Genomic DNA, 66,742 nt, shown 5'->3' on the forward strand with positions numbered 1-66,742 from the left:
CAAATTATCAAGGAAGACTGAGGCTATGGCGGGATGTAAAAGACATCAACTACCACAATACACTTCCATGTGTATGCATAGGTGATTTCAATAATATATTATACTATTGGGAGAAGGTAGGGTGTAGGCGAACTGCTATAGAATGGCAGCCTTCTGAGAGTTTATTGATGATTGTTTTTTGATGGATATCAAAAGCAAAGGCTGTGCTTACACCTGGTCAAACAACAAAGAGGGCAACACATTCGTTAAAAAGAGGTTAGATAGGGCACTTTGCAACATGGAATGAAGAGTACTATACCCAAATGCGATGGCCTTTGCCTTACCAGCGATTGTTTTGGATCATAGCCCTATTATTTTGTCCCTACACCAAAGGGATAAGAAAAGTAAGAACATTTTTAGATTTGAACCTATTTGGTTAGAAGATCCAGAGTGTGGAGAGGCGATTTAGCGAGTTTGGAGAGCAAATAGAACAACAAAAAGCAGCCTTACAATCAAATTAAGGCTGGTTGTCACGAGTTACTCAAGTGGATCAGAAAGAGGTTTCAAAACGCCAAAAATAGATCAACCCCCTCAAATTCCGGCTGGTGGAGTTAACAAATATGACGAATGAGGGGTAAAATAGAGAGGACCAGCTGAAAGCTACTTGGCCAAATGTCAGCATCCCTAATGCTGAAAGCCTAATGCTAGGGAGGACCAGCTTTGAGCATTTGGCATTTCAGAAATACCTGTTCACTGTTCATCTTTTTCTCCTCTCCGTTCGTCTTCTTCGTCTTCTCCGTTCGTCTTCCTCGTCTTCTCCCATCTTCTTCGTTCGTCTTCTTCATCTTCTTCTCTGGCAACTGCCATCGCCGCATGGGGGTCCCGCGTCCCCGGTGACCACTTTGCTGAGGTGGCGGGACTCGCGACCTAGGTGGTGTCGCCGGCGGGCGCAAGCCGTGCAATGCCGCCTCGGTCCGTGCAACCTCAAGCGCGGTTGCCCGGCGCGCGTGAGCCAGCGACGCCACCCGAGGTCGAGACCTGAGGCCGCTAGATTTGGCCGTCCAGCGGCTAGATTTGGCGGTCTTGAGGCCAGATTTGGCCACCGGCCGTTGGCTGGCTCGCGGTTCGGCGGTTGGCCGACCGTCGAAATTTGATTTTCTGACTTAAATAAAATATAAAAAATAGCAAAAGTCAATTACAAAGTGAATTTTACCAAACGGTATTTATGCTAAGTTGCCTTTCAATGTTATAATTTACCAAACGGTGTAACATTTCTGCAAATCCCTTTACCTCAAAGGTATTTGCATTCTCCTAATGGCATTTCCCCAAAGTCGAACCAAACAGGCCCTCAATCGGGCCGATGATACATGTCTTGCAGTGTTACATTCGTGTCATTACGTATGGTACAAAAACTATGTGTTTACAAAGTAGTTTTCACTGAAAATGGACTGAAAAGGTATTGATATCGAGTTGAATTTAGATTTCTTTCATCAAATTCATGTTGTTTTAGGAAGCTTCACCCCTAGCCCAAATAACAACGAGAGTAGGCGTGCTCAAGTCGTAATCTTTTTGGCTTGGGTGATTAGACGTGTGTGTGAATAAATATATATGGAGACTGGGGAACCTAAAAGTGTCGGATGTGCGCTCGGGACTTTGAGTCCAATGCAAAGTCAACTCTGACATACTTGAAGTTGATTCTCTGATCAACAACAATTGCTTCCTCCTGAGAAGTAAGGAATTTGCACAAACTTAATTTTGCTTCACTTAACCAAAAGCATTGCCATCGTGGTTTATGAATAGTGGGCATAGCTACTGCTCCTCTCGTGTGATGGGAAATCTACTTTCAACATGATTATTATATTGTGTAGATCCAAAAAAAAAAAAAAAAAAACATTGGGGTCACTAGTTAGCAAAAGTCAGATTTCGTGCATAAGTTCTTGGTTGAGAGCTAGCAGACGCAAACGCGTAAACATGTACTCTTTTAAAGTAATTTTTCCTAATTCGAGTAAGTTCATTAATTATTCTCTCCTCAAAATCTCCTCAATTTGATCTGCTTTATGAATCATAAATACAGTGCCATCAAAGGTTTGCTTGACCGTCGGTCAAATCCTTCTTTTCTTTTCCTTGTAATGCGGTGACAGTGTTTCTCGGCGGTCACATAATTATCAAGCATTTTCTCTTTCAGTAGATGATTGTGTAGAAATTGATGGAAAGAGTTGGTCAGATCATAGAGCATAATCATAATCACTATTTTAAACAGTAGTGCAATAAAACGGAATCATCAGAGAAACTGAAGCTATACAGACTGAAACACTACACTCATATCAGCAGCTGACATAAGAGAATGTATACAGACTGAAACGATATGGAATGCAAAAGTAGTCTAAAATATATTCCCTCATGCGTTGCTGCCTTGACTCTCGACTGCCTCCATTCCCTGTATTTGCTCATCCGCTGCCGGATCGCCGGCTTGTGGGAATGGCAGGTTCTGTGGGTCCTCCTGAGGGAATGGATCCTGTTGCATGAGGAATGCTAGAAGTTGCTCGTCCACGGGCGGGTCAGCCGCATGTGGGAATGGGTTCTCTGCCGGTTGCACAGGCTGCTGTTGAGGGAATGGCCCCGGTTGTGCGCCCTCGTGAGGGAACGGCTGTGCCTGGTTAGGGAATGGCTGTAGGAATCCCATTGGCAATGGGTATACTGGGGCGTTTGGGTATAATTGGGCCAGCTCTTGCACTGGTGGCAGTGGCATCGGATATGGTAACGGCTCTTGCCGCGGGATTGAACGGAAGTTGCTGTAGATAATCCGTCCATTTCGAGGAGGGATTAGCAGCCCTTCCACAATAAACATCTAAAAGGGAAGAATTAGTATCAAATTAACCCAACAAAGAAAGAAAAAGAAGAGAGAAACCGATGAACCTCCTCAAAGTCTCTGAACTCAAGGCCGATGCGGATGACACCGGCGAAGGTGAAACAACGTCGACCTGTAATTGAATCGACCGACGATGACATACGAGTGATGAGATGACAGACGTCGGCAAGATATTCCGAAGTGAAAAGAACATGTATTTGTACAGGGCCAGAGGCAATGTGATGATCGTAAACAGCGGTTGATGCAGGCCCATAATAGAGCGGCACATACTGGCGACTTGAGTCAAACGAAAAATAAAATTGACCGCCGAAGAAGGCGGCCAGGTTAGCAGATTCCATGGCGGCGAGAGTGACGAGAGAGCGACGGGAAAGTGAGAGCGAGATCAATCCAGAGAACGATAACACCTCTCCTTGATAAAATAGGGTGACCTCTAAGAGCAAACTAAACAACACCTCTCTCTCTTGGTAATTTCCCTTTTTGCAGGGACATAAACTCGAAACAACTTCAAAATCTCCTCAATTTGATCTACTTTGGAATCCGCATAGCCGCCAGTAAAAGAACATTGGAATCGCTTGTCACGCCCCGAACCCCAAGCGCGCACACATCCCACAGTGGTCGATCAAATATGCGACATCCCAGGACACGTCACCGACCCATTCATTTATTTACGCATGCGGAAGCGAAACAAATCCCCTGACAAAAGAATACGGGATAGAAAAGCAGGAAGCAAAACCACAACATAACACTTTCATAATTCAACAGAATTACAAACAGCGGTCTACGGCCAAAAGTCTACAAAAGACCGGCTCTTAAAAAGGAATTGTCCTACGACCTACAAGTCGGACACGATCTCCAACCCTTATGACTTCACTTCTCCAACTCTTCAAGGCCAACCAAAGCTATCTCATTGTCGCTCCGACCATCGGGGACCTGAAATGGTTATTCAATAACCACCGAGACAACGTCTCAAAGAAGTTCAACCCCTAAACCCCTATTAGAAAGAAAATACGCCCAAGGGTGGCCTAGCCACATCACACGTAAGACTTACCTCGCCTCGGCCTTCATCTCGCAAGTTAGCACAATTTATATAATTCAACCACGTACAATTATGATAAACAAACAACCATGGCTCAATCACATTATCAAAACAATTCAACCACTTGGATCGTCTCAGCGATCAATCGACTCGGCCGATTACATGTCATTCTAGCAAATCAATCATTGCTCTCAATCACGGCCCACTAGGCCAACATTAGAATCAGTGGTATCACGGCCCCACTCGGCGCGACCTTTAACAGGTGGCATATCACGGCCCCATCGGGCGCGACCTCTAATATGTGGCATATCACGGCCCCGTCGGGCGCGACCTCAGTAGGTGGCATATCACGCCCCGTCGGGCGCGACCTCTAATAGGTGGCATATAACGGCCCCACTGGGCGCGACCTTTATCAGGTGGCATATCACGGCCCCGTCGGGCGCGACCTCTAATAGGTGGCATATAACGGCTAATCTCCCATCAATTTCTACACTTAGGATTTCATAAAGAATCCCTATAAATCACAATCACACTCAATTCATCACAACCAATCATCAATTTCAAATTCTAAATGCACAAAGAACGATCAAAGACGAAATTCCGAGCAAATAAGGTCCCAATGAAAATTTTCGGAATTTAATAAATAATTAAATTTATTCCGAAAATAATTAAATAATAATATCCATAGTTTTCGAAATCCTCACCAATTTATAATATCCAATCGTCAATTTCAAAATCCGAATGTATCTTAAATGACCGGCACGAAATTCTGAGAATTTAGGTCCCGACTAAAATTTTCAATTTAATAAATAATTAAATTTATTCCGAAAATAATTAAATAATAATATTTTAATAATTTCGAATAATAATATATTATTAAATTATTTAATGATTTCGGGATATTTAAATAAATCAAAAGTAAATCCCTTTATGTCACATCAATGTTTATATTAATATAAACACCCACTTAACTTTAAATTAAACACAATTTAAGTTAATCAAGCACATTAATATAATCTACACTTAAATAAATTAAACTAACCACCTAATAACACTTAACATAAACTAAACACACCTAAAGTATCATTAACCCTCTAAGCGAGGTTTAGTGAGCTAAACTCACCGGATTAACGAACCGAGCGGACCAAAACGACGGGGACGCCGAGGAGAACAACTTTCCTCAAAGCGGGCCGAGCATCCGGGCTCGGGAAGGCGGCCAAAACGGCCCACGAAGGGGCTGCCATACCCATTTTCTGGGTTGCTGTTCGGGGCCGAGAGGGAGCAAATCCGGCGCCGGTTCGGGCGGCCAAGGGCGGCGGAGGCAAGGCGAAGCTCCGGCGGGCTAAGGCGGAGGTCGACGGCGGCGGAGGGAGCTCCGGCGAAGGCCCGAGCTGCTGGAATGCGGGCTGGTGCGGGCGAGGGCGACGGCGAACGAGGGAAGAGCAGCGGCGCGCGCGGGCGGCGCGGGACGGACGCACGGCGGCGGCGGCGACGACGGCGTGCGAGCGGGTGGCCGGCCATGGCTGCTCCTTCTTCTCTGCAAATTTTTCTGGTTCTTCGCACAAAGAGAAATGGGGGAGAAAGGCAACGGGAGAGAGGAAGAAGAGAGGGAGGAGAGAGAAGGAGTGGGGGCTCTTTTCTTTTCTTTCTCATTTTCTTTAATCCACAAAAAGGCCCACCATGACCTCATGCATGATGTCATACTCCACTCACTCCCACAACCTCTTCCAACTGATGGGTTCACTTCCATTTTCCGCCGGCCAAAAACTTTGTCATGCAACAATTTCTTCAATTCCACTTTTCTCTTCCACCAATCAAATCAAGTTCATAAAATTAATCCAATCTATCACACTTTAATTCACATCTTCACTGAGTCCATGTAACAAACTTAAATCCCAAAACGCGACCAAATGCGGGCCTACTAATTTCTCGAGTCAAATTAACCATTCTCCATTTAATTTCTCTCGGATTGCATGAAAAATCTTCCAAAGACAAGCCAATGATCCTAAAATGATTTGTGACACACCCAGCACTTCCAATTTCTAAATTCGATATCAATTCCATGGTTAATTTCACTTTGGACGATACTAGCGCGTTCACCAACCTACCTGGGTAGCCTTTAGAAATTTTCATGCATTTGACCTGTGGTTGATCATCTCAAGCCACAATGTACATCTTTGAAACATTGGCGACTTACGGTTGTCGGGGTAATCTCAAGGTTTCAAATACGGACACAGGGTACCCAATCGATAGAAAAGTCGGTCTAGTGTCGATCGACAAGGATTATGCGATCTGATGGAATCACCCACGCTCGATCACATGCCTCTGTCGAGTCGACCTATCTCCGATCTCTAATCGATTTTTATTTGTGTCGTAATGACCCTTGCAGATTAGCTCGGTCGAAAGGTCGTTTCGGCCAAATTCTCGAGTCTGATGCATTAAAACTCTTAACAAACCTTCACCCGATGACTAGTTTCCACACGAGTGGCCAACTCAAGGAAAAGAACTATATGCGTGCCAACGAAATGCCCGTCTCAATTTATTGAAAATAGAATCGGAAAATCGGGATGTCACATCGCTAGCTAGTGAAAGTCAGCTTTCGTGCGTAAGTTCTTGATTGAGAGCCGGCAGACGCAAATGCGTAAGAAACGCCTACTAATTTTTCCTAATTCGATTATGTCCATTAATTATTCTGTCTTCAAAATCTCCTAATTCAAGTAAGTTCATTAATTACTCTCTCTTCAAAATCTCCTCAATTTGATCTTACTTCCTTTTTGGGATTTCGCGTGCCATCAAAATTGGAATCACTAGCTAGTGAAAGTTGGCTTTTGTGCATAAATTCTTGGTTGAGAGCTGGTAGACACAAACGCGTGCTCTTTTTAAGTAGTTTTTCCTAAGTCGATTATGTCCATTAATTATTTTGTCTTCAAAATCTCCTAATTCGAATAAGTACATTAATTAATCCCCCTTCAAAATCTCCTCAATTTGATCTTACTCCCTTTTTCGGATTTCACGTGCCATCAAAGTACCGGACGTGAAAAACCCGACCGACCCGACAAGAAACCGGGTCGGTGTATTCCAAAATAAAAAAGGGGAAGGGAACTCTTGAAAAAGAAACGGCGCTAGGGATTTCTCTCTGAATCGCGCACAGAAGGAGGAGGAAAGAGATGTGGAGGATCAAGCCAGAAGACATGGGTCGGGCAGAAGAAGCGAAGCGGTTCATGGTGAACTACTACAGGACGTTCGACACGAATCGGGCGGGCTTGGTGAACCTGTACCGGGAAGAGTCGGTGCTGCACTTCGACGGCCGGGAGATCAAGGGCAAGGAGGCCATCCTCGCCAAACTCACCTCCCTTCCGCAGTGCCACCACGAAATCGCCGAGTTCAAGTGCATGCCCTACCGGACCGGCAGCGTGCTCATCTCCGTCTACGGCGAGACGTGGGTAGGGGGCCAGAATGTCATGGCGGACGCCCTTATTTCAGATCAGGCCTCTCTCTCTCTCTCTGATGAAGGATCCATTTATATTTTTATAATTTTAAATTCCTTTTTTGGAGTGTCGAAGAACAAGGATGGTGGTTTTGATGAGATGTTGGGCATATTTGATGTTGATTTAACATCTTGGGTGATCCCTTCGTCCATCCATCCCATCCATTGTTAGCAGAGAGTATCTGTCTCTCCGTAGCTAGCGTAACGGAACCGAAGAATTTTCTTGGTGGGGTGGGGTGGGTGATGCTTGGTCAACTCTCTGCAATTTCTCTATCGATCAATCGATCAATCGATTGATCAATCCTCCTTCCCATATATATTGAGTTTTTGCACCCTTACCCTTGTAGTAGTCCATCTCGTGCTTTTGTCTGACGCTTTTGCTCTGATTCTTTGCCTTCAGACGTTCCTTCTGATGCCAGCACCAGAAGGAAGCTTTTGCGTAGGAACACAAATTTGGAGCCCCTTTGATCTCAGCAAGAATCGGACACCACCACCGGAATCGAAACCGACACCGGCCTTTGCTTTTCTAATGTCCACGCTGACTTCCCCACCGCCAACGCCAATGTCCGCCTTTGCTCTTCAAACCGCCGTGCGGATGTCCGGCACGACATCGCCAGCTTACGTCTCGGCACCCGCACCGCCCATGGCGGCCTCGACATCAAGTGAGTCCACGTCGTCCACCTCATCCGCCTCGGCATCGAGTGTGCCGAGTGGGTCCGCCTTGGCACTGCCCATGTCCAGGATGAAAATTTCTACCTCGGCACCGCCAATGTCCCTGATAAAACATCCTTAGGTTCATATATATATATCAGTAGTTTCAATGTTCTTGGCGATCTTTTATTTTCAATGTTTTATTGCAGTATTGGTTATTTTATATATATATGTGTGTGTGTGTGTAATGGTAGCTCAATTCAGCTTTCGAGTAGTCTGTCGCGCGTGACAACATTGCAAAATGAATTCAACAGCCCTATAATATAAATACCCTATAATAAAAATTATGCAAGAGGGCTAGAACAACCGCGATTTTGAACAAAGAACACACCAAACACCTGCCCTATCAGATGGCGGCAACATCCCTACTCGTAAATTTTATTCAATTGGAGGATTGATCATGATGAGAATCCATTAAATGAAATCTCCTATCCAACGACAGCAAGAAAAGAGAGAAAACCGTAAACTCGATTACCCAAACAATTAGCCACACTGAAACAGGAGGTACTCCTCATCAGATTCTGATCTTGGATGCCGGGCAGAGTATTTGACGTAATCTCCATGAGGTCAACCAGAAAACAAGTACGTCTATGTCTTATATCGGCAAGTAGAAAAGAGTGACAATTTAATGGATTCTACAATGTACTATTAGCCGGCATTGAAGATTATATCCCATGTATCCAGAACATTAGTATGTGACTGATATAACACGGAGAATAGCAAGCCTGGCCTAATGATGCTTATACAGATAGATGCGATACTTACAAATTGCTTCCGGCATTCTGACCACAAATACTTACAGAAGAGACACGAGTTGAAACCACCTATCAAATTGTCCCCTCACAATGGCATTGGCAAGAATATCCACAATAAGAGAATGGCTAATACCTTCCTCATCAACTTAGTTGATATATGAAAAGATTTGAATACAATGGTTCAGCAGACCTACCGCTGGATCCTTCAACTGGAAAACGTACTGCTAAGGTACTCAAATGTCTCAAATGTAAAAAGCAATAGCACTAAACTAATCACAGAAATGTGATAAAAGTCATCAACAATCAAGTTAAATAAACAATTTTGAATTCAATGTAAAAGGTAAAAATCACACTCCCCAAGAGCTAAGCTTCTGTCCAAGGATATTACATCAAATAGCAATTACGGTCATGCGTCCTAACTTTCAGTGCTCAAGTTGTTTTGGACTTTTAAGCAGTAAGGTACCAAAGTAAAATAGAGATCTACCATTGTTATGGCCCAACCCAAAAGCAAAAGGAGTAAATGATTGGTGGTGAATTGATACGAATCAAGCCCCGCATTGACTGGTTAAAAAATCCGAGGTGATATGTAATTTGGAACCCTTCGTCGGTGGTTAACATTTGGTACTACTTCGAGACTTTCACTTGCATAGTTTCAGCCAGGTTATTATACATCACTGTTAAACTATCAAGAGGTAAAGGTCAAGAATATCACACTTGGTGGCCACACCATCTCTCCCTCCCTGTTCATTCTCAGTGTAACATCAGCACCTCTTAAATTGACTACTTTGTAACTTAATGCCCTCTCTCATTGCATTTTCTTTAAAGCTGAAAGCATATATGAAATGACACATACTTTGCTGGTGCTTTTTCTTCCGTTACCAATCTTGGAAGTTTATAATCAAAGTGGAACAGTAGAAGGGAAGAGGTAGGAGAACAGGGCAACGTCTGCTTCAAGATGCAATAAATCAAATCAGCTTCCCCAATTATGGGGCAACAAGGATCATGCCAAAAAGCATTCTTCATGCCCAAAAAGTTAATGTACATAATGATATATTCTATCAGTACGTGTCCATAACCCATGGATTCATACCGACGATAGTAATACATTTTCAGTCATGTTCAGCTCTTCCTCAAGTCAATGGTCATCTACAAGCAAAACGTGGACAAAACTAGGACAACGTCACTTGTTCTCAGATTTAAGCTGTCTTGCAAGCATAAGAACGCCAAAGGATGCGATTGTGGACAAGATAGCTGATGAATAGCCCGTCGCAAGTAGAGCACCCCTTAGAGACTGCATTCAAAGGATTCCATGTATCAGCATTCAGTAAATGTAGTACAAAAGGACATCCACACAAGGTTGAAGATGGCGTTCTCAGAAACCTTGGCCAGCAGCAAAGCATTATCATTTGCATACTGCAAAGAGCTCTCGGGGATGCTTTGAACACCTTGAGCTAGTTGCCATGAAAGAATTCTGCATTTTAAACGGTAGCTTTCAATTTAATACTCTTCAATCTAATATAACTAGGCAAAAAAATCAATCGTGACAAAAAGCATCAGTTACTTAATTGAAAAACCGATAGCAGCCCCAATGTTGGCTTTATCTGATGTAACTTCTACTTAAAGTTCTCCAAACTGCACTTTCAAAAGCGTGAAGAACCAGTGACAGATCACATTATGTTAATAAGCTTGTCCTTGAGACCTCAACCAGGAGAGAGCTAGAACCAACCTTAAAAGTTCGGGCTTCCTTCTTAGGTTCTTCAACCATTGCGGCAGATACTTGGGTTGCAGCCAAACGCTTTCCCGTTGCAATCATTATCTTTGCAATCTAACAACAATTTGAAACAGTTTACACACCTCATATAAATCCAGTAGTTATGCCACATTCAAAGTGGAAAAGATGTCTCCAAACATCGAGGCTCACATCACTAGGGGTCCTTATGCATGATCAGTCAAGGTTTTTTCTTGAGTGCTTCCAGTTCTTTCATAAGAAGTCAATGATAAAAAAGAAAAAAAATGTAGTTTGAGAAAACAAGGAAAAAGGAGTTCATGCAATGACTGGGTTCAAATACTCATTCAGAAGTATAGGAAATTCTCGTTCCTAACTAATTTAGTTTTATATGTGTTTAACACCGACACGCAACAAATTTACAGATTAAAATAGGGTAGGGCAGTCTGAATTTCAAGTGTGCGTTTTCTGCTTCTTTGGCAGAGTAAAATTGCTCTTTTTAACCCACCATTCCTGTTGTTTACATTTAAGCTCACATAGCAATAGTATACCAACTTTTACTATGCTGAGAGTTCACCAGTTCTGCAAGATACCTTAGCAAGTTTGCCTTGACCATATGGTCCCATGGACTGGAACCTCCTTCCAGCAGATGATAAGCGCCTCCCCAATGCTAAATCACCAAATGCATGATCATGAGGCTCATGACAGACCCTCAAGCATGTATTAAGCATGAAGAAGCCAGTGTTTTCTTCATGCCTGATTTAGCATTATCAGCCAAAGAGCTCTCTCTAGCAGAAGCAGTTTGCTCGCCAAAGTCCTAGATGTCAATGTATCTGCTTGTTCCCACGATTTCAACCAATTTAACAGTATATCTCCAAGTTCTTCGCCACACTGGCCATTGGGAAAAGGGAAATAAAAAACATAAAACTTGTTAACTTTTGTATTAAAGCAATCGGCATACAGATGTCAGATATAATCCATCTCCCTTCGAGCTTCTTCAAGTTCCCAAGGACAATTGAGAAAATCTGAACTCCACTCAATAAGTGAAACCGTACAACTGAAACAAATGAATCACAAAAGGTAGGAATTGGAGCTTAACAACAAACCTCATCAGCAACCGGCCCATTTGAAAGGTCAAAAGCCGCATCATTCAGCTTCAACATGTACCAAAAAAAGAAAAAGAAAAAATCCATCATGAAAAACTCAAACCGATCCAGATATTAAAACAAGGGCATATAATCTCCCCACAATAATGATCAACAAGCATGGGCATCTCCTTTAGTTTTACAAAAAGGTGTAAACTTTGGGGGTTTGAAACGGTATCGTTGCACAGCTTTGATAAAGCTGGCTGTGACGTGCAATTTCAACTAAGCCTACGGCCGCGGATCAACGTCATGGTATCGGAATCAATGCTCAAGCTAGCATATTTCCATAGCCACATATCGATGAACAAGAAGGAAGCAGAGAGGAGGATAAAGAGCGTACCTGGTTAAGCAGCAGCAAGAACTGGAATTCTGGAGAAGGAAGACTAAGAAGACTCTGAACTGGAAGAGTTCGTATGAAGATGGTGATGCAGTGGAAATGGCGATCAAGCGGTGCCGACGGGCCTGGCCAGGTCGGCCCGAGACTGCTGCATAAAAGCCTCAATCGGGCCGATGATACATGTCTTGCAGTGTTACATTCGTGTCATTAAGTATGGTACCAAAAATACGTGTTTACAAAGTAGTTTTCACTGAAAATGGACTGAGAAGGTATTGATATCGAGTTGAGTCGTGTTGAAATTAGATTTCTTTCATCAAATTCATGTTGTTTTAGGAAGCTTCGCCCCTAGCCCAAATAACAACGAGAGTAGGCTTGTCGAAGTCGTAATCTTTTTGGCTTGGGTGATTAGACGTGTGTGTGAATATATATATATATATATGGAGTCTGGGGCACCTAAAAGTGTCGGATGTGCACTCGGGACTTTGAGTCCAATGCAAAGTCAACTCTAACATACTTAAATTTGATTATCTGATCAACAACTATTGCTTCCTCATAAGAGGTAAGGAATTTACACAAACTTAATTTTGTTTTAGTTAGCCACAAGCATCGCCCTTGTATGCATGGTGGGCATAGCTACTAGTCCTCTCGTGTGATGGGAAATCTACTTTCAACATGATCATTATATCATGTGGATAAAAATAAAATCATTAGAGTCACTAGTTAGCAAAAGCCAGCTGTCGTGCATAAGTTCTTAGTTGACAGCTGGCAGACGCAGTCGTGTAAAAAATCCATTAATTATTCTCTCTTCAAAATCTCCTCAATTTGATCTACCTCCTTTTTAGATTTCGAGTGACAATATGAATTATAAATGCAATGCCATCAAAGGTTTGCTTGATGGTCGGTCAAATCCTTCTTTTCTCTCCTTTGTAATGCGGTATTGTGTTTTTCCGCGGTCACGTAATTATCAAGCATTTTCACTTTCAGTAGGTGATTGTGTAGAAATTGATGGAAAGAGTTGGTCAGATCATAGAGCATAATCATAATCCACTATTTTTAACGTGTTGAACAACAAAAAAGAGCAGTACTACAATAAAATGGAATCATTAGAGAGACTGAAACTCTACACTCTTATCAGTAGTTAAGTGTCACGGCCAATAGGTTTCTGTAGCTAAAGGGCCGTGCCGAGAAGGACCTCTTGCGATCGTTGGGATTCCCAATAGGGGTAATCGGTTCCCAGTTCGGTCCTGTTCCAAGGTGGAACCGAGAACCGGACCGGGAGAATCGGTTCCCAATTTTGGGAACTGTGGATCGGACTGTTTGGTCCTAGGACCAGGAACCGTACCGGACCATTGGTTCTGGTCTGATCTGGTCTGGTCCAATAGAATCGGCACTTTCTTTTTTCACTAAAGAACGACCATTCACTAAAGAACGATCATGCTCCGGACTGATCAATCCAATTCGGTTCTCGGGCAATCTAGTAAAATTATTCACACATGTTTTCACGTGCAAAATATTCAAACTTCACTTACGTGAATATCAATCACAGTTTATGTGTTTCATACTTAATTTTAAGCATAAAAGCCATGAACAATGTGATTAAAGGTTGTGCTTGGCTTAGGTTTTATAGACAATTTCTCTTCTATGCTTTGAATGTTTAGTCGATATGAGACTCTTTGAGGCTTGAAGTGCCTTGTTGTTTGCAAGTGAGGGGAGCAAGAGAGAGAGTGTGAGCATGAGGAACTCCTAGAGCCTTGACCCACATTGAGTAGAAGATGAAACTAACAAGTAAATTTTCTCTATAAATAAAGAGTAACAACAAGTGCTTTGGTGGTCTCTTGGCCACATAAGAGGTTGTTACCTCAATTACAATTCCAATTGCAATAAATTTCATATATAATATTCAATATTATATGTGTTTATATATTATATGTATATAAATTATATATAAAAAAATTTGGTCTGGTTCAATTGGTCCGTCGATCTGTTCCTACCTTGGAACCGGGAACCGGACCAACCGGCCGCCGATTCCAAGATTAGGAACTGAAACCGAATCGCCGACCGTGGAATCGCACAAAACCGGCTGGTCCAGTCCGGTTCGGGTTCGGGCGGTTTCCGTTACACACCCCTAATTCCCAACGAGAAGACTTTCGGAACGTTCCAAGGGCGGGCAATACGGTAATTGAACCAAAGTCTAGAATTCTCCTACCGAACGGGCAATACGGTAATTGAACCAAAGTCTAGAATTCTTCTACCAAAGTCTAGAATTCTTCTACCATTTGTCGATAGTTGGTAGGTTTGGCAAGTACGATCTCATCCATCGGATGAAAACTCGATCAATGGATGTAATCTGAGGGCCTCAAGTATAAGAAGGTGTCATCTCCCTCATCTGTATCCATCCAACTCAGTAATACAAAACTCCAGAGCTTCCTTTCTTTCCAGAACTTCTCTCTAGGAACACTTTTCACGGTTTTGATCCCAATTGATCGGCTCGTGACATAAGGATATGGACATGGGAGAATGTATACAAACTAAAATAATATGGATTGAAACAATATGGACATGTGAGAATGCAAACGTAGTCTAAAATAAAATATGTTCCGTCTCTTGCACTGGCAGCAGCGGCATCGGATATGGTAACGGCTCTTCTCGCGGGGCTGAACGCAAGTTGCTGTAGATAATCTGTCCATTCTGAGGAGGGATTACCGGCCCCTCCACAATAAACCTCTCAACAAAGAAAGATGAGAAGAGAGAAACCAATGAACCTCTTCAAAGTCTCTGAACTCGAGGCCGATGCGGATGACACTAGCGAAGGTCTGACCACAGAATCTGATGCGGCGAAGGCCACAGAACCCGATGCCATTCCCAGAAAGCAGCGAACGAGCAAATGTAGGGAATGGAGGCGAGTCAAGGTAGCAACGAACCAGTGGACCCATACGGATGAGGAATGCCACGAACCAATAGACCCATATGGATGAGGAATGCCAGAAGTTGCTTGTCTATCGCCGGGTCAGCGGCTTGTGGGAATGGGTTCGCACGCCTCATGAGGGGATGGCTGTGGGAATGGGTTTGGGAATAATTTGGCCGGCTCTTGCACTGGCGGCAGCGGCATCGGATACAGTAACGGCTCCAGCATTGGATACGGTAACGGCTCTTGCCGCGGGGCTGAACGGAAAATGCTGTAGATAATCCGTCCATTCCGAGGAGGGATTAGCAGCTCCTCCACGATAAACATCTAAAATGGAAGAATTAGTATCAAATTAACCCAACAAGAAGAAAGAAAAAGAATAGAGAAACCAACGAACCTCCTCAAGTCTGAACTCAGAGGCCAATGTGGATGACACCGGCAAAGGTGAAACAATGTCGACCTATAATTGAATCAACAGACCATAACATATGAGTGATGAGATGACAAACGTCAGCAAGACATTCCGAAAAGATAAAAACTTGTATATTTGGGAGGCCAGAGGCAATGTGATCATCGTAAACAGCTGTTGACGCAGGCCCACATATAGGCGACTTGAGTCAAATGAAAAATAAAATTGACCACCGAAGAAGGCAGCCAGGTTAGCAAATTCCATGGCGACGAGAGCGACGAGAAAGCGAGAGTGACAACAAGAAGGAGAAGAAAGAAGATCATGCCAGAAGACAGCGACGAGAAAGAGAGAGCAACGGGAGAGTGACAAACAAGAAGGAGAAAGAAGGAGGATTAAGCCACATCACCTCTTTAAGTAGTTTTTCCTAATTCGACTTAGTCTATTAATTATTCTTTCTTCAAAATCTCTTCGATCTACTTCCTTTCTGGATGCTGAGTATGCGTGAAAAAAGCTTTAATAGTTTTTCTTAATTCGAGTAAATCCATTAATTATTCTCTCTTCAAAATCTCTTAATTTAAGTAAGTTTATTTATTATTCTCTCTTCAAAATCTCTTCAATTTGATCTACTTCCTTTTTGGATTTCGCGTGCCATCAAAGGTTTGCTTGACCCTCGGACAAATGGGCTTTTGGGATTAGGTTTTCTTCGTTTACGGGGAATCGTCGGGTCGGGTCTACGCGAAAAACCCAATCGACCCGATAAGAAATCGGGTCAATAGGTGGATCCGACCGATTCCAAAATAAATAAAGGGAAGGAAACTCTCAAAGAAGAAGCAGCGCTAGGATTTCTGTCTGAATCGCGCACAGAGTGAGAAGGAGGAGGAGGGAGAGATGTGGAGGATCAAGCAAGAAGACATGGGTCGGGCAGAGGAGGCGAAGCGGTTCATGGTGAACTACTACAGGACGTTCGACACGAATCGGACGGGCTTGGTGAACCTGTACCAGGAAGAGTCGGTGCTGAACTTCGACGGCTGGGAGATCAAGGGCAAGGAGACCATCCTCGCCAAACTCACCTCCCTTCCGCAATGCCACCACGAAATCGCCGAGTTCAAGTGCAATAAATAAAAGTTCCTTTTTTTTCCCTTGTATTCTCTTTAAACACCACCTTGCACACACATCAAACACATGCTTTCGCACAAACACCAACAGTGGTATCATAGCCACGTTTTTTGGTTGGTATTGGGCGTTTGTCCTACCTACCCATTCCTAAAACTACCGTTTCCAAATACCCACTAACTAAACCATGGCCAACTCTACCTCATCCTCATTTCCCATTCCCATTTTTGATGGGAACAACTATGACTTTTGGAGCATAAAAATGATTACATTCTTGATCGCCCAAGACTTATGGGACATTGTGGAAAAAGGTTGCGAGGCTCCACCAGAAGGTGCAAGTGTTTCAAAGGATCAACTACAAAAGGATGCAAGGGCACTATACTTTATCCAGCAAGCACTCTCGGAAATGGTATTTCCGAGAATAATTGGAGCGAGGACTGCAAAAGAGGCTTGGGATATACTATGAGAAGAATTTCAAGGATCGGAAAAGGTACGCACTATTTGCCTTCAAACTCTGAGAAGAGATTTTGAGAATTCTAAAATGAAAAATTATGAGACCGTACAAGAATATTGTGGAAAATTAAAGGAACTCGTTAATCGAATGAGAGCCTATGGAGATGAAATAATTGATCAAAGGGTTGTTGAGAAAATATTGGTGTCACTTACCAAAAAATACAACTCCATAGTTACAACTATAGAAGGAACTAAAGACTTGACGACCCTATCAATAAGTGAATTAATTGGCTCTCTAGAAGTATATGAGAAAAGACTAATGGCACAAGATGAAGATTCAGTTGAAAGTGCCTTTCAGTCTAAAGTAAATATACGGTCTCATCAAACTAAAAATAGTGAAAGGAGCTCATGGAAAAACAAAAAGGAGGAGAAATTATAAAAAAAGGAAAATTATCCACCTTGTGGTATTTGCAAGAAAACAAATCATTTGGAGAAGGATTGTTGGTTTAAAAATAAAAAACAATGCCGCTTTTGTAAAAGATATGGCCACGTAGAAAAAGATTGTCGCTCGAAAACAAATAATTGAGCAAACTATGTAGAAAAAAAGAAAGTGAAGAGAATAAATTCTACGCAAGACAAGCGGCAAATGACAATAAAAGTGAAACGTGATACATCGATAGTGGGTGTAGCAATCACATGACAGGAGACGAATCTATATTCACTGATATTGATAAGTCGGTGAAATCCCAAGTAAAGTTGGGCAAAATGCATTAGTAGATGTCAAAGGAAAAGGCACCATCGCCGTGGAAACAAATAAAGGCCCAAAATATATACATAATGTATTTCAAGTCCCTCGTCTTGCACAAAATCTCTTAAGTGTGGGCCAAATGATACAAAGTGGGTATTCTCTATATTTTAATGGAGATACCTGCATTATCTATGATAAATATAAAAATATCATTGCCTCTCTTAAAATGAAAAATAACAATTTTCCTATTCAATGGAAATATGTCAAAGATATAGCCATGAAAGCTCAACTTGATGATTCATAGCTATGGCATCGAAGATTTGGCCACTTCAATTTTGCTGGGCTAAAAATTCTCCATCAGAAAAATATGATGAGAGATTTTCCAGCCATCACAAAAATTTTAGATGTTTGTGAAGGCTGTCTTCTTGGAAAACAACAGAGACAGTCCTTCCCATCTGGAGTTGCATGGAAAGCTAAGGAGCCATTAGAACTTGTCCACATGGACGTGTGCGGTCCGATGAGGACACCAACACCCAATCAAAATAAATATTTCATCCTATTCATTGACGATTACACAAGAATGACGAGGGTATACTTTTTCGAGAAAGATCTGAGGTTTTCTTTATCTTTAGAAAATTCAAGAACCATGTCAAGAATCAAAGTGGCCAAAGAATCAAAGTCCTAAGGAGTGACAAAGGCACAAAATACAATTCAAAGGAGTTTAATAAATTTTGTGAAGATGAAGGAGTCCATCACGCCCCAGAACAAAATAGAGTAGCTGAAAGAAGAAATAGAACCGTCATGGAGATGGCAAGGTCTATACTAAAGGAGAAAGACCTTCCCAACACTTTTTGGGCAAAAGTAGTTTATATTGCAGTATACCTGTTAAATAGGTGTCCAACTAAAGCTGTTCAAAATAAAACACCAGTTGAAGCATGGAGTGGACGGAAGCCTTCAGCAAAGCATCTCAAAGTGTTTGGATGCATTTGCTACGTCCACATCCCTGCTCAAAAAAGGAGTAAGCTAGATGAAAAGACAGAAAAGGGAATATTCCTTGGCTACAGTAACCAATCAAAAGGCTATCGGGTTTACAACCTAAGAACCAAGAAGCTTATGATTAGTCGAGACGTCGAGTTTGACGAGAATGCTGCCTGGAATTGGGAGGATGAGAAGATTGAGAAGAAGTACATCACCTTGCTAGACATACCACTTGCTCAAGAGGAGTCAATGTCACAAGAAGAAGGAGAAGTACTGGATTCCACCACTCACGACATAACTCCACCAAAGAGTCTCCAATACTAAGGGTAAAAGCCCTTAGAAGAATTTACGACACATGCAACTTTGCTATTTTGGAACCAGAAAACTACAAACAAGCATCCAAAGATGAAGTCTGGATAAAAGCCATGGAGGAAGAGATTAAGATGATCGAGAAAAATGAAACTTGGGAGCTTGTCGATCGACCCAAAGACAAAGAGATCATTGGTGTCAAGTGGGTCTACAAGACGAAGCTCAATGCGGATGGATCAATCCAGAAGCATAAAGCAAGGCTTGTGGCGAAAGGATACTTGCAACAACTAGGTATTGACTACACTGAAACTTTTGCTCCGTCGCTTGCCTTGATACTATTCGAGCACTCATAGCTCTAGCAGTACAAAAAGAATGGAAGATCCATCAACTAGATGTGAAGTCGGCATTTTTAAATGGATATCTTCAAGAAGAAATATATGTGGAACAACCACAAGGCTTTACTGTAATAGGCCAAGAAGAAAAGTTCTCAAACTCAAGAAAGCCCTATATGGGTTAAAACAAGCACCACGTGCATGGTATAGTAGAATCAATGAATACTTCATCAAGCAAGGATTCAGGAGGAGTATGAGTGAGCCGACACTCTACATCAAGACCCAAGTAATCCGACACTCTCATTGTCTCTCTATATGTAGATGATCTCATATATACAGGAAACAATGAGACAATGATCCGAGAATTTAAAGAAGAAATGATGAAGACATTTGAAATGATGGACTTGGGCTTGATGAACTATTTCCTCGATATTGAAGTCAATCAAGATGAAGGAATTTTCATCTCGCAAAAGAAATATGCAGAAAAGCTCATTGAAAAATTCAAGATGAGTAATTGCAAAACAGTGGGAACACCACTTGTGATGAATGAGAAATTATTGAAAGAAGATGGAGCTGAAAAAGCAGACGCTTCACTCTACAGAAGCCTAATTGGGAGTCTACTATATCTTATTGTTACACGGCCAGATATTATGTACGCGACAAGTTTACTATCACGGTTTATGCAGAGTCCAAGCCAAATTCATTTTGGATCAGCCAAGAGAATTCTAAGATACTTACGAGGAACCACTGATTATGGTATTTGGTATCGACCTATTGCAACAACTAAGTTGATCGGTTATACTGATAGCGATTGGGCAGGATCATCTGATGACAGAAGGAGCACCACTGGTTATGCATTCACATTAGGTTCTGGAATATTTTCATGGATATCTAAAAAACAAGACTCAGTGGCACAATCCATTGCAGAAGCAGAATATGTTGCGGCTGCTACAATTACTAGTCATGCAATATGGCTTCGAAGAATTCTAGAAGACATTGGAGAACCATAAATGGAATCAACGCCAATATTTTGTGACAACAAGTCTACAATTGCAATATCAAAAAATCTAGTCTTTCATGGAAGAACGAAATATATTGATATAAAATATTACTTCATTCGTGAAGTGCAAAACAAAGGAGATATCGAGCTAAAGTATTGTAAGACCGAGTAGCAAATAGCGGACATCTTCACTAAAGCACTACCGCTAGCCAAGTTCAAGACATTGCGGGAAATGCTTGGAGTAACACAAAATTGGATCAAGGAGGAGTGATGAATTATTGATCCAATTTCTAGAAACTTCATGAAAGATTTAAGCTAGAATAGTCAAGAAAAATCCTTAAGAAAATCTAGCTTAGGCGGCAAAGAAAAATGTAGAAGCATATGCATGGAACTCTTTAGAAGAAGAGAGGATAAATTACAATCTAGAATTTTTTAGATTAAGCCTAAGTAGACAACATTCTACATAAATCTAGAATGTTGGTAGAGCACCCTATAAATAGGAAAGAGGGGAGAGCATAGTAGAACAAGAAATGTAAACAAGCTCCTCCCCTTCCCTTTGTACTACAATAAACAATAAATAAAAGTTCCTTTTTTGTTCCCTTGTATTCTCTTCTAACACCACCTTGCACACACATCAAACACACGCTTCCGCACAAACACCATCAAGAAACAACAGTCATTGGATCACCACTTTAAAGAAACAACTGTTCAACCAGATCTTAAAGCGGATTGCATCACAACAATCAAACTATATAGTGTATACATCTAACAGTTTTCCAGTTATTCAGTTTCCAGTGAACATTTGAAAACTATGCTTAGCATCAAACAACCCTTCTATGGGCCAGAGAGAGAAATTGACGTAAATGAATTTCCCGAGCCACTAATAAGCAATGGTGCAACAGGATGCTTTGCGGCAAGTTTGGTCTTAGTTCAAGTCTCTCATTCCAACTTCAGAGGTTGAGAATTAGCAACTATTCACATGCATGCCCCTTTTTATCCTTCAGTCCTCGAAACTCACATCCCCAATTGACAGAAAATTAAAGCAAATGGTGCATGCACCAGTTAAACATGCTTGCTTACTCAAGGAATATGGAAACGTCATTATACGTGTGCCAAATTTAAGACAGAAGTTCGAATAGGAGAATGCCTCAGACGACCTCTAATCACCTCTTAAACTCAGCTTTCTCATGACTAATTTACTGACAGTAACCAAAATTGTTAATTGTCAAGGCCCGTTTATTTCGTGGAAAATGAATGATTTGTAAAGCATTTTTCTAAGAAGGATCACTTGTGTTGCTTACAAAAATAAACGAACGAGAATTATTATCATCATTATCCACCAAAATATTTGGACATAATTTGTTGTTGACAATAAAAAAAAATTTCATTAACTAAATTTTCAAATTATATAAGTGATTTTTGTAAGAAAATATTTTTCCAAAATAATCATTTTTTGCGATACAAATAGAGCATAAATGTATTCTTTTTTCCCAACAAGAGGTCCATCAATTCACATAAAAATGCATCTGTGTGAGTTCCACAAAATATCTACACTTCTGTCACTTAATCGTGTTGACTAGTACACTTCTTATGATTTTACTGAAGATGAAGTGTCTTCTCAGACACTATAGTCCAAAATCTACTAGTAAAAATCATTTTAGCCGAGTGATATAAGAAATCCTTGAACATAGACAATTTTTGAAGACTTACGAAGATTCTATATCTAATGGAATCCTATGAAAGCATGCACTTTAGCAGTTTTACAAGTTAAAAGAGCACGAGAAACAAAATAAATGTGCATACTTTCCCGTTGCTTGCAGCATCTTCAGCTTGTCCAAGCAAAGATGTACCTCAGCAGTAACATGCTGCGCAAATGAGACCAAAATAAGATTGAGAATACATAGAAAAACCTAATTCCCTAGAGAAAGAATAATGCTACTGTTGTTTACCTGCTTAAAAATATTTGCAGCAGGATCCAAGCCCCCAGTTACTTTAGAAAACAGCCTCATCTTTTTTCTAAATACTCCGCCTAAAACATTCGAGTCAGTAATAAAGCATCCTCCTTCACAAAAATTAGAAGTAACAAATTGAAAAATATTAAATAAAGCAACAGGAAGCACCTTATCATCTCTAAGCAATGCATGACACCCTCTATACTCTTTTTCAAGTAGTTGGTATGCATAGGCAGAGAGTAATTCATGTCGAACTATCTGCAGAAATCAGGCAGTAAAACTTGCAAATCAGAGTTGATAGACTAGATAAACATGATAAACCACAACTCCATGCAGAATCGTCATTGCGAAGGTAACTCCAATTACCAACCTCAAGTATCTCCTTCTCATTACTTGAATGCAGGCAATGAAAAAACCTGTCTCTCTCACGTTTCTTCAGCCTGTGACCGCCAATAACATGGATTAATAAATTCAAAAACAATTCACCACAACATTTCAGGCTAATGATATAAAATTGGCATTGCCTTCAGCATGTAATCTGGACAAGAGTCTTTCAGCATCCACTTTGGAGCCTTCCTAGAATACTTAAGCAGCAGTATCTTCGAGCAGTGATGCTTTAAATCACTTTCATAAAAATCCATTTGCCCCGTTCCAGTTCCAACAAATATATCCAAAACATTCTTCACTAAAGCTCAGTCAATTTGCTCTCCCTCACATTCCTGATCAATCTAATCAAAATTCAAGCCAGTAAAAGAATTAACAAGATTCTAAGAATTAAAAAACCTGTCAAGAATCAGAGGCGATGGATAAAATCATACCAGGGAGATGATAGCATCCCTCACTTCTGCATATAACTCCCTATATACCTGAAAACATCATCAATCAAGTGCATTGACATAATTGTCAACAACATATGGAAAAAGTCAACATCATTAAACTGCAGTCAGCATTATTCAGCCATATTTGAACCATAAACTTTACTGCAAATGATCAGTACAGCTGACATCACACATGGAAGGTCACTGGTGATGTACCAGATCACGAAAGCAAGTCAGGCCAACCTCATTAAGGGGCAGCAATGAACTTCGAGCAACGAAGTACTGATCCACATAATAGAAGAAACAAGGTAGCCAATTGACCATCACATTATGGTTTGCCCACCTGAACACAAATTCTCTCAGCAGAAACTCATCATGCTTATCCCTTAATGAAGACAACTCCTGAATCAGAGAGAGGCCTTGAAATTAATGGGAATAGAATACTCAAGAACCCAAAGGACATGTTGTCCACGGTGAAAAGTATGTATTACAAAAAGGAAAGGGTTAATAATGGAATTTCTAAGCCTTATATCATTGGAGAAGGAGGTCCATGTCATGAATACTACAATCCCACTTTCAAGCATCAATGTGATTAAGTACTGAAAAATACTTGCTATGCAATGATTAAAAGAAAGCTTTCATATAGCATTTCAGAGGTCAATACGGGCTTCATAAGTACACTCATACATTTCTTTTTTTCCATAAAAAAAAAAAATTGAATCAATGAATCAATCGCACTAATTATGTCAAATTCACAGCAAGGAACTATTTGGCGCATTACCAAACACTTGTTCGCAGATGTCCTATATACCAACAAGTCTTGGTTATTTCTCATGTCCCACAAGGAGGCAGCATTCAAATTTGATCACTTCACTATGTAAGGTGTCGCAGTTTCCTCAGATCACGTCCAATTGATGATCTCATCTTGGCATATTTCCCACTTCAACTACAAGAACGAGTTCCAGTTTTTTCACTCAAAAGATGAATTGCCATCATTAACTGATGCCCTATAAAAAAAAAAAAAAAAAAAAAAAAAAAAAACCATAATCAATCGTTTAATGCCCACTGGCACCCTAATACTAGCATTAATATCGAGGAACATCAGCCGGGAATTCTGACACTCATTAATGGCAGGTCTTCGTGCCCGCAGGCTATACAATAAACAGATAGAACTTCAATTCCCATAGGAATTTTAAACTGTCGCCATATTTCTGGAAAAATTATCAAAAAAATGGCGAGCCCTTGCTAGATTTGGTGAGGCGAGCCCCCGTCAAACCCAGCAATGACAAGGCCCCCTCTCGGATTTGGCAAGGCAAGCCCTCGCCAGATCCAATAAAGGCTAGCCCTATTAGTAGCCTAACAAGCTTGCCTCGCCAAGGAGTGGCGAGGCGAGCTTGCCCAATCACCTCAGTTCAGTGATTGACCAGCCCTTTGGCTGGCTGCCGGAGCCAAAGGAAGAATGAGGGAGGAGGAAAAAAAAAGATACAAAAATCAAAAAATAAAATATTATAAAATATTATCACCAGCGTCGGCCACATGCCACATTAGTGCTGGCCAGCTAATTTTGGCCAAAAGAACTAAATTGGCACTATTGTAAGAGATTTATCACTTAATTGGCCATAAAAATAAATTTATGACTGAATTGACACAATTGTAATGGGTTTAGGATTTATTTGATATTATCTCCTTTCAAATATTCATATGCCCATCATATAACTAAACAAAAAGAGCACAAACAATGCAATTACTAATTTCTTACCACTGAATTGATGTACTCTTCAAAGGTTTCTCTATACTTGTCATACAGTTGCTGGGACTAGTCATGAGGTGGCTTCTGAGTACATATAGTGTAAACCGTCCTGCAAAATAGCATCAAAGAAGTCGACGATAGTTGACAAAAGATATGATCATGCAGCTCAGCCACCAGGCATACACTGAAAATGAGCAAAGCAAAGAGGCTAAATACGTATGGAATAGATTCTCTTTTTAATTGTATATATGTATCAGCCCCCTTTTTTATTTTATATATGTAACCAGGCAAAGTATGAACTTCTGAGTTGAGGCTACCCCGCCTATCAAGTCTCCTAGTAGGATGACATGACTGTGTTCTTTATTTTAACGTACCGATACCCACGTGTCCAACCCCAAGCTCTCCTTTGTATATTTATCTTTCTCAAGAGGAGGGAATCCCCTCTAGTTGCTTAATGTCTAGGAAGCCTCGAGGTCTAAGTTGAAGACTTAGCAATTTAAGAACTTACTAAGATCCAACTCTCTTTTCTTTTTTACTTTTTTGGTATATATGTATCTGGTTAAGTAAATATTTTCTACAATAGTATATACTTGTTGAATTTCTGAGCAACTCTTTAGATTTAAAATGACAGGTGTCCTCAGGTCCTGTTTGTTTGCAAAAATTAATGATTTGAAAAATATTTTCCTAAAAATATTTGTTTGTATAATTTGAAATAATTAACAATTAAAAAATATTTATTTTTGTTGGAAACAATTGAAGTCTGAGAATTTGTGTAAACTATGAAAACAAATTTTGCTCATATATTTTTATAAGTAAAATATTTTTGAAATCATGCATTTTCCGCGAAACAAATGGACAAACAATTACTTTTTCCTAAATGTAAACCCCCAATGCTTATGAATTTGCGAACGGTGGCAAGAAAAATACTTCTACTTCAACAAAAAAAAAAAAAAAAAAGGCTACCGGGACATGTTTGTTAAAAAATTTGGACCACAAAAACGTTAATCAACCCTGGTGCGGAAAGTAATTAATGTAATAAGACTTTTAAGTTTAATTTAATAAAACAGTAAGCTCAACAAAATTAAATTATTGTTCCATTTCCCAAAAATCTAAAGGTTCCAAATTCAAATTCTCCAAAATCAAGGTTTAAAATTTAGTTTCATGTTTAATCAATGGAACACGTGACCAGAAAAGGAAAAATTGCCTACAAAATCCTAAACTTATTATATGGTTGTCAATTTAATTCTAAACTTTCTAATTTAATCAATATGTCTTAAATCTTTTAACAATTTTCCAATGTAGTCAACCTGATCAATTTTGGCCTGAAATTACTAACGTGATAATATGATCAAGTGCCAGCCATTTTACGTGATATGGCCAGCACTAACGTATATGATATTTTTCAATTTATTTTAGATTTTCTAAATTTTTCTTTTTTTCTTTTTCCTTTCTTGACATAGGCTAATGGATCTACCTCGTTAGTATTACCAATGCTCATTCACATTTCTTATCATAGTCGCATAGTGGCTCTAGAATGTTACAATGAGCTTATTTGTTATATAATATTATGATAATCCTTGATTGATTGATTGATTAATGGAGGTTATCTCTGTTTTTTTATTTGAGAGAGTCTTACCCATTTTATTTGTGTATTTTCAAGTTCATTTACACTAATTTGTAATTCATATCAAATAGTGGACGTGATAGAATATGAAAGTATATGGCTTTATTGGCTACATTAAATGGTAAATATAATATAGTAAAATTCTCAGATTTCTTATCCTATTTATCCAATCCTATCTTAACCTAAAATCCAAACGACCAAATATGACCTTAGGACTTCACTTGTCTAGCGGTCTGCCCAACCATGTTTAAAGTCTACTCTCTGTTAATAACAACTATGCTAATCAAATTAAAAACTAAAAGATAGGGATAGATGATTGATTCGCGAAATTGATCCGTACAATGATGCAACAGCAGTATTTCGTTTGAATATATCCCATGCTTTTTATACCCTCACCGACGAACTTTCTCCATAATCTTTTCAGTGAATTACTAAAAATATAATCTTCCAAAAGAGGGTTCTTAATTTAGTAATGAAGTCATCGCCTTGCTCGAAATTGGAGTTAGGTGATTGATCTAGGTGATACCCCGGCTAATTAATGACCAACGCATACGGTATCTTTTACTTCTAGAGACAGAAATCGAGTCTTGTTTTTTGGCCATAAAATAGGAGTATTGTTAACATCTGGAAATTTGTACGTCCAAACGTAAAAAATCGAAAACTGCACTTTTCAAAAAAATCACGTGGTAGGCCGGCACCGCTATTTTCAACTTTCAGACTTAATTCCGCAAGTAATGACAACAAGATAATAGCACGATTAGCCACGAAAAAGATATCATATGACTAAATAGGTAGTTTCGACGGCAAATGACTAGAAAAATAAAATGTTATAATGGCTATATGGAGGAGTTCGGAGAAAGTTTTTTAATTAATGCGTTACCGATATTTACCAACATCAACCACGTTCAGATTAACACAGATTAAAAGCGGATGAATGCCCTAATTTATAACCTACAGATCAGAAGGACGGTTTGAAGACGGCTCTCTCTCTCTCTTAAAGTATCTCATGTGCTAATAATGCCCTTTTCGAGAGACCCCATTACCCAAAAAAAAAAAAAAAGATTCACGCGCCTTCACGATCGATGGTATTAAGTCAAACCTTTTTTTTTTTTTTCCAAAACTGGAAAGCAGATTGTAAAGAGATGGAAAAATAGGGTGGTCCCTTCTTGGTCAATTTCCCTTTTGCAGCAGACGTAAACGCGTAAGAACGAATCCTTCTTTTCCTTCCCTTGTGATGCGTCGACTGTGTTTCTCCTATGAAGCAGGTGGTCGCGTAATTATCCCACCCACTCTCGTCTCTCTCTCTCCCCCTCTCTCTCTCTCTCTCTCTCTCGCTGTGATTCTTCAATGGAGCGGGACGGCATGACAGAGGAAGAGAGGCCGAAGGTCGTGGAAGTCGACTCGACTGACGGATATGAGGGAGACAAGGGATCGAGGAGAATCAAGAAATTCGATTCGTTCGACATAGAGACCTCCCGATTCAAGTCGGACCATGGTTATTCCTCCAAAGAGGTCAGTGTTCTTCTCGTCCCCTGAAAAATCAAAAAGAAAGAATAAAGTTTTTCTTTCATGAAAAATACTCCGCTTGGAAAAAAAAAAAAAATTCAGGCTACTCCTTGGTTTGAAGATAAGGAAATGCTTTCATGATCATGATTTGGTTACTGTCTTTCTAAGTGCAGAATTTGGCATGGGTGATGATATTGAAGCTTGCTATTCAAAGCATCGGGGTGGTGTACGGCGATTTAGGCACATCGCCTCTCTATGTCATGTCAGGAATTTTTCCTGACGGGATAAAACATGAAGACGATATCCTTGGAGCAGTATCTCTAATCTTCTATTCGATCATCCTCATTGGCTTGATCAAGTATGTCTTCATTGTTTTATCGGCAAATGACAATGGGGATGGTAAGCGATTCCTCTCACACCATTATACCACAAAATTTTATTTGACATACAAGGGTTTTATTTTTTTTTGTGTCTATACCAAATATTGCACTAATGTAGTTAGGTTTTTGGCTATAACAATATAGGAGGGACGTTTGCTTTGTACTCTCTAATGTGCCGCTATGCTAAGGCAAGCTTGACCCCTAACCAACAAGCTGAAGACAAGGATGTCTCGAACTACCGACTTGAGGTGCCGAGCCGCCGCTTCCGGCGGGCCTCCGCCATGAAATCATTTCTCGAGAATAGTGAAGCAGCCAAGTACTTGCTCTTATTTGTAACTATTCTGGGCACCGCCATGGTCATTGGAGATGGAATTCTTACACCATGCATATCCGGTAGTAATATTTTCATTAAGATTTTTTTTTTTAAAAGAAAAGGATGCACCAATAGGTTTCTAACTTTTCCCTTAATCTACGAAGGAAATGAGACAGCACATTCAATCGGTAGTATAAAACAACAATATACATCTTCTCGGCTTATTTATTGATACAATTACTTCTCTCGGTTGAATTTTGATAGATGGTTCTGATTCTTTTCTTCTTCTCTGGGGGCAGTATTGTCGGCTGTTGGGGGAATACAAGGAGCTGCAAGTTCACTTGGAGAAAATCAAATAATGTGGATCTCTGTGGTGATCTTGATCCTTCTGTTTCAAGTCCAAAGGTTCGGGACTCACAAAGTTGGATACAGTTTTGCCCCAATTCTCTCTATATGGTTCCTTGGTATCGGACTAATTGGCATCTATAATATCGCGAAACATGACTCGGGAGTGATCAAAGCCGTCAATCCGCTCTACATCGTCCATTACTTCATGAGAAACAAAAAGGAAGCATGGATTTCTCTTGGAGGGGTGATTCTTTGCCTCACTGGTAATCCAAACATCTGAATCTTTTCATCGATTAATTATTATAACTGAAAACATATAGCTAAACATCATTTAAATGATTCATCTATTAGTTAATTCTTATTTCATTTTAACCAAGATATATAACTTCTTTTGAAGAATTAATTGTGGTTTTACTCTTTGAGCCTTTGATTATAGGTTCTGAAGCATTGTTTGCTGATCTGGGGCACTTTAATATCCTCTCAATTCAATTGAGTTCATGCCTAGTTGTCCTTCCTTCAATCATCCTCGCCTACTTTGGTCAAGCGGCATATCTCCGAAAGCACAGTGAAAATGTAGCTAGCACTTTCTACAGCTCACTACCCAGTAAGCTTCCTCATGCTACTTCATCCGATGCATCATTTATCCTGTTGGAACATCGAATGAGTTTATCTGATGGTTTGATGCAGAATCGGTGTATTGGCCAATGTTTGTGATTGCGGTGTTGGCGGCGATAATAGCAAGTCAAGCCATGATATCAGCCACGTTTGCCATAGTTAAGCAGTCAGTCGCGCTTGGGTGCTTCCCAAACGTGAAGGTCGTGCACACTTCGCAAAAGCACGAGGGTCAGATTTACATACCTGAGGTCAACACCCTCCTCATGTTGACCTGTGTTGGAGTCACTCTTGGCTTCAAAACCACATTGAAGTTGGGCAATGCTTACGGTAAGCAAAAAGGATCACACTATATACACACATTTAGCCCACTTATGCAAGTTCTCTAATTGATTGAGCTATTTAATTGGGATTATTGAAAGAAAAATTCACATTTATTCGGGAATCTCTACTGCAGGAATTGCGGTAGCATTTGTTTTCGCTATCACGTCCACATTCCTCGTTATCGTGATGGTCATGATTTGGAAGACCAACATACTCCTCGTAATCCTCTTATGTCCTCACCATCGGGCTCGTAGAGTACGTGTTTCTAAGCTAAGTCCTCTACAAATTCTTGGATGGGGGTTACGTCCCACTCTTCTTCGCTGCCGTAATGATGACCATTATGTTGCTATGGAATTACGGATATCGAAAGAAGTATGAGTTTCAGCTTGAGAACAAGGTATCAAGAGAAGCCCTTGTCACAATCATGTCAAACACGATCCACCGGTCCCCCGGGGTCGCCCTATTCTACACCGAGCTTGTCCATGGGATTTCCCCAATATTCGCTCAATATGTCGCCGATGTACCTGCATTGCACTCAGTCCTTGTCTTCGTCTCAATCAAGTCACTACCCATAAGCAACGTGCCCCTCGAGGAGCGGTTCTTCTTTCGACGGGTGGAGCCGCAGGTGTCGGGCATGTACCGGTGCGTTGTGAGATACGGATATCGAGATGCAAAAATAGAGCCGCAATTCTTCGAGAAGGTCTTGATTGACCAATTGAAGGATTTCATTCACAACAACGCACCCTACGCCGACGAGCGAGGTGAGGCCAGTGACCATGGAATCGCGATGATCAATGAAGAGGGAGTGCAAAGAGAGATTGGATTGGTGGATGAAGCAATCAAGATGGGAGGGATCATGTATCTAATGGGACAGAGTGAGGTGAAAGCTTCGAGGGGTTCAGGCTTTGCAAAAAGGTTTGTAATCAATTGCCTGTACAACTGGTTGAAGAGGTGCGTGAGGCAGCCAGAGGACGTGTTCAACGTTCCCCACAAGAGGCTGCTCAAAGTAGGGATCACTTATGAAATCTAATGGAAATGCCCATGATTTTAATTAATAGTATATGATATAGCTGAAGTTTGAAATTTATATTTGGTTGTTTGCTTTGTCCTCTAGAGACTATTTAAGCAAAGTTCGTGAATTACTCTGGTTGTCTCCTTTGTCCTTTTAGAGACTATTTAAGTAAAGTTTGTGTTACTTTATGAAACTCTTCATGGTAAATATGGTTAGAGTGTTTAATCATATATTTTGTAGATTTGTTCTTCAACACACATTTGGTTTAGCCATACAGTCGGTATTGATTTACAACTTACATTTATTTGATGAAGTTAGGTAACATATGCGTGCTGAATGTAAGTATCTTTTGAGAAGGGCTTGACATAAATTGGATGTAGAAGACCACAGCTACGTCACCAAGCTTCCATTATCAGATGAGTTGGTGCTTGTTATAAATTTCTCATTTAAACACATTATAGTTCTTCCGAACTTGGCAAGAACTCCTATAATTTTGCCTAGTTCCTCCTTAATTAGTGAACCGTATGGTCAAGTAGCTTCCCAATACTTTGACGTCATTTCAAACTTATGACAAATATATTAACCCATATTATGATAATATATACACTGATATATGATGTAAGGACGTTTTACAATGTACTTATCTCTAATGATGATAATTAAGATATATGTACTACAATGGCTTCATCAATGACTAGAGGAATTGCAAGATAGCTATATTATAATTCTTTCAATTTTTACTCTTTTTAAAAAGTATTATCTCATTAATCAACTTCATTAATTAGAGGAATCAATCTAATGATATACAAATAGGATTTTGTTAAAAGGTACGTATGTAGTGCACTAACTTTTTGCCGTGAGATGTGTAATTGATAATTAGCAATTCAATGTCAACTTGTTAAATATATAAATATGAGTCAATTTATTGCATTTGTACGAAAACCGAAGACTGAGTGCGATCGAATATAACCAAATAAGGATACATTTTCTTGGACGGTACGACTATGGATGAATAATTTCCACATTCTAATGCATAATTATGGTCCCATTTGATGTACTTAACATTTAAAAACCAATTGTCTTAGTAAAAATTTACTATTGAGGAATATTTTCCTTGTTTGCAGTGTTTTTTTTTTTTGGTCGGTCTTGTTTGCAGTGTTTGGATTATTTTAAAATTGAGTCAATAAAAAATCTTTACATAATTACCAAGAAAATTTTATTTAAATACAAAAAATGGACTTTTAAATAAATCAGAAACCATTTTCCAAAATACGATAATGATGGTCCATCCTATATATAATAAGTCAAAATATGATTATCATTATGATTAGGGGTAAACATTTCTAATTTCTGTACAGATTCCACTTAAAACCTTCCCGTTGAAATAGGTTCCTCAGTTTTTGGAACCCGGAATCTACCATTTATACCTTGAAACCTAGAACTTACCCCATTATAGGTTCCCGGTTTGGTTCCATGGTCTACTTATGTTCCACTTATATTATAAATTGAACGATTACAATGAATTATAATTTTTAATTACTACCACTTACCGTTACAATTTACTGATCATAACTTATATTAACATTAACAATGTAAAAGTCTTAGTTATAAAATGAAAGTTCAGACTAGTGGTTTCAGATTATATACTCATTATTAAATACCATAGAGTATCGCAAGTTTTGTGTGAAAATATAAACTAAGAAAAATATAGAAACTTTTTCCAAATTCTAGGTTCTAAGTTCTAAGTACCACCAATCTAGAACTTGCAACCTATCCGTTAAAACAAGTTCCCAAATTTTTAGAATTTGAAATCAACTCTGTATACCTTGGAACTTGGAGCCAAACAAGTCCACATCGGTTTGGTTCTCAGGTTCTAGGTTCTACCATTGATGCTTACCCCTAGTTTTAACGGAAATTTGGAAATTTGGAAGAGTTGAGATAATTATAACTTATGGAACAATCATAAAAAAGTCTTAAACCTATTGTACTTTAGTCAATTGAGTTTTAAACCTTTCAATTTTGCTAATTGAATCATAAACCTTTACACGTTTTGCCAAATGAAACCATCTAGCCAATTTTAACTGGAAATCGACGAAATGGACACCGGTAGTGCCACATAGGATGACCAGCATTGAAGTGAACATTTTTTTATAATTTTATTATTATTTATCTCGTTTCTTTTCTTCTTTCTTTTTACATCTTTCTTTTCCTTTTTTTTTTCAACCAAGTGCGGCGAGGGTCCCGCCAACCCTTGTTAGCCATTGGGCAAGGGTCACTTCCCTTGTCCTTGACCGATGAGGGTTGGCCTACCCTCACGGGGGTTGGAAGAAAAAAGAGAAAAAGAAACAAAGAAAGAAAATTAAAAAAATGGAAAATTTTAAAATATTATAAAATTGTCAATGTTAATGCTGACCATACCATGTAGGATAGCCCAGCATCTACGTTAACGATTTTTGGCTAAAATTAGCCGAAATGACTCAATTGGCAAAACGTAAGAAGAGTTTAGGACTCAATTGATAAAATTAAAAAAATTAGGACTAAATTAACCAAAATGTAATAGGTTGACTTTTCAAACATTTTTCCCTATGACTTATAATAGTGTCAATGTATGCTTATCTTATTTCCATCTAAATCATGTTCACTAAAATACCATTTTTTTCAAAGATTTTCTCTTTACTTACGATTTTCAAGCACGTTTTTATCCTTCAAATAATTTTCATTTTACAGTCTCATCTTCTAGAATGATTCATGTCTTCAAACATAATCAATGATATGCTAATCTGTTTTAAATTTTTTTTTTTTTTTTTTTTTGCTAGTATGTATAGGCGCGAGCCTCCCTCGGAGGATGGACAGGGCGTCAATTACAATTATGACTTGCCATGTGAGAACAATCGAAGCCTCGTATGATGTTATGCTAAGCGGGTATTAATTCGCGACATTTGGTTAATTTGGTCATTATGATTAACATGCTCTTTTGCTTTTGAGATTCACCACTAACCTATTCTAGGTTGATGGAGTCAATTGAAATATGAGAAGTCATTGCACTTTCCATGAACCAGAGATCCTAAAAATTTGGACTTGGTTACACTAAGTCTAATTAGGCACCATTTTGATAGATTTTCTCATTTTTCTGAAATATTTGTATGTGATCTTCTACCATTTTATAAACTTAAACCACTACGTGGTGACCATGCATGAATGCGCAACCAAATAAATAAACAATCACAATCAAGATCGGTAACACAAAGATAAAGCAGCAAAGTACGCATCACGAAAAGTAGATGACCTGAGCCGTATGGAATAAAGTTCAATGTGGATTCTCCATCGACCAAAACCTTAGAGTCAGGTCTATGATTAATTTTAGCTGATATTTTAATTGTTTTGAGATTTTTGGAGTTATGCACTGTGAGTTTTTCTAACTCCATCACCTCCTAATTAGTGAATTGGAACTCAGTCCTTTCTTCTTCATCGATAATCGAGTCCTCGTCTTTCGCTATTCTTACTGATGCTATTTTGAACTCCGAAGGTAGCTTGGCTTGAATCATATACCAACTTGCTGGTGCTATTGATCGCGAAAGAGATGTAGGCCTTGGCTCAGCCCTTTCTATCTTTGGAGATCCTGTTTCTTTGGTTCTCTATCGGCTTTTCAAGGTTCCTTTTCCAAACCATGTTCCTAGACCTAAATTACTTTGATTTGTAAGTGGCCAAGAGAGTCAGGCTAAGCCGGCTAATCTGAACTTGATTGACTTGGTCCTAATATCTCCCCAGCCTCAAACCATTGTCCTTTAAGCAGGTCGTGAGGCACTTTCAAGGTTTGTCGACGAGTGAGTACAGACGAATCGCTATCCTTAGGTGGTAGCATGTTAAACTCCTCACCCCATCCAATTGGTAAGGTGCCAGTGGCCCATAGCCGACGTAGTAATCAAATTTTCCAATGCTAATGTATACCATTATAGCAATCAATCTTTAAACTCTGAATATACTTAGATGCCAAATCAGACTAGGGGCTAAGATAAATCCTCCAATGCCAAATTGACAGCAATTCATGTTAATTTGTTTATATATACACACACACAGTAATAACGAGAGGGTAAGACCCAAGCGTCGAACATATCGTGATTTCCTAGTTTTGCCGAAAATCTAACGCAAACCCAAGATAATCATATAATCATGCTAAATGATAATGAACAAGTTTGTTCGAGGCTCATACCTATGACGCACAAGGGTGTAAGTTGGCATTGACAAAGCTTTGTGTTGGTAATTTGTTTATAAAACAAATGAAGAGGTGCCTTGTCCTACATTGAAAAGATGTGAGTGCGCATGTGGACGAGACTTGGTACTAACCGACGATCATTAATTTTATTTATTGAAAAATATTCGGATTTATTTTTATTAAAATTAACTATAGAGTCTTGTTGAAACAGTACAATTTTTCATCAAAAGTTTCGATTATTTATTTATTTATTTATTTAATTTGGAATTTTTTATATCTTTTCAACGTAACCTTTAAGACGTACTTGTTCATGAAATGTTGTCTTTATTCTTTTGCAACCTTTTGAAGGGTTGCCTCTATTCGAAAGACAAAGATATGTACGTTTGTTTTGAGATCAAACATATATCTTCTTCCATTTTTTCGTTTTCTTTCAAGAGAGAAACTGCAACCATTGTTTCTAATTGTTTCCCTACGAGAGATCCCGGAAAAATACTAGAATTGCTATTCAGTATTCTTACTTGAGACTTTGTTGTATCCCAGAGGAAATTTGCCGGTAACCATTAGCAAGGTAGTTGGGCAAATAAATCCTTAAAAAAAAGTGATATCACACCTCAAAATCCAAGTTGTTTTACTCGATTCGATTTCATTATTCAACTCATTTCGAAGCTATATTTTACTAACACTTTGCACTACTCCGACAAGGGCGACACGCGACTTGGATGGCAACAGCGACAACCTGGATGTGTCTCTGGCTCAGCGGCGCCTAGCAGCGATGAGTCGGCAACCCAGCAGCAGGCCGAATCGAATGTCAATGAACAGAATTTCTTGGAGCGTTGTAAAATTAAAAGGAGAGAGAAAAACTCCATTTGTGGGTGCTCTCTCTGTTCGCACCAGGGATCACCATACTGAACGCCCACGCGATTCGATCCAGAAAGCCAGATACCAACCCCGGTTTAAGCTCTGAGGCCCTCCAGTCACTAGCAGCTTCGACCCCTCTTTGCTCTGCAAGGGAACGGAGGCAGTGGATCCTCACCTTCAGGAGCAAGTCAAACACAGGGCGGCTGAGGTGAACAACCCTGCGGGAGTGCTGTCTGGCCAGAGACCTGGACGGCGTCGTGGCGTCTCTGTAGGACCCTTTCAGAGCTCTGTTTTGCTCTGGAAACAACGAGATCTCGTTGGCAAATATAGTCGGGAATGGGAAGAAATTGAATCGGATTTTGAGGCGTCTCTTCAAGGAATTATTTGCTCTACCTTGCAAAAATCCTCCCGAATATAACAAAGTCTTAGTGAGAATACCATTTAACAATTTTGGTAGATTTTCAAGGATTTCTCAAAAGGAAATAACTGGAAAGCAAGTTGTATATCTTTTCAGAAAAAAGGATAAAAAAAAGTGAATTAAAAAATTGAGACGTAAAATCATGAATATATCAATCTTTTCAGAATCGAATGCAACATTTCAGGAAAAGTTTTTTCCAAACATATATGTTCTCAAAAAGATATTGAAAAGATATATTGAAAATTCGGAATAAAAATCATTTTTTTATAATTTCGAATTTTAATGAGAAGAAGTTATGTCCGAATAAACACAACCCTCCAAATGTTAAGAGATTTGGCTTAAAAAGACGAACATTTCAAAAAATGTAAGAGCCCCTAATCACTGTTAGGAAAAATAAAATAAAAATTCTAAATTAAATAATAATAATAATAATAATAATAATAATAATAATAATAATAATAATAATAATAATAATAATAATAATAATAATAATAGTTAGAAAATGACCAATCACCCTAGTTTTTTTTTTTTTTTTTTTTTTGGTCAGAAATCACACTAGTTCAATAGTACACATATGTTATTTTATAAATCCAAATTTCAATATATAAAAATAAAACAGAGGATTAGTGCCAACAAACAGAGCAATTTACAAAGCACGATGTGAAGCAGATAGAATAACAAAAAATGTGGCCAGCAGTTTTGCCCACAGAAGACTTCTCATTGCAGGCAAGTAACAGTGAGAGGCGGATAAAAAATCACCTATGGAACTCGGCAAAATAGATCTTTATCCCTGATATAGGCAAGCAGCTTTGCCACCTGTGCCGTGACCAAAGAAAAAGGAATGAGGAGCAGTCGAATGTGATTTGATTAGCTCATTGGTGTTTAATGCAAAACAGTACCTTCCCAAGCGTTTCCTCAATAGCTTCATCACTCAACTTCTCACCGCCCCCTTTCTTTAGTATATTGTCACAAAAAAGTGGCCGGTAGCTATGCACTTGAGCTTCCAACGACACCCTTATTGCAGAAGACCTCGAAAGCCTCCTTTTGAGCGTACAGAAGGGCAGAGAACTTGACATTAAGCATAAACAGGGATGCCCAGAAGCAGAACTAGCAGCTGCATATCTTATGAAAAAGAGGGTGGTTCTTGAAACAATCTTTGACATATGCTAGGTATTTGTCATGTAATTCAATCACTTTCCTCACAGAAACCTGCAAAACGTGGACCTGTCTAAGCTTCCTCTCGATAATCAGCCTCCTTTATCCAAAATAAGATATGTGAAAAAGTTAGAATTACTTGTTCTTGCAGACAAAGTGCTGAACAGGCGAATTCATTCCCATGCACTTGAGACTTTTGTTTAAAACCATACCAAATCTGTCTGAAGGCTGCTTCAATACACAACATCGAAAGGTATAATTTCACTTCTCAGTGCTGGACCACAAATTTTGCTATAAAATTCTTAGGACCTCCCGAATTTTGACCAATCATGTGCATTTATTGGTCACAGGAACTTTGCATGGTCAACTGATTCAGCATGAGTTTGGCAATGCACTCACCCAAAATTCTAACACAATACTATGATCAAATTCTTGAAGTTATTTCACCATCACACATACCCAAAATGAAGTGAGAATTATAAATTACCCTTCGATGAAGAACCAGTATGAAACAAGGCTGTAAAAAACCTAATTGCTGCTAGAGTTCAGAAGAAAAGAAAGTTCCGACGTATTGCTGCACAGACCGAAATCAGAATAATAATTTATGTTAAAAAAAAATTAGAATCTCATTCTTGAGATTTGAGACAAAGGACAAATTAACCCAAAAATACCAATAGTCATTTGTGTGCTCCGATACGGAAGACGCTGGATGGTCCTGCTCTAAGTATCAGTCATTACATGATATCTTCCAGGATGGGTGCAAATTCTTTAACCATTGATACTTGGCACTCAAAGCAAAACGTACAGGTATTTTCAGCTCGTGCACTCCCAATCGATCAAGCGGAAGAAGTACAGCTGAACTCATGGATCTTCCAAAACCTTTGGAAAGAAAATGATTGAACTCCCCTCTGCCGTTTCCCATATCTGCAGCAACTTCTGTAGGTGACGGAAGACTAGCAGTTTTTCATGCAAGATATTTGAACAAATTAGGATTGTCTTTATCCCTCTCCAAATAGTCCTGAGTGATCAAATCTTCTATCCGCTTTTTGATCTCCTCAAAATCAGGCTGCAATGGACAAGTTCTTATGTAATAAAGATGAGCACACATTTGCAAGGGAGATGAGCAAAAAAACAATAATTAAGAGAAAAGATAGCGATCATCAGAGACCTAAAGAATGGTTCCTAACTGCTCGACACACTCCATAACCAGCTGCTGATAACCTAAAACTTTCCAACTCTTCATGATGCACACAACTGACGCATCTATGGCCTAGCACCGATCCTTATCAATGTCTTCAATTACTTTCTTTTTCTCATCCATAGGAGGGAGTGGAATCTGGTGATTGGCAGATCGCAGTCATTTGAATGCATAGGAATTGAAAGCTAAGGGAAAAATATGGAAAAATGTCGAGCAACAATATATACCTTGATCCTTCTCAATTTGTCAGTGAACATCGCATTAAATTCAAAGTGATTGGTCAATGATATTGTCTTTGTTTTTGGCTCTTTATTGAGAATTTTGTACTTGGCACATGACAATGAGTGCAGAAGTCTAACAACGTTGCTGTTGCTCAGATTTAACTGGTTCATGATCTCTGAATAACTTAATCTCTCTGAGGTGTTGAAAAGCAGCAAAGCAGATGCCTATTCACACGTGTCCTTTTGTGGCAGGTGACCCTTTCTATCTATCCTGGCGACTGTGGAGGGGGAAACAAAAGGAAAAGAGAAGGGTGGAAAAAGATGGAACAATTATATTCAAGAGACCTGATAAGTTGTGACAATCAGCCCCGCGGTTCTTGGTTTAAAATTTCCGACCATGTCACATGTACCCAAGGAGTATATCCACGTTAGTTTTCTCTCTTTCGTTTTTGTCAGATAGAATTCCTTGAGAACCTCATCGTACCTTATCTAAGATGACACAAAAACGACCAGTGATATTAGCAACTCTAGCAAAAAGCAAATTGTTAAATGTAGTGCGACAAAAGGAGAAGGGGATACACATATGCGCAGCATACAGAACTCTTCCTTGAAGAAACAGCGAAAGATGAAAAGGATGACACGCATACCATCTCTGCTGGAAGTTTCAAATCAGGAGATTTGTAGCTCGGCCAGGGGCCAATTGTCACAACAGTAACCGTCAAGTGAATCCCAGGATTTGCATTAGGATTGTTGCTGAGATACTCTTCAAAACTGGTTTTGTTTTCCCTTGCCAATGTCAAATCTCTCATCTGAAAGAAAAATAATTCAGCAAATTGTGGAAAATAGTTGGCCTAGCATCAAATATTGCAGGAGTCAGTTAATCAGCAGTGACAATTAGGGCAACCGACCATTCCCTCCATCTTTGAGGTGAATTGACTGCTGCATTATGTAGGTTTAGCTTGGTCAAAATACTTCTCTCATGATCATCATTAGCACTCTAATAAAAAAGAAGTCGCCTCGCAAGCTTTTTCCTGCCAGAGTTAATAACCAATAGATTCCGTCAATATGGTTTGCCCACAAAGGACTTCTGATTGCAGGCCGGTAATAGCAAGAGCTGGATAAATAATCACCTGTGAACTCAGCAAATAGATCTTTATCACTGATATCGGCAACCAGCTTTACCACGAGTGCAATGACCAAAGAAAAAGGAATCGAGAACGGTAGAATGTGATGTGATTAGCCCATTAGTGTGTAAGTGCAAAATAATACCTTAAGCGTTTCCTCAATAACTTCATCAGTCAACTTCTCACCACCACCTTTCTTTAGTATGTTGTCATAAAAAGTGGCCAGCAGTTCTGCAGTTGAGCTTCCACCGACTCCTTACTGAAGACGACCTTGGAAGCCTTCTTTCAAGCCTACAGAACAGCAGAGAACTTGAGATTAAGCATAAATAGAAGTTCCCAGAAGCAGAACCAGCAGCAACAGCTTCATACCTGTGAAAAACAGCGTGGCTCTCAAAACAATTGTAGACATATGTTAGGTACCTATCATGTAATTCAACCACTTTTCTCACAAAAACCTGCAAAACGTGCACCCATATCAGCTTCGTCTCAATATTCAGCCTCCTTTATCCCAAATAGGTATGAAAAAAATAGATATAATTACTTGTTCTTGCAGACCAACCAGATTCTTCTTCTCAGCCTGCAAAAGAAACAACAGTCATCGGATCACCACTTTAAAGAAACAACTGTTCAACCAGATCTTAAAGCGGATTGCATCACAACAATCAAACTATATAGTGTATACATCTAACAGTTTTCCAGTTATTCAGTTTCCAGTGGACATTTGAAACTATGCTTAGCAGCAAACAACCCTTCTATGGGCCAGAGAGAGAAATCGACGTAAATGAATTTTCCGAGCCACTAATAAGCAATGGTGCAACAGGATGCTTTGCGGCAAGTATGGTCTTAGTTCAAGTCTCTCATTCCAACTTCAGAGGTTGAGAATGAGCAACTATTCACATGCATGCCCCTTTTTATCCTTCAGTCCTCCAACCTCACATCCCCAATTGACAGAAAATTAAAGCAAATGGTGCATGCACCAGTTAAACATGCTTGCTTACTCAAGTGTCACAAAACTGATTAGAGAACCCGCAACAAGTAGAAAGAGAGAAAGAAGGAAGAGAGAAGAAATAGAGAGGAGGAGAAAGAGAACGTAAAAGAAAGAAAGAGAGGCTGTAGTTTTCTGTAATAACAGAAACCCTACACCCATTATATTTATATTGAATATAAATTGTATATAACAATAATATCCTTATGTAAGTGAAAAAGGAAATAAAACTCTAATAATAAAGGAAACTTAATAAAGTAACTTAACACTCCCCCTCAAGCTGGAGCATATAGGTCAACCATGCCCAGCTTGGAACAACCAGCAACAAAAGCAGGACAAAATAATGCTTTGGTAAACATATCAGCAAACTGATCTCTAGAGGCAACGTAAGGAGTAGCAACCAACTTCTGCTTCACAGCATCCCGAACAAAGTGAGAGTCAACTTCTATATGCTTAGTTTGCTCTTGAAAAAGAGGATTCCCAGCAATATAAATAGCTGTTTGATTATCACATATCATATCAATAGGTTGATTAATAGAAAATCCAAGCTCGTGGAGAAGAGATTTCAACCACAACAATTCGGCCATAGTATGTGCCATAGCACGATATTCAGCCTCTTAATTTGTTTCTTCCTCTAGATAGTAGAGCCCAATCAATCAGCAATCGTAGTAGTAATAATTGTAGTAGTCGCAGTAGTAGTAGCAACAACGGTAGTGGTAGTAGCAGCAGTAGCAGCAGCAACAACGGTAGTAGTAGTAGCAGTAGCCGCAATAGCAGCAGTAGTAGGAGCAACGATAGTAGTAGGAGCAGCAGTAGCAGCAATAGTAGCAGCAACGGTAGTAGTAGGAGCAGCAGAAGTAATAGCAGCAGCAATAGCCGCAATAGCAATAACAGTAGCAAGAGCAGCAATAGCAGCAGGAGGAATCGTAGTAGTATCACTCATGATGATAATCTCAATATAAATATATCTACCACAGAAATCTCGATTCAAATAATTATATGCTTGATGAAACCAGCAAAACCAGTCAACCATAATCAATAAAGTACTCCGATTCTTGAATCCGTTGATTAGTAAGTATTGCAATCCATGTTCACAAACCAAACCTGATGAATTTGATATCTTCCGATCTCATATGTATCAAAACTTGAAGAGAAAACCGATAAAAATTACAGCTTTAGGTGGCTGTGCACCAACCCTAGGGGACTCTCAAACCAGCAATAGGATCAAGTAATCGGTAATCGGACACACTGCTGATACCATGTCACAAAAACTGATTAGAGAACCCGCAACAAGTAGAAAGAGAGAAAGAAGGAAGAGAGAAGAAATAGAGAGGAGGAGAAAGAGAACGTAAAAGAAAGAAAGAGAGGGCTGTAGTTTTCTGTAATAACGAAACCCTACACCCATTATATTTATATTGAATATAAATTGTATATAACAATAATATCCTTATGTAAGTGAAAAAGGAAATAAAACTCTAATAATAAAGGAAACTTAATAAAGTAACTTAACATCAAGGAATATGGAAACGTCATTATACGTGTGCCATATTTAAGACAGAAGTTCGAATAGGAGAATGCATCAGATGACCTCTAATCACCTCAGAATGCATCAGATGACCTCTAATCACCTCTTAAACTCAGCTTTCTCATGGCTAATTTACTGATAGTAACCAAAATTGTTCATCGTCAAGGCTCCGTTTGTTTCGCGGAAAATGAATAATTTGTTAAACATTTTTCTAAGAAGAATCACTCGTGTTGCTTACAAAAATAAATGAATGAGAATTATTATCATCATTATCCACCAAAATATTTGGACATAATTTGTTGTCGACAATAAAAACATTTTCATTAACTAAAATTTCAAATTATATAAGTGATTTTTGTAAGAAAATATTTTTCCAAAATAATCATTTTTTGCGATACAAATAGAGCATAAATGTATTCTTTTTTTCCCAACAAGAGGTCCATCAATTCACATAAAAATGCATCTTTGTGTGAGTTCCACAAAATATCTACACTTCCGTCACTTAATCGTGTTGACTAGTACACTTCTTATGATTTTACTGAAGATGAAGTGTCTCCTCAGACACTAGAGTCCAAAATCTACTAGTAAAAATAAAAATCATTTTAGCCGAGTGATATAAGAAATCCTTGAACATAGACAATTTTCGAAGACTTACGAAGATTCTATATCTAATGGAATCCTATGAAAGCATGCACTTTAGCAGTTTTACAAGTTAAAAATTTACCCCAAACTATATTTTTTACCATGAAAAACCCAAAACTGGTAAACTTGTGACAAATTTACCCGACTAACTATAAAAAACCCTAAACTGAGCACGAGAAATAAAATAAATGTGCATACTTTCCCGTTGCCTGCAGCATCTTTGGATGTGAAATTCTTAAATTGCACTTTCTCAAACAATTCTAAAATTGAATTGCATTTTCCTATAAAGGTTTATACTTAAATCGCACCAACTGAAAGGTTTAGAAAGCCATCGTAGATGTGAGTAGATATTTAATAATTAATTGTATCTCATGCATAGAATATAGCACTTATGGTATAATCATTTCGTGTTTTTTAATCTTAAAATTCACGATGTATTTTAGCTTTGCTTCTCTATATATGGCTCTTCTTGCTTGTACCAATAGTTTTAAGGGTAGGAATCTCTATATTATTACATGCTCAATATGCAGCTCAGCTATTATACAACCAAGTGATTTTGAGCTTGGATTTATTCATTGAACATAGGATTTGTCTGTTGCAGGCACTGATACAACTTCTGGCACGATAGAATGGGCAATGGCCGAGCTACTCCATAATCCGGAGAAACTATCAAGAGTCCATGCAGAGCTCGATCAAGTCATCGGCAAGGGCAATCCCGTCGATGAATCAGACATCACTAGCTTACCCTATTTATAGGCCATCGTCAAGGAAACTTTTCGCTTGCACCCAACAATTCCGTTACTCCCTCGGAAATCTGGGACGGAATTAGAAATTAACGGTGTCGCCATTCCAGCAGGCGCACGAGTCTTTGTCAATGTATGGGCCATTGGGAGAGATGTTATGTTGTGGGAGGACCCGAATGCATTTATGCCAGAGAGGTTTCTCGGATTGGAAATCGACGTGAAAGGACGAAGTTCTGAGTCGATTCCATTTGGCGGAGGTCGGCGTATATGTCCAGGCTTGCCATTGGCCTCGCGGATGTTGCATATCATGTTAGGTTCGCTCCTTAATTGCTTCAATTGGAAGCTTGAAGGTGGGATGGGATGGAGCCTGAAGAGATGAACATGGACGACAAGTTTGGCCTCACCTTACAGAAAGGTCAACCTCTGAGAGCTGTGCCAACATTGGTGTAGTCAGTGAGCAATGAGTGCTCCCAATTTGCCATTTGGAATATCTAGACGGCGACTTTTATGTATGGTTTGAACTTGAGGACCATTGATTTTTTTTAAGTTTCAAATTGGTGACAAGGATATTTGGATCATGCACATTTATTTTAAGGTTTTCTGAAGGGTAACTTAAAATGATATTTTGGTCAAACCCTTATGCTAATCGATTTGTGCATAACGTTTTCCATAAACTTAAAATAATAAGCTCAGATCAGGGGAAAATTACTTTCCCTTATGGACCACTTTTCGTAAATCACTAAACAAATAAAAATTAAGCATTTTCTTTGAAAATGTTCCCAAGAGGAAAATATATACATTCATTATAAGTTTTCAGTAAAACAAATACACTTTAAGATTTAGAATGAACCATAAATATAGCAATTGATCATCGTGTCTCTCTCACAGCTAATTGAGATAATTATACAAATGGCTTTTGAACTGAAGTTTGAATTTATTCAATATATCCCATGAAATCTAGCCTAATGTGGATGTTGTCCCTAAACTTTTGATACATGTTCAATCTAATACGTGAACTATATGAAAAAATTCAATGTTATCTTTTTATTAATTCAGGTTCATGGACAATCTAATACGTGAACATTGAACAACTTTAGAATTTAGAACCACATTGCACATTAGATTAAAGTCGAGAGATTATTTGTGTCATTTTCTCCAACTATATACTACTGCTGATAACAACCTCTAAGCATGCTAAATCTGTCCTTGAAAGTGATCTCGCTGTTGTCGATGCTCATCAGGGACGGTCCTCTAGGCCTTTAGGGGAAGGAAAAGCCCGTTGCCATCCACTTCGTTTCTAATTTTTCCTTGTAGTGCTCGGGAAACGGACAAAGGCCAAGACGAGATGACGATTAACGATAGTAACGGTAGCTCAATTCAATTTCCGAGTCATCTGTTGCACGTGACAACATTGCAAGAATGAATTCAATAGCCCTATATTATATATGTGTATGTATATGTCACCTATTTTACCTATATCCATCCATCAAAATTGATGCTGTGTAGCTGGAAAATAGGCATGTACGTCCGCCAAGAGCCAGAATAATGAGAAAAGCCATCACATTCGACCACAAGTTGTAGCTTTTATGCTCTTGAATAACATCAAAACGATCGCTGACCGATTTGATGGCTATATGGTTTCAGTGAAATAGAGTTCAAACCATGTCGACGGCTACTAATCTCGAATCACGGCATTGTATTAAAAAATTCACTGTTATTTGAGGTGATACGGTTAGAATTTGCAAGTGGGAAAATAAAAGAGAGAGAGGAGAAAGAAATGAGAGTAGCGACCAATCCGTGGCTTGCGTGTTCTTACAATTTGTTCTACCTTATATATTTCAAAGTCAACGTCAAAATGCTGCTTATCTAATCCGAGTCATTAAAGAAAAGAAGAAAAGATGAAGACTAAAGCAGATCCCTTTTGTTATTAATTTTTGACGTGGTAGACAATCTCGCGATGCTGCGAAAAGCTAGTGTTTTGGGGCAGCTCTCAAAGGACAGATGATGTATCAACAGAAAGGGAAAGAGTCTATTCGACAGGGCATGCTCTTTGTTTTTAGCTTGGTTCTTTCTTTTCTCGTATAATCTGTCTGCTGGAAGAGAAAAATGGGTAAAGGTGATGACAACAAGATCACGAGGTAACAGACTGACCTAAACAGTCAAAAGTTGACTAAACGCACATGGATGAAGAATTACCATCTTCTGAAGCTCTAGGACTAGAGCAGCACATGGTATCAATACATATGATGGCTGATGGGAGCGTTCTTTATTTCCCACTTGCCAAGATTGACAGATGGAAACAAGAAGGAAAAGCAATTTCTTGCTCATGGCATTTTTTAAAGACGGTCAGTCCAGTTCCAACAATAGCTTGCTTGCGAGACTTGGAATCTCGGATCACTCATGAATCTTGAAGATGCAGCTGTCAGCAGAAAAATTCGACCGGCAGGCATTGTAGAACAGCAAGCTTGCACCAAAACCTGAACCACAAAACCTCGAGTTGGATGACCAACTAAATCGCCTATGACAGTATAATGAACTTAAAAAACTCCAAGTCCTTTGACCAGTTCATAGCATTGGTGGAATCTTGCAACCATATATATTCCATTCTCATAAGTCACGACGGTAGAGAAACCCAGCATTATAATATGTATGTACAGCTCAAGCCAGATATTCCCGGCGTCTACGTCAAAGAAACATGCAGCGGAGCAGAGACACAATCACTCCTTGAATGGAATCAGACAAGCAAAATACAAGTACAAAGAGCCTGCAAAAACCACAGAAAACTTTGTCTCAAAGAATGTTCCCAGATTAATATTGATGAGCTCATCATCGCATGCATCAGCCAAAAACAAAGAAAGAAAAGGAAATTGGACGTGGGTCGCAGATAATGCATTTGTCAACTCTAATTTTTCCAAGCCAACTTCATCGGTTAAGCGAAGACCATTTAATTAGTCGATAGCACTAAGGTCAGAAAAAATAAAAAATAAAAATCAAGAGGGTGAATTCTCAAGGAAGCTACATTCGCTAATGCCAAATTTATGTCAAGGGTCTAGTTCTTGCTCCATTAAAAATTATGCAAGAGGGCTAGAACAACCACGATTTTGAACAAAGAATACACCAAGCACGTGCCCTATCAGATGGCGACCACATTCCTACTCGTAAACTTTATTCCATTGGAGGATTAATCATGATGAGAATCCATTAAATGAAATCTCCTGTCCAGAGACAGCAACAAAGGAGAGAGAAAACCGTAAACTCGATTACCCAAATAATTAGCCACACTGAAACAGGAGGTACTCCTCATCAGATTCTGATCTTGGATGCCGGGCAGAGTTTTTGACGTAATCTGCACAATGTCAATTAGAAAACAAGTACGTCTATGTCCTATATCGGCAAGTAGAAAATAGTGACAATTTAATGGATTCTACAACGTGCTAATAGCCGGCATTGAAGATTATATGCCATGTATCCAGAACATTAGTATGTGACTGATATGACACGGAGAATAGTAAGCCTGGCCTAAAAATGTTTATACAGATAGATGCCATACTTACAAATTGCTTCCGACATTCTATCCAGAAATACTCACAGAAAAGACATGAGTTGAAATCACCTATCAAATTGTCCCATCACAATGGCATTGGCAAGAATATCCACAATAAGAGAATGGCTAATACCTTCGTCATCGACTTAGTTGATATATGATAAGATTTGAATACAATGGTTTAGCTGACCTACGGCTGGATCCTTCAACTGCAAAACGTACTGCTAAGGTACTCAAATGTCTCAAATGTATAAAGCAATAGCACTAAACTAATCACAGAAAATGTGATAAAAGTCGTCGACAATCAAATTAAATCAACAATTTTGAATTCATTGTAAAAGGCAAAAATCACACTCCCCAAAAGCAAAGTTCTTGTCCAAGGATATTACATCAAATAGCAATTACAGTAATGCTTCCTAACTTTCAGTGCTCAAGTTGTTTTGGACTTTCAAGCAGTAAGGTACCAAAGTAAAATAGAGATCTACCATTGTCATGGCCCAGCCCAAAAGCAAAAGGAGTAAATGATTGGTGGTTAATTGATACGAATCAAGCCCCACATTGACTGGTAAAAATATCCGAGGTGATCTGTAATTTGGAACCCTTCGTCGGTGGTTAACATTTGGTACTACTTCGAGACTTTCACTTGCATAGTTTCAGCCAGGTTATTATACATCACTGTTAAACTATCAAACAAGAATATCACACTTGGTGGCCAAACCATCTCTCCCTCCCTGTTCATTCTCAGTGTAACATCAGCACCTCTTAAATTGACTACTTTGTAACTTAATGCTCTCTCTCATTGCATTTTCTTTAAAGCTGAAAGCAAATATGAAATGACACATACTTTGCTGGTGCTTTTTCTTCCATTACCAATTTTGGAAGTTTATAATCAAAGTGGAACAGTAGAAGGGAAGAGGTAGAAGAACAGGGCAACATCTGCTTCAAGATGCAATAAATCAAATCAGCTTCCCCAATTATGGGGCAACAAGGAACATGCCAAGAAGCATTCTTCACGCCCAAAAAGTTTATGTACATAAAAGATATATTCTATCAGTACGTATCCATAACCGATGGATTCATACCGACGATAGTAATACATTTTCAGTCATGTTCAGCTCTTCCTCAAGTCAATGGTCATCTACAAGCAAAACTAGGACAACGTCACTTGTTCTCAGATTTAAGCTGTCTTGCAAGCACAAGAACGCCAAAGGATGCGATTGTGGACAAGATAGCTGATGAATAGCCCGTCGCAAGTAGAGCACCCCTTAGAGACTGCATTCAAAGGATTCCATGTATCAGCGTTCAGTAAATGTAGTACAAAAGGACATCTACACAAGGTTGAAGATGGTGTTCTCAGAAACCTTGGCCAGCAGCAAAGCATTATCATTTGCATACTGCAAAGAGCTCTCAGGGATGCTTTGAACGCCTTGAGCTAGTTGCCACGAAAGAATTCTGCATTTTAAACGGTAGTTTTCAATTTAATACTCTTCAAACTAATATAACTAGGCAAAAAAATCAATTGTGACAAAAAGCATCAGTTACCCAATTGAAAAACCGATAGCAGCCCCAATGTTGGCTTTATCTGATGTAACTTCTACTTGAAGTTCTCCAAACTGCATTTTCAAAAATGTGAAGAACCAGTGACAGATCACATTATGTTAATAAGCTTGTCCTTGAGACCTCAACCAGGAGAGAGCTAGAACCAACCCTAAAAGTTCAGGCTTCCTTCTTAGGTTCTTCAACCATTGCGGCAGATACTTGGGTTGCAGCCAAACGCTTTCCCATCGCAATCATTATGTTTGCAATCTAACAACAATTTGAAACAGTTTACACACCTCATATAAATCCAGTAGTTATGCCACATTCAAAGTGGAAAAGATTTCTCCAAACATCGAGGCTCACATCATTAGGGGTCCTTATGCATGATCAGTCAAGGTTTTTCTTGAGTGCTTCCAGTTCTTTCAGTCAATGATAAAAAGAAAAAAAATGTAGTTTGAGAAAACAAGGAAAAAGGAGTTGATGCAATGACTGGGTTCAAATACTCATTCAAAAGTATAGGAAATTCTCGTTCTAACTAATTTAGTTTTATAAGTGTTTAACACCGACACGCAACAAATTTACAGATTAAAATAGGGTAGGGCAGTCTGAATTTCAAGTGTGCATTTTCTGCTTCTTTGGCAGATTAAAATTGCTCTTTTTAACCCACCATTCCTGTTGTTTGCATTTAAGCTCACATAGCAATAGTATACCAACTTTTACCATGCTGAGAGTTCACCAGTTCTGCAAGATACCTTAGCAAGTTCGCCTTGACCATACGGTCCCATGGACTGGAACCTCCTTCCAGCAGATGATAAGCGCCTCCCCAATGCTAAATCACCAATTGCATGATCATGAGGCTCATGACAGACCCTTAAGCATGTATTAAGCATGAATAAGCCAGTGTTTTCTTCATGCCTGATTTAGCATTATCAGCCAAAGAGCTCTCTCTAGCAGAGGCAGTTTGCTCGCCAAAGTCCTAGATGTCAATGTATCTGCTTGTCCTTACGATTTCAACCAATTTAACAATATATCTCCAAGTTCTTCGCCACACTGGCCATTGGAAAAAGGGAAATAAAAAACATAAAACTTGTTAACTTTTGTATTAAAGCAATCGGCATACAGATGTCAGATATAATCCATCTCCCTTCGAGCTTCTTCAAGTTCCCACGGACAATTGACAAAATCTGAACTCCACTCAATCAGTGAAACCGTACAACCGAAACAAATGAATCACAAAAGGTAGGAATTGGAGCTTAACAACAAACCTCATCAACAACCGGCCCATTTGAAAGGTCAAAAGCCGCATCATTCAGCTTCAACATGTACCCAAAAAAAAAATAATAATAATAATAATCCATCATGAAAAACTCAAACCGATCCAGATATTAAAACAAGGGCATTATAATCCCCCACGATAATGATCAACAAGCATGGGCATCTCCTTTAGTTTTACGAAAAGGCGTAAACTTTGGGGTTTGAAACGATATCGTTGCACAGCTTTGATAAAGCTGGTTGTGACGTGCAATTTCAACTAAGCCTACGGCCGCAGTGACACCCCCTCGTAACAGCAATCCGCATTCACGCACGCCCCCCTCCATAATTCGACGAGAATGCCACTCATCATGAAGAGTGACGACTCACTGTCCATCGCCAGTACTTACATCCAAGCGAAGGTCGCGCGGGAGCTGCGCGAAGTAATCCGAAGGAAGGTCGAAGCTCTCCTGCAATTCAAACGCCACCGGACACGATTAGACGCCGACCGCACCGAAACGCGCGAGCGAACCAGAAACGCGACCGGAAATCCCTTACAGCGAGTTCTCGGAGGAGGAGCGGGCCGGAGGAGTCGGATCCGAGCGGCGGCGGCGGCGGCGGCGAGGCCGCCGGCGAGAGGGAGGAGGCGGCAGGGGCTCCGGCGAGGGAGGGAGCGAGGGGAGGAGGAAGAGGAGGAGGAGAGGTCGGGGAAGGGCCGAGGAAGGAGGAGGGTCGCCATTGCTGAGCTGAAAGCCAGTCGCTCGGTTTGGCAGTTTTTGGACGTTAATCTCTCTCTCCTTGAAAAATAAAATATCTGAAAAAAAAAAAATGGAAAATAAAATATCTGGAATTTTATCTATTTTGGATTTTCATTAGTAAATGCTTTTTCCACAAATTTAATTAGATAAACAGATAAATTCGAGCACCGAGGGAGAAAATATGGGCATTGCTCGATTGGTGGAAATATTTCAAAAAACGATCGCTTTATTTCGAAAGTCGATTTGGAAAAATCGATCGCCATAGTTAGAAACAATGAATCACAAATCAAATTGAACAGTATAATTCTTAATTCTCTCAAATTTTAACATAAATAATTCCCACGAAACTATAAAAATTATGTCGAGATTTCTTAAATGTACGTGCAATTCAATTATTGTTTAATTACTAAGTAGTTAGATGACACTACCTTGAGAAACTCCTATTTATTATGTTATTAAATATCCTTTCTTATACGAAAATTCATCGTCAATTGGAAATTTACCTACTACATGGATTAAGCAAAAAATAGTATTCCTAATTAAAAGTTACTTATGACATAAAGCCATCACATATCACTAAAGATTCGTTTGTTCCATGAAAAATCAATGATATAGAAATTATTTATTTGAAAATGATCGCATATATCACTTATAAAAATGAATGAACAAAATATTTAGACATAATTATTATTAATAATAAAAATATTTTCATTCACTAATTATTTCTTATCAGTATAGGATTCTCGCAAATATTATTGCTTTTCCATGGCAAATACAAGCCTTGGCTGCATTTTAATGAGCACATTGCTCAAGCATTTCATTGATACAAGCAATTTCACTCAAGCATATGATCATAAATCAGCTCGGATCGCGTCACAGCTCCTTCACCTTCTTTTCTGCTGATGAGAGCCGGAGTAACAGAGAGTTATGCGCCGAGCATGTCAGAAAGCTGCCGTTCCAATTTCTGTGCCGAGCACTAGATTGCAAGCTTTCAAAATGATTGCAGGCTGCTCCATGACCTCACCAGCCATTGATAGATCTGCTACAGAGAAGGCGAAAACTTGCTTGGAATGAGGACCAAGCCATGAAGAAGTCGACACAGCCCTATCTCAAGGTTAATCGACTCAGCTTCAATAGACCAAGGCGCCACAATAATGAATCGGGGTAACTTGTTTTCCTGGCAACTTCGGTAAGCCCTTCAAGAGCAAAACACTCCCGCCCACCAGCAAGAGTAACGGATGCATCCAAGTTCTGCCTTAAAGCAAAATTTGGCTAAACTGACATCATAAATCTCATTTCAGATGAAAGATGGGGATCTTTTGTTCCTTAGCACAGTCAAAAAAGACCTCAGCACCACGCCAGACACGGCAAAGAAAGCGAAATTTTTTATCCAGCAACGCTCTTCACAATGTAGAGTTCCTTCTTACCCTGACAATGATCTCCACACTCCCCCAAAGTGAACAAATCTTTCTCACGACCAATTCAGTTAATTCAAAATTTAGATGTACTATACTACTCTGTAGAGCCGCCAGTGCGATCCACACCGTTTGGTGAGGCCTTCCAAAATTTAGATGTTCTAAACTGCTCAGTGATTTTCTGCAAGTCTGATAACATGATATTGTGCATTTTATACACCGTCCTCTCCACCTTAGACCATTCATTGCTGTTTGCAGATGTAACAGGGCGAACGCACCATATGCAACTGGAGCGTCTCTCCAGATGTTATCAGACCATGTACGCACAACCCCACGTATACAAAAATTTGACTAGGGTCGCTTGGATTAAATATCAAGTGTGTGAATTTATTTCACAGCAGGCTCACAGGCTTGAGACCAGCAAAGTTCACAAGAACTTCTGGATCAGCTGTAAGAGATCAGGATCAACTTCATTGTCAGATAACAAATTAAATAGCAACTCCATCGTCAATGCATCAGTAGAGAAACCCTTACCCTCTCACCAAGAAATTACACTGCCCTTAAGTAATCATGGTTTCTCAGATATCCTCTAATTGAAATGTGGTAAGCAGCAGCATGAGAGCATCGCGACATATCTTTAAGCAACTCTTGGGCTTTGTCTTCCTGCCCTTCTTTACATAAGCATCTACGAGAATATTTAATGTGCAAAGCTTGCAACCGTGTGCCCTACAGTTTATCAAGCTTCTGAGTTTTGCAAAAGCTGTCCAGCAGAATATAGGTGAAATTGTCTGGAGGTAGGCCAGCAGCTTGCATCTAATCAAATAGCTTCTCTGCGGCTTCAGCTCTGCCACCATGGAATAAGGCACCGATCAGAATGTTAATGTGATGGCATTTGCAATTGAATCCTTATCAGCATTTCTGTGAAGAGCTCTATTGACTCATCGAAATTTTTAGCATTACAGTATGCATCTATTTCAGTGATGCAATTATAAACATCGGGCGAGCAGTTTTGTTCACCATCAGTTTGAGCAACTTAGCATAATTGATTTGAAGTGTGAGACAACAACCATCCGTCAATATGTTGATGTAACTACATCAGGCTCTACACCTCCTTGACTCATCCCATCAACAACGCATTTTGCTTTGGTTACCATCCCTTCCATATAAAGTGTCCTGACCCCGGGGAAAAAGTTCGAACATCTGGGATTACCCTCCTTTGCACCATATCGATCAACAGCCTTCTAGCCTCGACGCATTTACTGGAACTGCATAGACACTTAACCAAAGAGGTATAAGTACCAGCATCCGCAACGTAGCCTTCCCGCACCATCCGCTCGAACAAAACCAGAACTTCTCCGCACCGACCCTGATGAGTCGTACTGTGAATCAAGTACCTGTAACTCAACAAGTCGGGCCGGACGTCTTTCCCGACCATCTTGAAGGTTTAAAGCAAGAGCTTCTCTCCACCGGCCTATATAGAACAGACCCCAAATCAAGGAATCATATGTGATGGCAGCCGCGTCGACACCTCAACCGACCATATCCTTACGAAGGCTCAAGGCCTTCGATACCAACCCGTCCTTACAGAGAAGGTTGATCCCGTGTACGCGACCACATTCAGCCTGCAATTCTGCCTTTCCCAATTTCTCAGCAACTCCATCGCCAGACCTCTATCCTCCTTCCCCAACGCGCCTTTCAGAATGGCCGCATACGTATACGTGCCTGGCTTCAACCCATAGTCTCCCATTTCGTCCGCCAGCCTCACCGCCCGTTCTAACCCTCCACCCTCGCACAGGCCGTTGATCAGCGTGTTCACCAAGTTGGCCTCGAACCCGAGCTTCAAGACCCCGGCCCAGAACGGCAAAACCCAGCTCCTCCCTCCTCAAGCGGCAGAGGCAGTTAATCAGAATCCCCCAGACGTAGACATTCAAGCCCACCCCGCGAGAACCCATCTCCTCGATCAAACGGCGGCAGAGTAATGCCTCATCCTGACCACGACGGACGGCACCCGGCTGAATTCCTTCACAGGAGGCAGAGATCGCATCTGGACGATCACGTCAAAGCGGGAAACGGCATCGCGGATCCTCCCGAAACCGCCGCCGGCTCCAGATTCTCCAGTCGCGCAGCTCTCCAATGTCATGTTATAACGGGCCTTAAAAACCAGTCATGACGTTGTAAGTTTCGCTCGACCTGCTATAGGGTTGCTTCGAGGCTTCATTGCGGATTATGGCATGCCATTGATGGTTCTGGTCTGGACAGCAATTTCATATGCACCGGCTGGAAGTATCCCAAAGGAATACCGAGGCGCCTCTTCAGTCCGAATCCATGGTCTCCTGGTGCGTATGAGAATTGGACTGTTATAAAGGTACGAGTAACCAGATATTCTACCTATGTTTAGCTCATTATTATTGTTATTCTATTTTGTTAAAAATATAAATATGCGAGGAAGCATGGCATAGTTTATATTTGATAGAGGATGAACAAGGGAGTAGGATGGATATTTTGAGAAGGTTTATGGGACAAAAATAGTTTCACTAGTTTATGAAAATAATTTTACAATAATTGAAGTGTTGGTGAGGAGCATGATGTGTGGTTTTTATGGTTAGCTCCCTTCACCAAAACATGGAGCACTTGCTCCTTTATATAGGCTGCCAAAGTAGGTAGAGGAAGTCTCTAGACTTCTCTACAAATAGCTACTAACATAAGATAGAGAATTCTAGACTTCACTTGAAGCATTATAGAATTCTATACTTCTCTTGAAGCATGGACTTCTCTAGACTTCTCTTGCTTGTTCTAGGATGCTTGGCTTTTGCTTGCTTGCATTCCCATGTGAATCTTCTAGATTCAACTAGTAATCTCCATTCTCAACAATTCTAGAAGGTTCTCACATTCATGATTAAGTTAGTAGTTTCTAGATATTTTTAGAGAAAATGGATCATAATTTCCAACATATTTGGACTCTATCACTTAATTGAAATTTTTAGACCCCAAATTTATGATTTCTGAACTAATGATGTTTAATTGAATTTTTTGTTGATATTTGAAAGTAGTTTAAGCGGAGTGTATTGTATATAATTCGAGCCCACTCCTTCCATATATACACTTTTTGTATTTTGTGCGGCTGAGGAACTAACTATTTTTCTCTTCACTTACATTTGTGCAGCAACACATTACTCAGCTTCTTGTCGAGTTTGTGAGGCAGCAATTTAGAAGGAACATGCATAAGACAGATCCTAAGAAAATCCAAAAACTAAAGGATGAGTGAGTTTGAAAATGCCTATTGGTAGCATTAACAGTCTTATTTCTGTTTTTCTTCTTTCAAAGAAAAGGAAATTGTTTAGGATTTATGTGGAAAGGATTCAACCGATACATGACGAAATTCTTAATGCATGTTATCTTCATAATTTTGCAGAGACCCGAATTAGGCCGTATGAGCTTTGTTATTATTTGGTGGGATCCAGCGTTAGACTGTAGAAGGACCTTCCTAAAATATTTGCAGATGAACAAAACGGGGAACTTTTTTGGTATCTTGACTGAAGAAGCATTTCCGAGGTTCTATCTAATCCTTTTATTATTTTCAGTGTGGAAAGGGAATTGATAAACCATTATACTGTATGAATAAGAGAAGATGACTCGTCGCAAATTTAGCAAAGGCTCATAATGTCATTGTTTATTATGTGTTTCAAAGTATTTGTTGACGAGGCTTCGACTGTCTATGAAGTAAATTTAGCTTCATCAGCCAGAAGATAGCTCTTTTTGTATTCTCCATTGTTTCAATTGATAGTGATGGTAACGTAAAACTGTAAGTAATGTGTACTGCAGAACAGGACATGGGTCAATGGTCACTTTTGGAGGTCTACCAACGGATCTGGTCGCAATTTGTGATAATGTCACCTCTCAAAATAGAATTGCATTTGACTGCACCATCTTCTTTCACAGCAATGAGCAATTTATGGTTGTTTCTAGCCAGAAAAAAAAGTGATGTTCTAGTCGTTGCCCATATCCGAAGAACTGTCTTATGATGAAAGTAGTAATCTTGCCAGGGAAATGCAATGTTTTGTTGAACGAAGTTCGAAAAAGCCGGAGGTTCATGCTCCCTTTCACTCTCCAGGCTAATTCAATCTATTATTAGTTCTTTCTAGCCTAGGACTTCCTCTCTAGGCGATGTAGGACAAGAGACGCTCTGCACACGTCCGAGAACCGAGGCGCGGACGCACTACCATCCCTCCTTCCCGCGCACCGTCGCCTAGGCCGTCACAGGATGTGCACTCAGGACTTTGAGTCCAATGCAAAGTTAACTCTAACATACTTGAATTTGATTATCTGATCAACAACAATTGCTTCCTCCTGAGAGGTAAGGAATTTACACAAACTTAATTTGTTTTAGTTAGCCACAAGCATTGCCATCGTATGCATGGTGGGCATAGCTACTAGTCCTCTCGGGTGATGGGAAATCTACTTTCAACATGATCATTATATCATGTGGATAAAAAAAAAAAAAAAAAAAAAACATTGAAGTCACTAGCAAAAGTCAGCTTTCGTGCATAAATTCTTAGTTTACAGCTTGCAGATGCAATAGCGTAAGAAATCCATTAATTATTCTCTCTTCAAAATCTCCTCAATTTGATCCATTTCCTTTTTAGATTTCGCGTGACAAGATGAATAATAAATGCGCCATCAAAGGTTTGCTTGACGGTCGGTCAAATCCTTCTTTTCTTTCCCTCGTAATGCGGTACTGTGTTTTTCTGCGGTCACGTAATTATCAAGCATTTTCACTTTGAGTAGGTGATTGTGTAGAAATTGATGGAAAGAGTTGGTCAGAACGTAGAGCATAATCATAATCCACTATTTTTAACGTGTTGAACAACAGAAAAGTACTACAATAAAATGGAATCATTAGAGAGACTGAAGCTATACAGACTGAAACTCTACACTCATATCAGTAGCTAAGTGTCACAGCCAACATGTTTCTATAGCTAAAGGGCCGTGCCAAGAAGGACCTCTTGCGATTGTTGGTGGATTCCCAACGAGAAGACTTTCGGAACATTTCAAGGGGGGCAATACGGTAATTGAACCAAAGTCTAGAATTCTCCTGCCATTTGTTGGTAGTTGGTAGATTTGGTAGTACGATCTCGTCCGCCGGATGAAAACTCAATCAATGAATGTAATTTGATAGTCTCAAGTATAAGAAGGGTGCTACCTCCCTCATTTGTATCCATTCAACCATTTCAGTAATACAAAATTCCTTTCTTTCCAGAGCTTCTCTCTAGGAAGCTACTCTTGAGTCGTCACCCGGTCTCGATCCCAATCGATCAGCTCGTGACATAAGAATATGAACAATCCCAATCGATCGGCCCGTGACATAAGGATATGAATAATCCCAATCGATTGGCCGTGACATAAGGATATGGACATGGGAGAATGTATACAGACTAAAACAATATGGACATGTGAGAATGTAAACGTAGTCTAAAATAAAATATGTTCCGTCTCTTGCATTGGCAGTAGCGGCATTGGATACGGTAACCGCTCTTGGCGGGGCTGAACGGAAGTTGCGGTAGATAATCCGTCCATTCCAAGGATGGATTACCAGCCCCTCCATGATAAATCTCCAAAAGGGAAGAATTAGTATCAAATTAACCCACAGTGAGAAGAGAGAAACCAACGAACCTCTTCAAAGTCTCTAAACTCGAGGCCGATGGAGGGCGAAGGTCACAAAACCTGATGCCATTCCCAGAAGGCAGCGATTCGGCGGCAGACAAGCAAATGTAGTAGGGAATGAAGGCGGTCGAGAGTCAAGGTAGCAACGAACCAGTAGACCCATACAGCTCGTCTACCGCCGGCTGAGCGGCTTGTGGGAATGGGTTTGCACAAGGGAATGGCTATGGGAATGGGTTTGGGTATAATTCGGCCGGCCCTTGCACTAGCGGCATCGGCATCGGATACGGTAACGGCTCCTGCATCAAATACGCTCTTGCTGCGGGGCTGAATAGAAAATGTTGTAAATAATCCGTCCATTCCGAAGAGGGATTAGCAGCTCCTCCACAATAAACATCTAAGATGGAAGAATTAGTATCAAATTAACCTAACAAAGAAAGAAAAGACGAGAGAAACCAACGAACCTCTTCAAAGTATCTAAACTTAGAGGACAATGTGGATGACACCGGCAAAGGTGAAACAACGTCAACCTATAATTGATTCAACATATGAGTGATGAGATGACAAACGTTGGCAAGACATTCCAAAGAAATAAAAACTTGTATATTTGGGAGGTCAAAGGCAATGTGATCATCGCAAACAGCTGTTGACGCAGACCCATAATAGAGTGATACATACGGGCGACTTGAGTCAAATGAAAAATAAAATTGACCACCGGTTGGGTTAGCAAACTAGGTTAGCAAATTCCATGGCGACGAGAGAGATGAGAAAGCAAGAGCGAGGATCATGCCAGAAGGCGGCGAGAAAGAGAGAGCAATGGGGAGCGACAAATGAGAAGGAGAAGAAGGAGGATTAAGCCACAGCACCTCTAAGTAGTTTTTCCTAATTCAACTTAGTCCATTAATTACTTTCTTCAAAATCTACTCGATCTACTTTCTTTCTATATGCCGAGTATGCGTGAGAAAAGCGTTAAGTAGTTTTTCCTAATTTGAGTAAATTCATTAATTATTCTCTTTTCAAAATCTCCTAATTTGAGTACGTTCATTTATTATTCTCTCTTCAAAATCTCCTCAATTTCATCTATTTCCTTTTTGGATTTCGCGTGCCATCAAAGGTTTGCTTGACCCTCGGTCAAATGGGCTTTTGGGATTAGGTTTTCTTCATTTACGGGGAATCGTCGGGTCGGGTCCACGTGAAAAACCTGACCGACCCGACTAGAAACCGGGTCAATAAGTGGATCCGACCGATTCCAAAATAAATCAAGGGAAGGATACTCTCGAAGAAAAAGAGCGCTAGGATTTCTCTCTGAATCGCGCACAGAACGAGAAGGAGGAGAGGGAGAAATGTGGAGGATCAAGCCAGAAGACATGGGTCGGGCAGAGGAGGCGAAGCGGTTCATGGTGAACTACTACAGGACGTTCGACACGAACCGGGCGGGCTTGGTGAACCTGTACCGGAAAGAGTCGGTGCTGAACTTCGATGGCCGGTAGATCAAGGGCAAGGAGGCCATCCTCGCCAAACTCACCTCCCTTCCGCAGTGCCAACACGAAATCGCCGAGTTCAAGTGCATGCCCTACCGGACCGGCAGCGTGCTCATTTCCGTCTACGGCGAGACGTAGGTAGGGGTTAGAATGTCATGGCGGACGCCCTTATTTCAAATCAGGTCTCTCTCGGATGAAGGATCCATTTATATTTTTATAATTTTAAATTCCTTTTTTGGAGTGTCGAAGAACAAGGATGGTGGTTTTGATGAGATTTTGGGCATATTTGTTGTCGATTTAATGTCTTGGGTGATCCTTCGTCCATCCATCCCATCCATTGTTAGCAAAGAGTATCTGTCTCTGTAGCTAGCGTAACGGAACCGAATTGTTGCTCCGATGAATTTTCTTGGTGGGGTGGGTGATGCCTTGTCAACTCTCTGCAATTTCTCTATCGATCAGTCGATCAATCGATAAATCAATCTCCTTCCCATAAATACTGAGAGTCGTGCACCCTTACCCTTACCCTTGTAGTAGTCCATCTCGTGCTTTTGTCTGACGCTCTTGCTCTGATTCTTTGCCTTCAGACGTTCCTTCTGATGCCAGCACCAGAAGGAAGCTTTTGCGTAGGAACACAAATTTGGAGGCCCTTTGATCTCAACAAGGTTCGGACACCACCACCGGCATCGGAACCGACACCGACCTTTGCTTTTCTAATGTCCACACTGACTTCCCCACCGCCACCGCCAATGTCCGCCTTTGCTCTTCACACCGCCGTGCGGATGTCCGGCACGACATCGCCAGCTTATGTCTCAGCACTAGCACCGCCCATGGCTGCCTCGACATCAAGTGAGTCCACCTCGTCCGCCTCGGCATCAAGTGGGTCTGCCTTGGCACTGCCCATGTCCAGGATGAAAATTTCCACCTCGGCACATCTTGGTGACGTTTTATTTTCAATGTTTTATTGCTTGAAACATGTTTATATATATAGGAGTTCATGTTTGAATTCGAGTCCTATGAACTTAGGTCGCGTTTGCTACCGATTCTGTTTTCGGGAATAGATTCTGATTAGAAATGATTCTTTTTTATTCTATTCCCGGAAACTACTTTTTAAGCATTTTTAAGCGGTTTGTTAACTGTCCAATTTTTTTCATTTTAGAATAGAATTATGTTGGTACCGTGCTAATTAATTATGTTTAAAATCAATTTATTTTAAATTTTAAATAATTTTTTTTTTTTACTTTTTCTTATCTTTTTTTTACCTTTTTCTCCTAATCTTCTTCTTCTTCTTGTGGCTGGACCGGCCAGATGAGGGCCGGCGACCTCACCGGAGCGTTGCTAGCCCTCGCCGAGGTCGGCCCTCACGGCGCTTGGGCGAGCCTCGGCCTCGTCGGGGCTAGGCGAGGCTGCCCGGCCACCGGTGGGGCTAGGTGAGGCTCGCCTAGCCACCGGCGGCTTGCCGACCGGCCGATGGTGGCCGGCGATTAACAACAAAAGTGGTCGGCAGCGGTGGACGGAGGCGCGGACGGTGGCGGGCGGTGGTGGACGGCGGTTGCGAGATGGCCGAAGGGAAGAAGAAGAGTTATTGGTTTTGATTCTCAAATTTGTTCCCGGAATAAGAATCAATTTTTTTTAATTCTTGATTCCACTCTCAATCTGTTTCCAAGAATAAAAATTTTACCAAACACGATTCTAGGCTCAAACCGATTCTAGAAACAAAGAATCGAATTTGGTCTGTTTGGATATTTACCAAACGGGGCCTTAGTGGCAAGGTCTTGTAGTTCTCGTGTTAACATGTCGCCAGGTAAAATTCTCGTGTTAACATGTCGCCCGGTAAAATTGACTAGATGTTTCATGACATTGGGAGTGAGGAAATTTAATATTTAAGAAAATGACTACATAAACAATACCATTCCACCACAGTTAAAGCCAGACGTACATACATAATGGTGGCACAGGGAAGTCCTCATCTGAGAATATATATGCGCTTGAGAAAGGCAATATGTATTAAGAAAGTGCGCTGAAATTTGTCTACTAAATGATATGAGCGCATTGTTAAAACACTGAGGATTCTTTACCCACATGTTATTTCATATGGAGTCTTGCTCCGGGATGCCATCCCAGCAGCATTCAATAAAAATCAAACCTTGTGACAAAACATGGTTGTTGAGATTACAAACCATTGACACTCTGCACTCTACAGTTCCTCTCAGCGGCTATATCTTAAATAATCTTTTATCTCGAGGCAGAGACCGCCACTAAGTAGAAATCAATCGAGTCGGGATCAAACTTCTCTACTGCACTCGAATGCAGGAAAGTTCATTTAACTTTTTCATCTGTAATACAGCAACAACGAAAACTGCTCGGGGAAGTCACCGTGCGAAGTCCAAACGAGCGGGGGTGGCACTTGCCCTTTAAGGAGGACTTCTTGATTTCTTTCTATCAATGAGAAGACGAGTCGACGGTGATCAACCTCCTCCAAATGCCCTTTAAAGTAGATTAATCTTTTTTTTTTTTTTTTTTTTTAAGAAGCAAAAACAGAAGCAAAGCCGCCATTCCATCGCCAGTGGAGTAGTGGCAATGGTCGATGTGGTCACCAATGCCGACCCTCAGTCAACAACCCCGAACCTCACCACCCAAGTCATGGGGTGTTGGGTGAAGGTTGCCAGGCCTACGCAAAGGCCAATGACCCTTGCCTGAATTTGGGAAGGAAGAGGGCAATGACCCCCTCCTGTCTCTAGCGAGGGTTGTCGACCCTTACGCAAGCATTGACGACCCTACTAGCTATCATTGCCGCCTCACTAGTGATAGGGCAACAGTCATAGATTGGAGGGAGCCTTTCCTCCCGTGTGTTCTAATTTTTTTTAGTTTAATTTTTTAGTTTGGAAAGAAAAAACAGCAAAAATAAATAAAACAGAAAAGTTTTAAAAAAATTAAAAGATGAAATTGTTCTTCACCAAACAGTGAGTTCAGGCTTTTATTTGAAATCGATATGTCCATTTTCAGCCATTTTTTTAAACAAGATTTATTTCAAAGCCCTTATTTGAAAAAAAAAAAAAAAGTTAAGGTATTTCAAGTCTTTATTTGAAAAGAATATCTACTTCATCTCTTTATTTTTCGACCAAAAAAAAAAACTCTTTATTTTTCTTGCCCTTATTTGGGATTTTTTCCTTGATATTTACAATATCATACTTTTATTTTATTTTAAAATTTCAGAACGGTCAAAACGTAAAATAATTATTGAATTTAAAACTCATGAAAAAGTATGTATGAACTTGTCGATAGTTATATATTATGAAGTCTCGAACTATTTAAAACTTAATAGAGTCGAGGTGCATGCCCCGGGATTTGGAGAGTCAAAAGTAAAAATAACTACGGATATACTTTTAATTTCTCAATACCAAGCTTATAATAATAATTTCATCGGATGCGACGGCCCCAGCTTTCGGCATATCTTTGTTGCGATGTGCAGCAGAAGTCCGATGTATGGTGGGGAATCAAAAGCGAGAGCACAACTCGAAACTCACTGTCGCTAAATATGGGGCCGATTGGTTGGTGCTTTTAAAAAAAAAAAAACAAACGGAATGTTATTCCGTGTTTGTTTCGCTAGAAAATAAATAACTTAAAAAACGTTAATTCGAAAAATGATTGTTGGTATTGCTTATGAAAATGAAGAATGGAAAATATTTTTATTTAGATTAAAGTGTTTAGACATAAATGTATTATCGATAATGAGAAAATTTGTCATTGATTAATTATTTTAAGAGATCATTTCTAGGAAAATATTTTTCAAATCATTCATTTTTCATAAAACAAACGAAGTTTTGAAGTAGGTTCATTGTCAAATTTAAAATAAGCAAAATGTAACAAGTAAAAGTCTATCTAGACACTTTCCAAGTTAATGAGTTATGGGTTGATTAAAATATGTTAACCGCAGCTGACGTGGTACTTCCTTAGCATCATCCCATGGTGCAACTCGACGATTTTCTCCACATTTGCAAGCTAATCATATTCTTTTGTATCCGCACATGAGAACTTAAAATTTACCTTATATGATGACAATTTTGATACGGAAAATTGCGATTATTAACAATATTCCATCCTACGACTAGTCAATGAACAGTCGACCGCTTCTCCCGAATTGCTCTCCCTTATTTGTTGGGAATGCTACTCTCTACCACACAAGTGGGGTTGGGGAAGCGCCTTTCTATTATAAAGAAATACTTTGTTTATGGTTGAGAACGAACTTAGGTGGTTGAGTAATGCGTGCATAATGTCGAGCGTACCACATATTATTTTATCATCAACTTGATGAATTGATTTAAAAATGTAGGGCTTTCCTATTATGATGGGTTGCTCAAAAGGATCTCCCGTTCTTTTATCAAAACATTCCATCGTTTCCCAAATACTTGGGTTCATTATGACGACACCATATATATTAATAGGTTGCCTTATATCAAATAAAAAAGGATTGATAACCAAATCCATTTCTTGATTCAATAGAAGCTAAAACAGTTAGGATAGGATTCCAAATAAAAATATTTTTTTTTTTAAAAAAGTGGTCCAATTGAGGACTAATTGAAAACAACTCTTTCGCTCCGAAACAAAATTTAGTCAAATTCATTTTCGCTCAAAGACTTTTGAATTAGTTATTGACTAAATACGATCTATTAAATGTTCACATCATGTCGAATCTCCCGACATGAAATTCTTAGACACCTCAATTCGATGGGGTTCAAAGGCCTCAAACTTATAGCAATATAAAAGCTAGAACGCCCTCACAAAAGTTTAGACAACCACGTGCACCATCGAATAAGATCATCGTCATGAGGAGCGACGTGGTCTCTCAAAGATCACTTTTATGTGAAAAAAAACGTGACACAAAAATAAGCTTTATTGCATCGGAATCAATCAGGCCTTTAATTCCCCGGCCCATCATTCATTCAGATTTTATAAGATAAAATTCAAAAGTTGTGCGTAGCTTTATCGCTTCCGCTTTGGTGCCACGAGAAAGGCTGTCCTAGTGTGCTAGATTAATTATTACTGAACGGATAATGATAAGATTACAACTTTTTATATGGAACTTTTGGTAGGCTAGGCATTTGAAGATCAATACAGTTAATGCACGAGTTGGCTCGCCCCGTCGGATTGAGATTCGCAAAGTCGAATCCGACTCGTGCACGGAGATAAAAATTTCAAAATTTCCGAGTTTTGTGACTCGATTAGGCCCTCGATAAGTGTATTAGGAGAATTATAGTGGAGCTCTAGCTAAACGTGTGAATTTGAAGCTTACCTAGGTCCTTGACCAAGGCATATAAAGGCCACCTCCGCCGGCGGAGAAGAAAACCAGTGAATTAGCCATCGTGCAATGTCGTCCTTAGAGCAGAATCATCCGAGAGGGTACGAAGAGTGTTTTTTTTCATGAGGCCGATGGTTATACCACCCCTAATTAGCTAATCGGAATAGTGTCCTATGGAAGGCGGTTCCTTAGGATCCACCGGGTCAATAAAAAAGGAACATTGTCCATCGGTCTCGTGGTTCTAAAGGACCATCACGCCATCAACGAATTGCTCGTCAAGTGTCCTACGGAAGGGGGTTGTCCAATTGGGTCCATGGGTCCAATGCGTGTCGGTGACATGTGCCGTCGTGTCGTCTGATAGATCTTTATCCAGAAAAATCTCGAACGACACGCGTTCGGTAGAATTCCAATCCCTCCTTGCGAGCCACTCTAAGCACCCGAGAGAGAGAGAGCAACTTGGAAGAACACCTGCGGAATAAATCGGGTTGGAAAGGAAAACTCTAAATCTTACCAGTCCATAATGGGAAAGGAATTTCCTTTGGGGCGAGAAAGTATAGGACAAAGGACACGGGACAATGCAAAGGGTGGGAAAGAAAAAGGCAAGCGATTCCAATTGGACGCCCCCAAATTTTGGCACGCCTTTTTCCTATGCCAAAGCTGGTTCCCACTTTGTGCACATCGGCACGTCATGATTTTCGCCGTAACGCACGGGGGGCTGGAATTCCACATCGGAAGTGTACAGAAAAGGAATTGTTTTTAGCACTTGGCCCTGCTTGAATTGTCGCTGTCGCGGTGAATTTGCCGGAAGAGTTCGAAAATGACTTTGGAGAAGATTGTACAGAAAGTCCTCGACTTATTCCATCTTGCCAAATCAATTTTTAAATTTTTAATTTTGTCGATTCCATGGGCATTCAGGCTTGATGAATGCTATCTTGCTTACTTGAGAAATCCCTTCCTTCTTATTGGCTTATTCAACAAATAGTATAACACTTCTCTCATCCCACTACCATGAGCGTCAGTCCTCTTATATGATACTGGAATCATCTTATATGATACGGGTAATTTTAATGTGATATTTTTTAATAATATTTTAATATTTTTATTTTTTGACTTTTATTTTGCTTTTTTCATTGATTTTTTTTTTTTGTGTGCTGGGGAGGCTCACCGACAATCCTTGCCGGCACAAAAAAAAAAAAAAAGAAAGGAAGTAAAGGAAAAAGTTAAAATATTATTTTGTCGACGTAAGATATCTGGTTTTTATGTTAGTGATTCTTGGTCAAAATTGGCTGGACGAACTCAACTAACAAAGTATGAAAATATTTATGACTCAATTGACAAAATCACCGTGATTTATATTGAATGGCAAAAGTACAATAAATTTAGACATTCTTAGACAAATTTTTCAGATTTTTAACATCTCGGATTTCTCAAAAGGGGCCTGGTTTAGATTTGCAAAAAATTAAGGGTTGGCCGTGTTGAAATCCTGTCAATCTTTCTATCCGGGACAAAGCAATAATAATAAAGCCCGACGACTCTTCCAATGCCTTAGTCGCTAAGGAAAGAGCTCATTCAATGCCCACGGTTTTGGTAGGCAGGATTTGGGATTGAATGAGAAATAATTGTAAAAAAAATACTTGGGCGTAGGAAAGAGATTGGAAGGGATTTAGAATAAATTAAGAAGGATCGATAAAAGTCATTTTCACATGTAATTTATATCCCCGGAATCTGCCCATATTAAAAGGATCAGGAGGGATTTGTGTATTAACAAACAATTTTTTCCCTTCATT

At 39.8% G+C, this 66,742-nt stretch overlaps 2 protein-coding genes, 1 long non-coding RNA gene and 3 pseudogenes across 4 annotated transcripts; 3 read left to right on the forward strand and 3 right to left on the reverse strand.

Moving 5' to 3' along the window:
- The first annotated feature begins 7,010 nt into the window (after nucleotides 1–7,010).
- Nucleotides 7,011–8,247, forward strand: LOC108955017. Its single transcript, XM_018861950.2, has 2 exons — nucleotides 7,011–7,372; nucleotides 7,772–8,247. Exons 1-2 carry the CDS (start codon nucleotides 7,052–7,054, stop codon nucleotides 8,162–8,164), a joined length of 714 nt encoding a protein of 237 aa, XP_018717495.2. The 5' UTR covers nucleotides 7,011–7,051; the 3' UTR covers nucleotides 8,165–8,247.
- A 1,600-nt stretch (nucleotides 8,248–9,847) lies between these two features.
- LOC120291256 lies at nucleotides 9,848–12,268 on the reverse strand. 2 transcript variants are annotated; one of them, XR_005549204.1, is made up of 6 exons: nucleotides 12,049–12,268; nucleotides 11,670–11,717; nucleotides 11,157–11,454; nucleotides 10,564–10,662; nucleotides 10,218–10,469; nucleotides 9,848–10,128 (listed from the first exon to the last, which is right to left on the reverse strand). It is a non-coding gene; the product is annotated as an uncharacterized LOC120291256 (long non-coding RNA). The 2 variants fall into 2 exon arrangements; XR_005549203.1 differs by having other exon boundaries at nucleotides 10,218–10,308; nucleotides 12,049–12,263.
- A 15,515-nt stretch (nucleotides 12,269–27,783) lies between these two features.
- Nucleotides 27,784–30,949, forward strand: LOC104417567 (annotated as a pseudogene).
- A 7,590-nt stretch (nucleotides 30,950–38,539) lies between these two features.
- On the reverse strand, nucleotides 38,540–41,702 carry LOC120291845 (annotated as a pseudogene).
- A 6,778-nt stretch (nucleotides 41,703–48,480) lies between these two features.
- LOC120291846 lies at nucleotides 48,481–51,124 on the reverse strand (annotated as a pseudogene).
- Nucleotides 51,125–59,796: 8,672 nt separating this feature from the next.
- Nucleotides 59,797–60,833, forward strand: LOC120291123. The gene is made up of 2 exons (XM_039308081.1): nucleotides 59,797–59,841; nucleotides 60,244–60,833. Exons 1-2 carry the CDS (start codon nucleotides 59,815–59,817, stop codon nucleotides 60,715–60,717), a joined length of 501 nt encoding a protein of 166 aa, XP_039164015.1. The 5' UTR covers nucleotides 59,797–59,814; the 3' UTR covers nucleotides 60,718–60,833.
- Nucleotides 60,834–66,742: the final 5,909 nt, after the last annotated feature.

The sequence above is a fragment of the Eucalyptus grandis genome, chromosome 3, assembly GCF_016545825.1.
Source record: "Eucalyptus grandis isolate ANBG69807.140 chromosome 3, ASM1654582v1, whole genome shotgun sequence".
NCBI lineage: Eukaryota > Viridiplantae > Streptophyta > Magnoliopsida > Myrtales > Myrtaceae > Eucalyptus > Eucalyptus grandis.

Bases quoted from the DNA above. Each gene is read 5' to 3' on its own strand.
- LOC108955017 (XM_018861950.2), top strand. From the start codon at position 7,052: ATGTGGAGGATCAAGCCAGAAGACATGGGTCGGGCAGAAGAAGCGAAG. The intron at 7,373-7,771 runs GCCTCTCTCTCT...CTTTGCCTTCAG, and splicing joins ACGCCCTTATTTCAGATCAG to ACGTTCCTTCTGATGCCAGC.
- LOC120291123 (XM_039308081.1), top strand. From the start codon at position 59,815: ATGGCGGACGCCCTTATTTCAAATCAG. The intron at 59,842-60,243 runs GTCTCTCTCGGA...CTTTGCCTTCAG, and splicing joins ACGCCCTTATTTCAAATCAG to ACGTTCCTTCTGATGCCAGC.